The sequence below is a fragment of the Ochotona curzoniae genome, unplaced genomic scaffold (genome assembly GCF_017591425.1).
Source record: "Ochotona curzoniae isolate NIBS_2020 unplaced genomic scaffold, NIBS_Ocur_1.0 contig_3370, whole genome shotgun sequence".
Classification (NCBI taxonomy): domain Eukaryota; kingdom Metazoa; phylum Chordata; class Mammalia; order Lagomorpha; family Ochotonidae; genus Ochotona; species Ochotona curzoniae.
The window spans coordinates 1-57506 of record NW_024465839.1 but is presented as its reverse complement, the minus strand read 5'-3'; the positions used below and the strand labels follow the sequence as shown (position 1 = coordinate 57506).

Here is a 57506-nt window from a genome sequence, read left to right as displayed (position 1 = left end):
AATTTCATCAGTAAGTGTAAGAGCCTGGCTCTGCATGAATGTGCTCCATCCTGGTTTCCAGTTTCGCTAGTGGGCTAGGGCTTGCTCAGTCCTGCCCAGTACACCCCATTCCATTACAAACCCATACAGTAGCCAACCCATACAGACCTCCAGGTCTGGACCACATGTTTACCAGCCGGGGCTATTACCTGCCTGGGAAGTTTTCCAAGTTCCTCCACTTGATCCACTCCTGGACCCAGTTCTCATATATGCCAATGGGTTTTAGGCCAGTGCCCAGTGCAGTCTGGCCTTCCATTTGGCCTTGTATGAGCTGGTGAACGTTGCAGCCTGCCCCCCCCGCCACACCCTATTCAGGATGCACATTCAGGTGCTGCTGCCTTGACCAGTCCAGACTGCTGTGAGTTCCTATACCTGTGATTGATGACACGCTCCTTGTTCACCCCGAGCTTATTCCATCACCTCCGCAACTCTTGAGCTAACCAGGGGGGTTAGAATTTCCAAAGGGCTTGGCCCACACAGCCTGCACAGAGTCTATCCCTGGATATGGCTCTCAAATGCTAGTTAATGTAATGGCCCTGACCAAAGTGACCATTTTCCTGATCCATCATCATGTCAAGTAACAGAATATGATTCTGCTGGACAAGCCCCGTGCCATAGCTTTAGCATGAACTGGTATTTGGTGGTCAGCATTGCTAAGTGATAACACATTCTTTAAAGGAAGAGTAGCTGTCATTGGGAATCTTTAGGATATATTCACCGCACAGAAACACATTGGGTTCAACATGGAGCTACATAAACAGCAATTCAAACCACCAAAATCCCAGAGCTCCCCTGCTGGGTGGCCAGCAGGCAAAGCCTGGCACCAAATGGCACACTGGCTGCCCAGGCCCAGCTCACCACGTGCACATGATGGCAGGCTTGTGGGTTCCAGGCATGGAATGCACTGTCCTGGGACCCATCCGCAGCCAAGAGGCGGCAGGAAGTTTAAACTCCCAGGCGCAAAGTCGCGCCCCACCCTAATCCTGTCCACCGCCCAATGAGAGCGGCGGGTGGGCCTGCCTAGCCCCACTCCAGACACCTCCCCCCTCGGTCAGTGTAGTTACCCCAAAGGGAGCAGCCCTGCAGCCCAGGCAGGCCCAGGCCCAGCTCACCATGTGCCCATGATGGCCGGCTTGTGGGATCCAGGCATGAGACGCCTTGTCCCGGGTTCCATCCCTAAATCCACTCTTAAATATTTGAATTTTTATGGCTTATAATGAGTGGTATTTCTTAGTTGGTTTCTCTTTCAGTGACTTTACAATTAGATATATAAAAGGCTACCATTTAAAATTTCTTTTCTATATGAAAATTACTGATTTGAGCTATGATTCTACATGCTTTTTGGTCTTTCATGTATCATGTCATTTCAACACATGAATAATTCAAACTGCCTCTTTTATTATGGTCTGAGGCAGCTAGTTCAGGATCTTGAAAACAAGAGCTTGGAAACCAGACCTCTTCTGTCAGATAATCCTATCTGTCCACCTATTAGTCAGATGATACTTATCATCACCTCGAACGAGAGGTATTGCATTGTTGCTTCTATCACCCCATAAAGGCCCATGATGGTAATGTCTCAGCCTTGTGGTCTTACCCTCCTGCTGTTCTCATGCTCCAACTTTAGGACTCCTGAGCACCTGCTTGCGCTCTTGGTTGCTATGGATGAACAGCAATGAGTATGGTCTATGTATGTCTGAATTTTTCATCCTCTGTTCACTACATGAGTAAATCAGAGAAAGTGCAAATGCTAAAATGCTTTGTTTTCTTATTTGTGTACTTTCTTAAAATAAATTTTTAAAGATTTATTTATTTTTATTTCAAAGGCAGATATAGAGAAAGTAGAAGAGACAGAAAGATCTTCCATCCCATCATTCACTCCCCAAGTGGCTGCAACAGCCAGAATTGTGCCAATCTGAAGCCAGGAGCCAGGAGTTTCTTTCGGGTCTACCATGTGGGTGCAAGGTCCCAAGGCTTTGGCTGTCCTTGACTGCTTTCCCAGGCCACAAGCAGGGAGCTGGATGGGAAGTGGAGTTGGCGGGATTAGAACTGGAGCCCATATGGGATCCCGCACGTTTGGGGCAAGGACTTTAGCCACTAGACCACCGCGCCGGGACCTAATTTGTGTATGTTCAAGAGTGCCCCAAGAGGTGTGGACAGAGCAGCCAGAAAAAGTAGAATGTTGGCAGTTTTGCAAGTGTGTCCAGGTTGTTTGCTACAAGCCTCTTGTGATAATTTATATTACAAGGGAAGCCAAACATATCTAGTTTAATAGATGGATTTGACAATAACGAACATTTTTTTTTCTGTCAAGGTTTCAAATTAGACTGGATAATCACTATAAGTATTAATTTGCTGAATTCTAGTGGGCACTACCATTACTAAGCTTGGTTAACAAAGACTCTTTAATGCATCCTATCTTGTCTCGTGTGATCTCTTTTGCCCCTAGCAGCCCTTCGTCTATTTTGGCACTCCCTACTTCTTTTCCCTGAATTTTATATTGCTAAAACTGATAATAGAATAAGCATGGCTAGAGAAGTCACACTTGTCTTGTTCTAGATCTCATAGAAAATGCTTTCAGCTTTTCTCCATTTATGTAATGTTGACTGTAGGTTTGTGATATATAGCCTTTAGAATTTTTTGTAAAGATTTATTTATTTTTATTGCGAAGTCGGATACACAGAGATGAGGAGAGACAGAGAGCCAGACCATTTGTCCAATGATTCATTCCCCAAGTGACCAGAACAGCCGGTGCTCTGCCGATCCAGAAACTTCCTCCAGGTCACCCACGCTGGTGCAGGGGCACTAGGCTTTGGGCCATCCTCCAATGCTTTCCCAGGCCACAAGGAGGGAGCTGGATGGGAAGTGGAGCTGCCAGAACTAGAAGGGAGCCCATATGGGTTCTGGGTTCATTCAAGGTGAGAACTTTAGCTGTTAGGCCATGGTACCGGGCCCAACTTTAGAATTTTAAGTATGGTCATTTTATATCTAATTTGCAGAGGATCTTTTCCATGAAGTTTTTTTTAATCTTTTTTTTTTTCGATTATTGATTCCTTGATTACTTCACAATATCTTATTGCATGAGATACAGGTTGTTTGGGGTTGAAATAATATTACTGTTTCAGATTGACATCAATTTATAACAACCACATCAACAACAACACTAACAACGTCGACAACAAAGTATATCACCCTGAAAAAAAGTAACACCACTGAATAGCCAACACATGCATGACAAAAAGGAAACACAGAAATCTCTCGGGAAAAATGGTGCCATCATATACTTCATAAGCACATGATGAATTCTACTAGAGAATAAAGATTATTTGGAAGCAACCAAACTGAAGTAAAAACATCAAAAAACCAGCATAGATTGGACTGTTGGAGTTACCCTTTCCATGTTGGCTTCCTTATATGAGAGAGAATATATGGTATTTGTTCTTTTGTGATTGACTCATTTCACTCAGCATAATGGTTTCTAGTTGGGACCACCTGGTTGTAAATAGAATAATTTTGTTTTTCTTAATAGCTGCATAATATTCCATGGTGTAGATATACCACAGTTTCTTTAACCACTCTTCCTTGGACGCACATCTGGTTTGCTTCCACGTCTTTGCTATTGTAGATTGTGCTGCTATAAATATAGAATTACAGATCCCCTTCTCACAGGCAGATTTCACTCCTTTTGGGTATATTCCTAGGAGCGGGATAGCTGGGTCATATGGCAGGTTTATTTGCATTTTTCCCAGCACTCTCCATACTAATTTCCATAGTGGTTGTACTAGCCTACACTCCCACCAGCAGTGAAGGAGGGTACCTTTCTCCCCACATCCACGCCAGCAGGTGTTGTTATTCGAGTTCTGGGTGTAGGCCAGCCTCACTGGAGTAAGGTGGTACCTCAACGTGGTTTTCATTTGTATCTCTCTGATGGCTAGGGAGCCTGAGCATCTTTTCATATGTCTGTTAGCCATTTGAACCTGTTCTTCTGAGAAATGTCTGTTCATTTCTTTTGCCCATTTTGTTACAGGGTTGTTGTTTTTGCTGTCCCTGGGTTTCTGAAGCTCTTTGTAGATCTTGGATATTAGTCCCCTATCACTTGTGTAGTATGCAAAAATTTTCTCCCATTCTGTTGGTTGCTTCTTCACTTTATTAATTGTTTCCTTTGCTGTACAGAAGCTTTTTAGTTTGATGTAGTCCCATTTGTTCATTTTGGATTTAATTGCCTTTGCTTTGGGTGTCTTTTCTAAGAAGTCTTTCCCTGTTCCAATATCTTGGAGTGTGTTTCCTATATTTTCCTTTAATAGTTTGATGGTTTCTGCGTGTAAATTTAGGTCCTTGAGCCAGTTAGAGCTGATTTTTGTATAATGCGACAGGTGTGGGTCTTGCTTCTTTATTCTGCAAGCTGCTATCCAGTTGTCCCAACAGCATTTGTTGAATAAACCAGGTATTTTACCTGGATTGTTTTCCGTTTTCTTGTCAAAGATTAGGTGAGTATACATGTGTGGATTTCCTTCTGGTGTTTCTATTCTGTTCCACTGATCTTCTTCTCTGTTCCTGTACCAGTACCAGACTGTTTTGATAACCACTGCTCTGTAGTATGTCTTGAGGTCTGGAATTGTGAGTCCTCCAGTTTGATTTCTATTTTTCAGGATAGCTTTAGCTATTCGTGGTCTTTTGTGATTCCAAATGAACTTTTGTATCATCTTTTCTATTTCCGAGAAGAATGTTGTTGGGATTTTGATTGGGATTGCATTGAATCTGTATATTGCTTTTGGTAATATGGTCATTTTGATAATGTTGATCCTGCCAATCCAAGAACATGGTAATGTTCTCCATTTTTCAAGGTCTGCTTCTATTTCCTTCTTAAATGATTTATAGTTTTCATCATAGAGGTCTTTCACATCTTTAGTTAGCTTAATTCCTAGGTATTTAAGATTCCTCTCCTCTATTTTAAAGGGGACAGTACTTACAATTTCCTGCTCAGCCGTGGAATTATTTGCGTACACTAGCGCCATCGATTTGTGTTCATTAATTTTGTATCCTGCCACTCTGCCAAAGTCTCTTATGAGTTCCAATAGTCTCTTGACTGAGTCTTTTGGCTCCCCTATGTAGAGAATCATGTCATCTGCGAATAGTGATAATTTCAATTCTTCATTTCCAATTTCTATACCTTTAATTGCTTTGTCTTGCCTAATAGCTCTGGCTAGGACTTCCAAAACTATATTGAAGAGTAGCGGTGACAGTGGACATCCCTGTCTAGTTCCAGAATTTAGCGGAAAAGCTTCCAATCTTTCCCCATTTAGTATGATGCTGGCATTGGGTTTTTCGTAAATTGCTTCGATTATGTTGTAGAATGTTCCTTCTATGCCTATCTTGCTTAGGGTTTTTAACATGAAGTGGTGTTGGATTTTATCAAATGCCTTCTCTGCATCTATAGAGAGGATCATATGGTTTTTATTTTTCAATTTATTGATGTGGTGTATCACATTTATTGTTTTGCGAATGTTGAACCATCCCTGCATGCCTGGGATGAATCCCACCTGGTCCGGGTGAATGATCTGCCTGATGTGTTGTTGGATCCTATTGGCTAGTATTTTATTAAGGATCTTTGCATCTATGTTCATCAAGGATATTGGTCTGTAGTTCTCTTTTTCTGTTGTTTCTCTCTCTGGCTTTGGTATTAAGGTGATATTAGCTTCATAGAAAGAGCTTGGGAGGATTGCCTCTTTTTCTATTGCTTGAAAAAGCTTGTGTAAGATTGGGGTAAGTTCCTCTTGAAATGTTTGGTAGAATTCAGCTGTGAAGCCATCTGGTCCAGGACTTTTCTTGGTTGGGAGGGCTTTAATTACTGATTCAATCTCAGTGCATGTTATTGGGCTGTTTAGATTGTTAATTGCTTCTTGATTCAATTTTGCTGGATTGTATGTGTTCAAGAATCTATCCATCTCCTCTAGGTTTTCTGATTTGTTTGCATATAGTTGCTTGTAATAGGTCCTGATGATTCTTTGTATTTCTGAGGTATCTGTTGTTATATCTCCTTTCTCATCTCTGATACTATTGATGCATATTTTCTCCCTCCTTTTTTTGATTAGTTGAGCTAGTGGAGAGTCTATTTTGTTGATTTTCTCAAAGAACCAGCTTTTTGATTGATTGATCTTATGTATAGTTCTCTTGGTCTCTATTTGGTTTATTTCCTCCCGTATTTTGACAATTTCGTTTTTCCTACTAATCTTGGGACTCCTTTGTTGTTGAGTTTCTAGTTCTTTCAGTTGTAAGGTTAGCTGATTTACTTGGTGCTTTTCTAGTTTCTTGACATAAGCACTGATTGAAATGAACTTTCCCCTCAGCACTGCCTTGATTGTGTCCCATAAGTTTTGATAAGTTGTGTCGATGCCTTCATTTGTTTCAAGCAATTTTTTAATTTCTCCTCTGATTTCCTCTCTAACCCATTGCTCATTTAGTAACATATTATTCAGTCTCCACATGTTTGTAATTCTTCCTTGGTGTTTTGACTGCTTGGTCTCAAGCTTCACTCCTTGGTGGTCTGAGAAGATGCATGGTATGATTTCAACTTTTTTAAATTTGCTGAGGCTTATTTTATGGCCTATAACATGATCAATTCTGGAGAAAGTTCCATGCACTGATGAAAAAAATGTGTATTCTCTGTCTGTAGGATGAAAGGTTCGATAGATGTCAACTAAATCCATTTGCTCTAGAGTTTGGGTGAGTTCTATTGCTTCTTTGCTGAGTTTCTGGCTTTTTGATCTGTCCATTTGTGTTAATGGGGTATTCAGGTCTCCCACTATGATCGTATTGGAGTTTATTTCTCCCTTTAAGTCCGTTAATATTTGTTTCATGTAGCTAGATGCTTTGGCATTTGGAGCGTAAACATTTAGTATGCTGATCTCTTCTTGCTGAAGGCATCCTTTGATCATTATGTGATATCCTTCTTCATCTCTTTTGACGCTCTTTACGTCAAAGTCTATGTCATCTGATATAAGAATGGCTACACCAGCTCGTCTTTCCTTACCATTTGCTTGGAATATCTTTTTCCATCCTTTCACTTTCAATTTTTTCTGATCTTTGTAGGTGAGATGTGTCTCCTGTAAGCAGCAGATAGTAGGGTTTTGTTTTTTGATCCAGTCCTCCAATCTATGGCGTTTGACTGATGAGTTTAAGCCGTTTACATTCAGAGTTATTATGGATAAGGGGCAGTTTGGTCCTGTCATTATGGCGATGTGTTGTTCTATAATTGAGTCGTTTGTTAGCCTTTTAGTGGGATGTTCTCCACATTTGCCTTTGTTGCTGGTGGTTGTTATTTCTTTTTTCTTTCATGGGAAGATCCTTGAATATCATTTGTAAGGCAGGTTTAGATGAGGCAAAATCTTGAAATTTTTCTTTACTGTGGAAGAATTTTATTTCATTTTCAAAGACAAAGGAGAGCTTTGCAGGGTAAGTTATTCTGGGCTGAAAATTTTTCTCTTTTAGGATCTGGAATACGTCACTCCATTCTCTTCTGGCCTGTAGTGTTTCCTCTGAAAGGTCAGCTGTGAGTTTGATTGGAGCTCCCCTATAGGACACTTGATTTTTTTCCCGTGCCCATTTAAGGATTTTTTCTTTTTGTTCAACTGAAGAGAACTTGATTATCATGTGTCGCGGTGAAGTTCGGTTTTGGTCAACTCTGTTTGGAGTTCTGTATCCCTCCTGTATATAATTTTCCAATTCTTTGCTCAGATTAGGGAAGTTTTCCTTTATTATTTCACTGAATACTCCTCTAATGCCAACTTCTCTTTCTGCACCCTCTGGAACTCCCATAACTCTTATGTTGGACCTTTTAATCATATCTTTTAATTCTTGGATACTTTTTTTAGCTTGACCTAGCTCTGCTTCCAGCTTTTTGCTTGTTGCTTCATGGTGACAGGAAATATCTTCTAATTCTGATATTCTTTCTTCTGCTTCATTCATTCTGTTGTTGAGACTCTCCACTGTATTTTTAATTTGCTCTACTGTGTTTTTAATTTCTGATATATCAGCCTTAATTTGATGTATTACTGCTATTTCTTCTTTGAACTCTTGTTTGTACTTCTCATTGTAGACCATCAGCTTTGCAACGAGTTTTCTGAGTTCTTTGTCCCCCATTTTCTCAATGTCTTCCTCAGTTAACTCTGAGAGTGGGCGGAGCTTTTGCTCTTTTGTTGGAGAGTCTTCAGTAACATTCACAGTACTTTTGTCTTGTCTTTTACCTTTTGTAGTTGCCGCTCTGTTTGACGAAATCATCTCTATGGTATATTACCTACAGGTCTATAAGTTGATTTTTATGTTCAATCAGTGCCCCGGATTTGGGAAACACAGCTGTCCTGACAATTGCTTTGTCTGTGGTACTGATTTTGTAGGCAGCACTGAGCTTGTCGCCCGCTGCTGGCCGATAAGTCAGAGTACCTCCTGGGGGTATTTTGGGTGGAGTTGGTGGCGTGCCTTGTATGGGCTGTTTTCTCTGCAGCTGTGCAGTGCTCTAAGATGGTGGTATTTTTGTCCCCAGGTCAGTACTTGGGTGACTCAGCTGTTCTCCCTTCAGTGTAACACTGTCTGGTCCCGTGACACTGTTATCTGAGAGCTGCCGAATTAGCACATGCGCAGATTACCACTCCTCCTCTTGCAGCTTATCAGTGGTTGGAGCACTTGCCACAGTGTCCAAGATGGCGCCCGTAGGGGCACCAGCAAAGGTCGGGAGGTGGGGGGGCTGTCCGCCGTCAGCTCCAGGGACCACACCAACCCTGCAGGGAGCGAAGCTGGCGTTTCCCTCCCCACGTAGATCAGTCCCGGGTAAACAGTCAGAAAGGAGCCGCTGTGCGGCTCTGTCAACTCCCCGTTCTGTCTCTCCACACAAGATGGCGCCCTGAGTCCCCTGCTCCCTCCGCCTATTGCTGGTTCCAGTCACTCAGCTTGATTGTCAGCGCCCAGACTATATTAACTTTCCTATTCCCCACGCGGACCCAGGCTCTCACCTGGCGGTCACAAGAGCTGTGTGGAGGCCGCTGCTGGATGTTTGGCTGGCGCTGGAAACGGATCGCTAGAGCCTGGATCACTGGGATCTGAGTTGCTACTCGCCAACTGCTGGTGGGTTCTTCGGTCCACTACAACACTGCTGTCTCGTTTCCGCAGCTTCCCTGTGTCCAGGGGAGTTCCAGGTGCCCCCTGCTTACTGCCTGAGCCCTATTTTTTCCCTGAAATCTACTTATTGTACCTCTCCTTGCCTAAAGACTCTCCATTCCACCAAACACGTCTGCACTCTATGCCGCCATCTTAGATCTGATCCTTTTTTAATCTTATCAATTGTTTTCTCTGCATCTATTGAAATGTGTTTCTGTTGTTCATCATCGAATTGATGGGATTTATGACGTTTACATGTTTGCAGATGCTGAGCCCGCCTTGTTTATTGGGAAACATTTTATTTGTGATATGTGTTCTTTTTGATATGGATTCAGATTCAGTTTACTAGTACTTTGCTGAGAATCTTTAAAATCTGTGTTTATAAACAATCTAGGTCTGTTATTTTCTTGTATCTCGTGTTTATTCAATTGAGAGTTGTGCTTGTCTCATGAAAAGAAATTTGATACATTTCTATCCTGTTAAAGATCTTGGAATAATGTAGAAGTGGTGGAGTTGCTTCCTCTTTGTAGTTTATAGTTCAGTGTAAAGCCAACAGACCCTGGAATTTTCATTGATGTAAGAACTTTGTTTACAACTTCAACCATGCTGGTTGCAATGGGTCTTGGTAGATTGTTTATATATTCTTGAGCTAATCTTAGTAGATAATATTGTACAGGACATGTCACAGTTTTCCAGTTTGCTAGCTAACACTTATTCATAGAAGTTTGTTACAGTTCTTTGCAGTTTAGTGGTGCCTAGTGCAATGTCTCCTTTATCATTTCTAGTTTTAATTATTTGACTTTTTTCTTTTTTCTTTTAGTCTTGCCAGAGGTTTACTTAATTTTCTTAATTTTTTCTAGACGTTGACTTTGTAGTTTGCTGATGACTTATGTTATTATTGCTGACTTCCTGCTGAAGTCTTTGTGATGCATCACCAAGTCTAGTTTGAGACAGTTCTCTTTTTTAACATGAGATATAATGCCATAAATTTTCTGCTTAATAGTTCTTTGGCTACATCTGACAGATTTGTTATGCTGTGTTTTCCTTTTCACTTATTTCCAGAAACTTTCTGGTGCTGACACTGTGATATAACAGGCTAACCATCTGCTAGTAGGCCCCATACCACACATGGGTTCTGCTTTGCATTGTGTGGCTGTTTTACTTCTATTTCAAAGGGTGTCCCTGACTATGACCTGGGAAGGCAGTGGAGGATGGCCCCTTCCTCAACATTGGAGTTCTGAAAAGAAATTCCAGATTCCTGATTTTGGTTTAGCTCAGTACCAGCCATTGCAGCCATTTAGGGAACAGGTGGAACCTCTGTCTTTCTCTTACTCTTCTCTATGTAGATAGGCCTTTCAAATTTAAATATCTCATTGTAAAAGATATTTTTATTTTTTTCATTTCTGCAATGATCCATTGATCATTAAGTATCATCTCATTAAATTACCTAGTATTTATGAATAATTGTTCTTGTACTGATTTCTAGCTTTATTCCTTTAGAGTCTAAGAATTTATGTGGAATGATGTCAATATTTGAAAATTTTCAGAGACTTGATTTGTGACTTAACACATAGCCTATCCTAGAAAATACTCCATGTGAATGATGAAATGAATGGTAAATGTTGTGTGATATGTCCTACAAATATCTCTAGGTACATTTACTTGATAATGTTCAACTCATCTTTATTTTATTAATTTTCTGTCTGGATGAACTGCCAATTGCTGAGAGTTGGGTGTGAAGTTTAGCAACTTTTGGGGGCTGACTCCTTGGTTGAATACGTTAATCCTCGTCCCTGTGCTGACAGCATCCCCTATTTGTACCAAATCTTCTCGCTGCTCCACTTCCATGCAAGCTATCAACTTATGGCCTGAGAAAGCGACAGACGGTGGCCCAAGTCCTTGGGCCTCTGCACTCCTGTGGGAGACCCAGGAAAATATCCCAGCTCCTGACTTCAGATCCATTCAGCTTTGGCCATTGTGGCCATCTGGGGAATGAACCAGCAGATGGAAGAGTTTCTTTCCCTGTCTCCCCTTCTCTCTGTAAATCAGCCTATCAGATAAAAATGAAGTAACTTTTTAAAATCAGAAACTTTTCATTTTATTGATGTTTCTCTTTCATTAAATTTAACAATATTTGCAAATATATATATTCATGATTTCTATGTCTTCTTTTTGAAATAAACATTTGTATAAAATAATTGTCCTTTCTCTCTTTGTACAGTTTTAATTAAGTCTGTTTTTAATCTAATATCAAGATACCTACTGCTATATAATTTTGGTTCACACTAGCATGGTGTGTCTCTTCTATTCATTCATTTTCAGTTTGTGTGTTATCCTTGTAAAGTGAAATTCTTATAGTCAGCATATAGTGGGGTCTTGGTTTTTTACCTATTCATCTAGAGAAGGCTGCTTTGATAGAAAATTTGTTTAATCAATACCAAGACTAATATTGCAGATAAGACCTAAGACCTGCCATTTTGTCATTGTTTGGATATGCATTCTACATGCAATTAGTGAAACCTATGTCATAAGCATGTGTTAATTCACTGCATTGCAATGTCAGCCTCAACTCATTAAGGTTTGCAAGATATTTTATTTCTTTCATGCTGATGTTTTCATCTGAGAATTATTTACAGTTTCACCTGTATTTTTACAGTTAATTAAAATGATTTTATTTTAAATACATGACATTGTGTGCCAAATCAGTATAGTGATTAACATATGATGAACAGATCTATTTTTTCCAAATTATTTAATTGTTCTTCCCATGACTCATTTTATGTTATTTACACAAAGGCAAAACTTCCATGTGTTTTATATGTTCAATTTTAAACACATAATCATGCTTCCCACCATATTAACATAGTTAACCATAGTTAACATAGTTGGTTAATCCCTCCTTGATATTTCCTATTTAGTGTAAAATTACATTGTTAAAATGATACATGTTCATATATTTTTCTCAGTACAATTTAAAATATATTTCTATTGTCACATTTACTCTGAAAACACAGATTAAAGTAGAATTAGAGAAATAAAATATCCACCAGCACAGGAACCTTTTTCTGGGTTTAGGTCAGACTGAGGAGACTGCCAGGACATACCAGGGTTGATCAGGGTGCTTGAGTGAAAAGAAACTTTAGTATTTCGTGAATCTGGCTTTAAACGTAGATAAAAAGAACAATATACATCAGAACAATCTATATAGACAGCTATAATTCTCTAGCTTTTTCACATTTTTCTCAATGTCATATGGAATGAGAATTGAAATTATTTTTGCAATCAAAACATTTTTATTTCTAGCTATTCCTGACTTTAGGTTCTCAGTTTGACAAATGTATTAAGAGTTAATTTCTTCTTTCTCAAATTTTTCCTTGGAGCCATTTGTACCTGTTCTAAGAATATTTTACTCATTCACATATAGGTATAATCACAGTTTGAATGGAAGTGACGTGATGATGGATTTTCAATGTTAGCAGAATTCTATTCATTTATATCCCAGATGATCTTCAAAGGAAAGTCTTTCATCTTTGTCTGGAAAATTGTGTCAAATTTTTCATTCTGTGCCACGGTCAAATGATGTTTCCAATCTCCAATGGTGCCTGATGGGATAAATACAGAAAGAATGTATTAAATTTCCCATGAATTTTTATGTTCATTTATGAGAGAAAAAGAATTCAAACTTATGTCAACTCTTTCAAACACAAAATGCTCACAATGACCTGAGGACTAAATGGAACACAATCCTGGTCTGCCATGCACTGACAGAAGCTTAGTTCCTTGAGCCATCACTGCTGCCAGATCTGCATTTACAGCCAGTGGGGAATGGGAGCAGGAGCATGGAACTGAACACTGGTTCTCCATTGTGAAATATGGTTATCTGGATCACTGAGCAACTGCTCACTCCTAGACTAGTATTTTTAACAGAGAAACACATAAAAATACTATTTGAAAAGTGTCCTACTAAGTGAACTGCATATGTCACAAAATATTGTTCACATACGAGCTTTCATGTGAGCATTTCCTTCAGTTTTAAATGGAAAGATGAGAATCCTGAAGCTGAACTTACCAGGGTTCCAAAGATGCCATTGTTGTTTTATTAAATAGAAGCTTGTGATCATTAGTATGAAATTTGACCCTTTTAAGTATCATATTCTTGTCTAAAACAAATGTGAACATTAATATCGGTAGCTCAATGAAGCTATTACTGATGTGAAATTACATCCCACTGATGTATTTGTGAAATTACAAGCCAAAGTTGACAATAAGTAACATGAAAGAGAAGCTATACACAATTTAAGTATGAATATCAAGAAGAGTTTCAATGGAAATTTTCATAATTATTTATAACTTAACTTCCACCATTTCATTACAAGGTTTAAATAAATTAAATATGACTGAGAACGTCAAATGAGTTTCTGTGAGAGTATTTCATATGAAAGAAAGGCAGGAAAACAAATTCTTTTCATATTAAATGTTTGCAATTTCAAGGCAAAGTTTACTAAGCAATTTTCAAGAAAAGGAACATGTGACCTAGACGGAAGTATTTATTAATAATTAATCAAAAGCAATGTCTATATAGAAAAATACTTGCTGCTTTCCTAAGAATCACTTTCAGTTAGGAACTTTGCTATCTGTTCTGTCCTTAATGTTAGTACACTTGAAAAAAAAAATTATTGGAACCCCTGGTGAGCTCTTCCAGGGAAAAAATGACAACATTTTGGTGACTATACACAATGGAACATCACCTTTTCGCATGTAATATTCACCGTTGTGTCTTACTATTCCTTTACTTTTTGCAACATGAACATAGTTTGCTTGTGGACTGGACTTCATGGTTTCAAATGTAGCCTGATTGACGATATCATCCACATCCTCTTCACTCAGTTCTTTCCCAAGAAATCTGATGATCTGAAGCACTGAGCCTCTGAGATCCTGAAACAGTAACAGGTTTGAAGAACTGAGTTGACAAGGAATGAATACGTTTCTGCCTAGTATACACTGTGAGTTGCTGTGTTTCTACATTGAATGCTTAATTGATTCAAAATATGAAAACAGATCATTTCACATGTACAGAAAGAAAAATATGAATTTGATTATTTCAAGGAACTGAGGAAAAACATTTTTCATAGAATCTAATTAGGCATGATGGCAAAAACACTTAATAACTTAAGAGTAGTAGAAATCTTTATCAACATAATAATCCCCTTATCTGAAATAATAATCAGTGAAGAAATCATTCTAAGACTTTTATCTAAAACTGGGAAAAGCACAATACTATTACTTCTGTTGAAAATAATTTTGAAAGTATTAAACCTGGAAATCAGGACTTAGAATGAAAGACATTAGAATTGAAAATAAGTAGGTGAAATAATTTCTATTAGCAGACATCCAAATTTTACATGGAAAATGTCAATGATAGTCCTGGAAAATTTTTCCTGACTTTTGGTTAGTACAAAAAACAAAATGCTAAAAGCTAATAATGACCAAATATAAAAATGCAACAAAAATGAATTCAATTTTATTATATCAAAAGTAATTAAAATTATTTGCAATAAGATTTACCAAAAGTGGATACTTTTTATGATTTTTTTCCAAAGTATTAATAAAAAATGAAATCCAATAGAAATATTATTTCTCTTGAGAAGTATAATTCTCAAAGTTCATGAATTAGGATACAATAACTTTGTGTTCCCATTACATCACCAAGTGATTCACAGATCCAATAAAATTCCTCTAAATATCCCAATGATGAATTTATAGAAATTGAAAAAAATTGTCACACATAGACACTTTATACTTTACCTCAAAGCTTTTCATTCTGCTTTTCCATATTTTTTTAAATTATGAATTTTATGGTGCAATTCCATAGGGTCTGGGATTTCCCTACACCCTACTCAAATTCCTACTGCCCATTGATTTTCTCCCTATTATTACAATAGTTATTCATAAGCAGTTATAAGCCTATCAGTCTGTTATTTAAGTGTGTTCTGACATGTCTGGTACAATGTCAGAGAGTCCACGTTCCTAATGTGTAGATATGTCAACAGTTTCATTGGAAGTCCATCTTTGATTTGGAAGTAGATGTGTATACGGCATTGTGTCTTTACATCTGGCTATGGTAGTCTCTATTTCACTGTCACTGTACATTCCCATGAGAAGCCATGAAACAAAGTCAGCAACATGTAAAAAGTTAAAACAGAAGATTAACAGCACCAAGGAGCCAAAAAATGCACCACTGAATAAACAAAGCATGGGTGAAGAAAAACAAACAAACAAAAAAGGTGCCACTGTGTAATCTGTGAGCCAATGATGAATTCAACAAAAGAAATAAAACTATTTTGAAGAAATGAAAATAAAATAAAACTATTTTGAAGAAATGAAAATAAAACATCGGGACAATAGCCAGGAGCCCCGGATGGTCCCCAGAGATAAAAGAATTGTAAATGTCCTTCTGGACTGAGAAGAGGAGATTTTTCTGGTCCTTATTTAGTTCCTGCTCAAGCGCCCTATCCTCTCTTGCACTGACCATCAGTCACTCAGGAGTCCTAATAGATACTGAGACGCTGATATAGAAAGTTTGGGGCAGACAGGAGGAAGTCAGCTACTCTGTAATTGCTCAGTCTGTGCGTTATTGGTCGGATTGCAGATTTGCTTTTTCCTAGACCTCACCAGGTAGGATGTAGAGTTCAGTTATTCCTCACTTGCTAAGTTGTTGACGATTTCCCTGCTTACCTGCCTAAGACTGCTCTACTCTTCAATTGTTAATATATGGCTTGTTAGAGTTACAAGACTGTTTTGGTTGCCTAGTATGTACAAAGTTGTGTAAAATCTTGCTTGAATACTATAAACAGCTAAGTTAACAAAAAAATAATTAGAAAATTTCCATTGAAAGCAACATTGCTGTTTTAACTGTTTTGTAACTAGGGTGGGATTGTTACAGAGGAATGGGGAGTTAAGCAGTGACTGTTTTTGACCACTCGCCTTTAATTTGGGGGGTATAACTAATATGTAACAAAAATAAATTAAATTAGTTGTTACTCTGTAAAAAAATGAACGCAAATAAGCATGACATTGAAATTAAAAGAACAAAACATCAAAACACACATTTTCATTAACCACACCTCTTTCCAGGGGCTTCTGGTTTATTTCCCTGTCTGTTATTTTAAGTTGTACTGCTATAAATATATTTTCACCAATCCTCTTCTCATGCGGTTTTTCTTTCCATTGGATATGTTCTGAGGAGTGGGACAGCTCGGTCATATGACAGGTTTAGTTGCGCTTCTCTAAAATCTTTCCATACCCTCAAGGACTTCTAATTTGTTGGCATATAGCTGCTTGTAATAGTTCCTATAATTCTATGAATGTGCAAGCCATCTGTTATATTTCCCTTTTCATCTCTAATGCTGATGATTGGTGTCCTCTCCCTCCATTTTTACTTTTGATTAGTTGGGTCAGTGAAGAATCTATTGTGTTGGTTGTCTCCAAGAAGCAGCATTTTTATTGATTGATCTTATGAGTTGTTCTTTTACTCTCTATTTTGTTTTTTCCTCCATTGCTTTGGTTATTTCTTTTGTTCCTACTAACCTCAGAATTGCTTTGCTGTTGTTTTTCCATCTCCTTCAACTGTAAGGTTAACTCACTTATTTAGTGTTTTTCCAGTTTCTTAGCACATACACTGATTGAGATAAACTTTCCTCTTAACACTGCCTCGATTGTGTCCCGTAAGTTTTGATATGTTGTGTTTATGCCTTCATTTGTTTCAAGAAAAGTTCTAATTTCCCTTTTGATTTTCTCCTTAACCCATAATTTAGTACCATGTTAATCAGTCTCCATGTATTTGCATGTTTTCCTTGATGTTTTGATTTCTTGGTCTCTAGTTTCACTCCATGATAGTCAGAGAAGACGCATGGTGTAATTTTGATTTTTAAACATTTTAGTGGGTCTTTTAATCATGCCTTTTAACTTTTTGGATACATTTGTTTTTTTAGCTTGGCCCAGCTCTTCTTCCATCTTTTTGCTTGTTTCTCCACTGTGACAAGAAATAACTTCCAATTCTCATACATTCTATCATTGAGATTTTATACAGTATTTTAAATTTGCTCCACTGTTATTAATATCTACTATGTCAGCTTTCATTTGATTCATTGCTGCTACTTCCTGTGTTAGACATTTCTTAAATACCTTGATCTCCTGTATGTCCTTCGCATTGTTCAGAAGCTTTGTACAAAGCATTATGAATTCTATATCCCCCATTTTCTTGATGTCTTCCGGAATTAATTCTGAGGGTAATAGATGCCATATCTTCTTTGCTGCATAGCAATATTCATTGTGCCTCTGTCTCTTCTTCTATCGTGGTCATTACCACTCTTGTTGGCAGATTCTGCTCCAAAGGGCAGATATCTAAAATGTATTCCCTGCAGGTCTACAAGTCAATTTTATGTTCCAGCTGTGTCCTGGATTAGGAAAACACCAGCTGTCCTAAATAACTGGTGTTGTAGTGGTGCTGATCTTGCCAACACTTCTCTCTAAGTATCTTCCTTGCTTATAAGCAAGATCCCAAATTTCTAATGCACTAACAGGGAGGGTATTCTGAAGGTGCTATTCTATACTAGTAGTAACTTTGCTACAGCTCAAAAATGACTGCTTATTTCTTTAGGATCAAAAACTTCACTCTATAACAGACTACAAATCTTGCAAAGTCTGATTCTTACAAATCCCTCTGTGTTGATCTTTCATCGCTCCCCCCTTCAGTTCTTAATGGTGTCACATACTTTACTGTTTCTGAGAATATGCAAATTCTTTTCCACTTTTTTTCTCTTATTAATGCTTATTGATTAGTTTGCTGTTTCTATGCTATTTTTATGAAAATGATAGCAATCTTACTTTTATATATAAAATTAACTATCAGAAATTAGATATATGTATTAAACGTGTGTGATTTTTAAAAATCTTTTTTCTAATAAACACATACCAAGTTTGATATGATTTATGATATGATTTATGATTATGGTTGTTGGATATTTGCCCATATGACAAATTATGAGATCCATGTTTAAAAATTCAACACTTTTATCTTTCCTATTCAATACCTATATTACACTAATTAATTTTGGAATAAATCAATGAATTTGCTGTTTTCATTTATCAATCAATGCATCACTCAGACACTATAGAGCAGTGACATTCAGCTGAATTCAGTTTGATTTACACAGTATTTAAGACCAGTGTTAGCTGTTACTAACTTGTAATCTTCTTGTCCTTTAAAGGAAACTTTACATTCATACATCAAGAGAACTTGCATCACAGAACACACCCACACACACCCACACACACAATTGAGGATAATCAGTAATGAAGGTAGAGGAAGGATAACCTTGAGGATAACCAGTAATGAAGGTAGAGGAAGGAAATTAGAAACTCAGAAAGAAGCCTGAGTAAGAGGGTTAGATGTGAGGACACCTGGGAGAACGGTGTTTTGCTGGAACTAAATATATGTATTTATATATATTAATACCCATATAATACTAAACATAAATATATGTATTTATATATTAATACCCATATAATACTAAACATATATATGTATTTATGTATATTAATACCCATATAATACTAAACATATATATGTATTTATGTATATTAATACCCATATAATACTAAACATATATATGTATTTATGTATATTAATACCCACATAATACTAAACATATGTGTATATATTTGAATAAGATGTTTATAAAAACAACATTCTCATCTTACCTTCTTCATCTCCTCATACATCATGAATAGAATATTGAAGTCATGTTTGTGTTCATACCAGCCTCTGATGTGATCAAACCAAAGACTTCCTGCAACTATGAAAAAGATTGATGTACAAGGTCAAGATGTAGCATGCTATTTTTTTTCAACTTTTGGAATATTTAGAAATCAAAATTAACCCCCTAGTACTGGACACTTACTGAGTGCTCTGGGGAATATTTGCATGGTTTTCATGGTAATCTGCCTCAGTAATCCTATTCCAGCTTTGTAAGAAAGGATCACTACAGAACTGAGTCCAAACAGCTGTGTTTGATTATTTGCTTACTTTTCTTACCTGAAAACACATGTTTCTATGTCTCTTCTTATTCTCTAACATCTGCAATTACAATTTATTCTGTTACCATGGAGGTAAAATATGAATATAGCTACCTAAATTAATCAGAGCCTGATTGATCAATGCACAAGCTTCTTGTGTCATTGGTTTGTTTTTTGTTTTGTTTTGTTTTGTTTTGTTTTACCACGTGGAATGAAATTGTTTACAAAGCCAATAAGGTTTTCCATAGTCATGTAAAAGTATATCCACAACCACTCACTAGATGTACTGGTATAGCTGGCTCCAACTATGGATCTAACTAGTGTGAATTGCTAAAACATTTGTGACTCTTTATTGCTTTCATTATAATATCTTTTAAAAAATATCTTTGCAAACATGACAATCCCAAAGCGGCCCTACGAAGGTTAAGAATCCACTAAGATGCTGACAAAGTTACTGTCAGAATTTAAGCACTTTTGTGAGTTCTCCTCTTATTGCAATTTCTGTTTCTCTAAAACGTTTCTTAAATTTAAGAGTTTCACAAATTACCAATGTGATTTCAAATAAATATTTGTTGAAAAATAATATTACCGTTTCCATCCAGAAACTTTTTGATGAAATGGTCTATGGTATCTGTAGCTTCAAAAATATTTAGCCAATTTGAAAAATAAAAATATGAGACCAAAATATCCTTTGGATTTCTGTAGACATAAATAACCTAAATATGAAAATACAAAACAGTTATCAATTATCGTTTTACATTTTTCCTTAAGATTCCCATACCACTTCATTCCATTAATTCATAATCATTGATTTCAGCCAGTATACAAGTGAACAATTTGTTTTTAAGAACTATTTATTTTATGACACAGTTTAATAGGCATTGGGGTTACCCTTCCCCACCTTCTCTTGTGCCCCCCTCCCCCGATTGTTCTCCTTTCCAGTCTTTCACTAGGTGTCTCTCAAGTGCCCTCAGAAGTCCATCATATTGCCACTAAGGTGTCTCCCAACAATTAACAGACTAATCTGTTGTTTCACTGTGAGTCCATCCTTGTGTTGCAAATATGGGAATATACTTCTCTCTGTTTCTGCCTGTTACAAATTTTGGTTGCCATTGGAAAAGTGTTTAAATAAATATTCACATGAAATTTCACATATGTTTATAATTCTAAGATAAATTTCTAAATCTGACCTTAATTGTGGAGGCATAATTACATCACTACATTTCATAAATATTACTTGTTATTTTACATAGCAATCAAGATTAGTGAAACCATGCGAAGCACTTATGATGCTACAAATAAATACTCATATATTGAAAGGAAATATTTCTGTCTCACAACATGCAACACATTGGTTTCCTAAATGTTTTAAAAATGAACTAACTCCTTGGTGTCCAGATAAATAATTTTTTTTCTTGGAATATGAAAGCATTTTTTAAAGAAGAAGACACTTATGTAAGGTGAAAAACATTGAACATGAATGAATATGAAACCTCCAATAAAGGTGGTCGAGCACACAACATACATAAGCAGTGTATTTTTAATCATAATATATAAAGCAAAATTAGGACAACAGTATGAAATGATTAAAAATTGGAAACAAAAGTCACTTCACAGAGTAAAATTATCTCATGGTGCTGCTGCAAATGCGTAGTGGCTAAATGTTCTCCTTGCATGCACGGGGATTCCATATTGCCACAGTTTTGTGTTCTGGCTGCTTCACTTCCCAGCCAGCTCCTTGCTAGGGGCCCTGAGAGAGCTGTAGAGGACAATCCAAAGCCTTGAGACCCTGCACCCATGTGGGAAACTCAGAAGAAGTTGCTGGCTTGGCTTTGGATCAGCTCACGTCCGGCCATTGTGGCCACTTGCGAGTGAACCAGTGGACAGAAGATCTTTCTTTTTGTCTCTCCTTTTCTCTGTAAATTGCCTATCTATTAAAAATAAATCAGTCTTAAAAATATGTATACGGCCAAAGAACATAACAGGAAGTACTATGTGATATTGATGATTGTGAATATCCTAACCAAGATCACTTTAAAATAAAATTTTGCTGGTGCCAAATTGACAAAGTATGAAAAAAATTAATTATGAAAAGATATTATAGAAAATCATACTAGGGTAAAATCAGCAATGTTTCCCCTGAAAGAAAGTATGCTTTAGTTTTATGTATATGTGTTGCATATCAAAATATCAACAACATAATGGATCAAAAAGCTTCCTGATGAATTCTCAAATTAAAATCTTGTAGTGCCATTTTGTAACAAAAGTATCATAATACTGTAGCTAAGGCCAAGGTTCAGTTCATATCCCAAAGCCCCAAAATTAGGGCCTTGATATAACAAACTATTGCATTGTTGTACTGTTCTACAAGGACCTTCGGTTTTATTTTCTGTTTGTTTTTAATTATCATTTTTATTCTTTTTAACATTTTGTTATTATTATTATCATTTTATGATACAGTTCCATAGACTCATGGTGTTTCCCTTATCCCAGCCCCAATTGCCCCACCTCCACAACATAGTTCCTCTATATCATTACTAAAGTGTAGTTCTTCATACACAGTCATATGTCCATCATTGTGGGCATGGACAATGGCAGAGAATCCTATTGTCAAGATATAGCAAACAGTTTCATTATTAGTCCATCTTCGTCTGAAAGTAGAAATGCCTACTGCATTGTATCTTCACATCTGGGTGTTAGTCTCTATTTCACAGCTACTGTACATCCCCTTAAATGAAATGTCATAATACAAAATCAACAATATAAAGAAAAATAGAAATTTACAATGCCATGAAGTGAAATGACATGTTACTAGATATGACAGTCTCCATTACACAGCTACTACACATCCCCTTAAATGAAGAACCACAAAACAATATCAACATCAGGAAGAAAAAAGAAATTAACAATACCAAGAAGTTAAATAACATGCTACTAAATGACTAACGTGTAGTTGAAGAAGTGAAAATCAAGAACCTTCTTGAAGAAAATTATGATACTCTATGATCTATGATTCACTGAAGAATTTACTCAGAAGAAAGTGTTTTGAAGAGATGGAACTAACTGAAAACATCAAACTCCATGCAATATAGTTTCTGCTGATTTTTGTTGGTGAAATGTGTCTCATCTAGACAACAAATAGATGAGTTTTGTTTTTTAATCCAGCCTACTAATCTATGACATTTGATTGAGCTTAAGCCAACTACATTCAGGGTTAATATGTATGGGTGGCACTTTGGTCCTGTCATTTTAGGAATGGGTTGTTCACTGATTTAGTATTCTGTTGTCATTTTACTGGGATGTTCTTCACCTTTGCCTTTGGTTTTGTTGGGTGCTATGCCTCTTCTCTGTGACAAGAACATCTTGAAGTATCATTTGTAGGGCAGGTTTGGAAGAGGCAAATTCTTTCAACTTTTCTTGACTGTGGAGGAATTTTATTTCATTTTCAAAGACAAAAGAAAGCTTTGCAGGATATGTTATCCTAGGCCAACAATTTTTTCTTTTAGAATCTGGAATATGTCATTCCATTCTCTTCCTGCCTGTAGAGTTTTCTGTGAGAGATCTCTTGTAAGTTTAATTGGCATTCCTTTGCATGTCAACTGATTTTTTTCACGTGCACATTTAAGGATCTTTCCTCTTATGTTCAATTGAAGAGAGCTTGATTATCATGTGTCTTGGTCAAGATCGCTTTTGGCTAAGCCTGTTGTGAGTTCTGTGCCATTGCTGGAACTTGTGCTCCAATTCTTTTTCCAGTTTAGAGATATTTTCCTTTATTTTTACATTACATATATCTGTAAAACCAGTTTCTCTTTCTGCACCTTCCGGGACTCCCCTAATTCTTATATTTGGCCTCTTAATAGTGTCTTTCAATTCTTGAACACATTTTGGCCTGATCCAGCTCTGCTTCCAGTTTTTTGTTTGCTTCTCCCTGGTGAAAGGAAATATCTTCCAATTCTGAGATTCTTTCTTCTGCTTGCTTCATTCTATTTTGGAGACTCTCCATTGTACTTTTAACCTGCTCCACTGTGTTCTTAATTTCTGATATATCAGGCTTGATTTGCTATATTGCTTCCTTAAATTCTTTGAACTCTTGCATGAGCTTCTCATTGTTGATCAGAAGCTTTAAAATGAGTTTTCTGAATTCTGTGTGCCCCATTTTCTCGATGTCTTCCTCAGTTAACTCTGAGGTGGGCAAAGGATTTTGCTCCTTTGCAGGGGAGATTTCAGTTATATTCATTGTGCCTTTGTCTTTTCTTTTGCTCTTGATCATTGTACTTCTGGTTAGCAGAATCTTCTTGGGGCAGGTTTCTAAGCTGTGTCACCTACAGGTCTACAATGCGATTTTACTTATTATAGTTGGTACACAACTCTTTGCTTGCATCCACTTGTGCCACTCCCTCCAGCGAGTTCCAGGTCTTATGTTAGATTTCTACCAAGATCTCCATAGACCAAACCCTGGTTCACCACTCTTCACCTCCTGTCATATCATACTGAGGTTGCACCATTGTCTCTGCAACCATTTTCCCACTTTCAGTTGGAGCAGGTCCCAGGATTAGAGAGACACCAAGTGTCTTATCTAGTTAGGATGTTTTGGGGCTGATCTTGCTGGAACCTGTTGGACTTTAGATCTGGGTGCCACATGGACCTATTATGACCCATACAATGCCATAGTCGGTATTATTTTCCTGTGGGACCAGTGCAATCGACTGAATTCAGTGAGTTCTTGTGAGCTCAGCACATGCGCAGTTCACTGTTGTTCCTTGCACTCCTAAAGTTTTTGGCACAGTGTACAAAATGGAGTCTGATGTCCACTACTTCAGTTCTTGACCTGCTAGCCATCAGGTCTGAGGGTTACCCAGACCTGCCCCGGGTGGAACCTGTAGAATGCCACATTGATGCAGTTCACTGAGGCAGAAATGAGTTCACTCCCAGCTCAGCGTATGCTCAATCCTTTTCTTTCCCTTTGCCTCCTTAAGCAAAATGGAGCCCAATTCGGCTCTAGACAGCTGATGGGCTGTGAAATCCCCTGTTTTCACACTGCCTATCTGGGATCTGCTGTTCTGTCTCTGCTCCTGGACAAATCAAACAGACCAGCAGAACGGACAGTTCTTTGTCTGGGTTCACCTCCCAAACACCCAGTGAAAGTCCCTTCCCACCTGGTTGCTGGTGGAATTCCGGCTGATGCTGGAGTTCAGATCACTGGTTAGCTGAGTGCTGCTCAAGTATCAGTCACTGCAACACTACTACACCATTGTGTCTGCTGCTTTCCTGTGTCTGTCAGTCTCCAGGTACCCTTCTCCTGTTGTTCTGTTCTCTCAATTTTCCTGGAATGTGTCCTCTCTGATTCATCCTGATTAAATATTTCTCTGTCCATTTACACGTGTCCTTACCCTATTCTGCCATCTTGATTTTCCCCTATGAGGACCTTTGAAGGCCAATCCATATCAGACAATATGAGAGCAACAGCAATGGGTAACAGCAAGCAAGTGTCACTTGGCTTGTTAGCTGAATAGGGACAACCTTCTCTGTCTCCCTCAGCACAAAGAGCAAAGCCCTGGCTCTCATAATCTGCAGAGTGGAAGGTAGAAGATACATCATCTAGGAAACCACATAGTTACATCTCATATAAGCAATATTCTCAAACCCAGAGACTTTTATTGGTGTTGACAGTATAAGAAACTCACATCAAAATAAACATATTCATGGATTTAATAAAGGAAAGGCAAGAGAGGAAATATAAAAAGACAAATGGAAACAAACAAAAAAACTTGCTGTGTGCCTATCGTCATATTCAATGAAGTATACTTTTAGTCAGGAAGACTAAAAGCAGAGAAGACATTATGATAAAAGTTTCAATTCATCGCAAAGATATTAACAGCCATAAATAAAAACACCAGTCAAAATTCATCCATGTATACACAATACTATTAGAGATGGGTTCTAAAAGTGTAACAGTAGGTGACTTCAACATCTAGCTCTCTTCAATGGACAGATCATCCACAAAGAATATCAACAAATACACATTGGATCTGTATCATATTGTTGAGAAAATAGACCAATGAACATTTGCAAGTCATTCCACCCAAAACTATAGAATAAACATTCTTCTAGTTAGATCAACTATTAAGATAAATATCAAGTCTCATCAAATTTTACAAGGTTAAAATGTTTCTTCTCCAAAACAAAGAAGATAGACACAGTTCACAAATGTTTATCTACACTAACAGAACAAAAAAGAAAAAACACAGATAAGTAAAATTTGAAATAATGGCTCACCTCATCTCTGGCCATTGAAGCCATTTGGGAAATGAAGTAACTGATGGAAGACTCCTCTCATTGTCTCATCTTCCCATTAAAAATAAATAAAACTTAAAAAGAAACACAAGCCACCAAGAAAAATACTTGTCATAGGATCTAGCGATCTCATTTCTGTTTGTATACTCAGAAGTGATGAACATGATGTATCCAAGAAATAGCTGCCCTACCATGTTTATAGCAGGCACTGTTCACAATAAATAAAATATATAATCAACAAAGTTGTCTAATGTCAGATGAATGGATGAATTAAAATATGATATTCAAATATACTCACAATGAGATGTTCATTCTAAAAAGAATGAAATTCTATAATTTGCTGAAAAAATATGGACATTACAATATAGACACAGAAAGACAAATTTCACATTTTGTCCCTTATAAGTGGCTCTGACGCCAAATAAGAAAATAATTTCAAAAAGACCAAGAAACAAAATAAAAATGCTTTTTAAAACATTGTTGCAAACCTAGCTCTATCAACACTGTTTTTTATTGTATCTTTGCCAAACCAATGGTTAAGAAGGTTATATTACCATAGTTTAGATGATTTGTAATTTTTTTAAATTTTGCTGTATGTGTGAGAAATGGTGATCTTCATATTTTATTCTTGTTTGCAGCAATTGAATATATTCCCACTGATATACAGTAATTCTTTTTGTTTATTGATCAATTCATGTTTTGGACCATTTTACCCTTCATTGTAGTGCTAATTAAAAATATGTTATCACAAAATGTGACAAAAGAAAGAATACAACTTTAAGAGAAAAGGGGGAAGGAGAAGAACAGAGAGTGAGAGCAAGGTGAGGGAATGTAATTAGATTCTTAGAATTGTTTCTGTTGCAGCTTCCTGCTAGTGCTTCAAAAGTCAATCGATGATGACTCAATATGTGGTGTTCTATTGAATAATATCTTGATGTAACATTTTTATTTAATATTAAAATCAAGGGCATAATATCCCACCAAGTAAAATGTTCAACAAGTAAAAAGTAGAAAGACTTTATATAAATGGGTATAAACAATACTTAAATGTGAAGATAATCATTTCATATGTATACAGTAAAATTCAAGATAAGCACAGATCATTCAGAAGATGGTAATGTATTGTTCTTACCATTGGTTTGACAAAGTTTAAACAAAGCTGACATGACTATATTTTCAGCAAATTTGATACATACATGCATTACTTTAAAAAATTTATGGTACACTTCCATAGGTACTGGGATTTCCTGTACCCTCACTGCACATACTCTCCCCTCCTACCTCCTGATTTTCCCTATTATATTATAATATCATAGTCCTTCATAAGCAATCATAAGTCCATCATTCTGCTATTTAAGTTACACATAAGTTACACAGTAGCATTCCTTTTATTTTTTAGGATTATATTCCTCTTAATTTTTCAGGATAAGAAAAATTTTCTTATCCACACAAATGCTTAGAAGAGACATTAAAAGACACTCTAAAAACTGAGCAAAGAGTGGAAAACTATGTAAAATTTTACAAAAATAGATAGATGACTAATCTTATTTTAATATCAAATTCTCAAATAACTTAAAGCTGAGATTATTTTATCCTGAACATTAGTAAATATTGATATTTCCCACACTGTTGTGCACATGAGCAAAGTAGCATTCTTACACATTCTCTGAGACAGTGTTCGTTAACACAGCACAGAAGGCTAATTACATAACTCAGCCAATAGTTACAATATATGGACAATTTAATATCAATAATTAATTTTGTGAAACATTTAATATGATAAAATGTAAAAACATCTCCAAAAATATTAATCAAAAGATATGTACATTGTAATAATCTACATGTCTATGAAAAATATATTGCCTTTTGCTTAGGCATACAATAAAGTCCTACTAAGTAATACAATAGTCAGAGCAAATGTACTGGTTCTTCCTGTGAGAAAATGGCATGAGTTATTTTTATGACTTACTTTAGCTTTTTTGTTTCCCAGACCTTTAGGTGCTAAATAATATGGAATATGAGAAACAAAGAGACGAGGGGATGGTCTGTCTCCAATGTCTGTTCCAGGATAACTGTACTCAAAGAAGGGGACTCTGTCAATTGTGTCCACGTTTTCAGTTCTGTTCCGATGTCCCTCAAAGTAAATCAAGCTTAGAATCTGCTGCATCCACAGTGCACCTATCAAGATGGAGAATCTTAGTTTTCATATTTTTAATAATGAAACAGTATTATCATTTATCTTATGATTTAGTGCTATTTTTATCTTAAACATTCCAAATGCATGAATGGACTCACTTATTTCATGAGGTTTTTTTTTTTTCTATATTTTAGGTTTAACCCAGGATTTTCCATATTTTGCATTAAAGTTAAGAAAATCAAGACTTGGGTTTTTATGATTTTGTGATAGAAGTGATACTGGTCATTTAAGCAGCTTCTTCTGTTTCTCCCACCTTAAGATGGATTTGTTAGTACTAGTTTCAGGTACGTCTAGTTCTCCATCCACAGACTCCTATCTAGTACTTTCTCTTTTATTAGAATCAACAAGTTAAATTCATTTGTCACAAATGTTTCAAAAGAAAATTTGTTTTGTTTTAAAATTTCCATCTTGTGAAACAGTTTTATGTTCAATTTCAATGTTTTTATTGACTCTTTGGCCATACGTGTCTGGTCACTCATTATAGAAGAGCTTGGAAAATTGTCCGTTTCTAATAACAGTGTTCTGTGATCCGATACAGTCACACTGTTATGTGCCCTTATTTTTATATAAATAATTACTTTGATTAATTTATTGTTGGCAAGGTGCACATTAACTCACATCCATCACTATTGAAAGAAAAATACAGTGGCGCTTTCAAGTAAAATATTGTCAAAATTTTGAAAAAATTGATATGCCAAAGGTCACATTCTGCACTGTTAATAAAGATCGTCTAATATGCAAACAGCTCATCATGAGCATTTATTATATGTTCACTTTAGGTCCAGGAATTTCAGGAGTATTGTCCATGGCTTTTCGTTTCTTTGTTTTTCTTAAGGATGGAGCTATCTGATCTGAAGCTTAAGTTGACATCATTCTAAACCATAACTGCTACCTAGATTTTAAATTTAGCTTTCTACTTTACTGTAGACTATATTTGGCAAGCAGTTACAGCTTTAAAAGACAAAATAGGCTGAGGACTTAGCCTGAGGCCATATATGATCACATGCATGGGTGTCTATAATTTGCCTTATTTTTGGCAAAACAAATAAAACGTCATTTTTGTCATTATATTAGACAATTCTGAATATTGATCAATGAACTACCATTCAATTTCGCAGGAAATCACTACTTTTTTACTTAGATACATTGACAGTTGAAAACCTGCATTTTAAGCTTCACTGATTTCTTTACGATCACAACACAATCCTCTGTGCACCTTTTTCTGTTCATCAACCTCAGTAGTTGGTTGAGATTCATATATTTTACATACACAACCCACCATTGCTTGCTAGAGAATCATCAAATATATGTGTAAAGCACTGAAGTAAGAAATAGATTCAGGGTTGTCAAATCCCAAGTGTAAATTACACACCCCATACAGAGACAGGGGTTCTTACAATGCTCCAGGCAAAGAAGAGCCTCTGAAAGAGCAGATGGAGCCCTTGAAATTCCTTGGAGAAAGAGCCACAGGCAACAGAAAGGGTATAGAGCATTCATAACAGCTGGTATTGCCCTGTTGAGGACAGTTATTGTATGTTTCATCTTATGTCTCCTTATAGCAATGAAAAGTAAAATTTCCTATTGCAATGACAGTGCTTATTTGCTTACATTTATATGGAGTTTCTCCTCATAAGCTCCATATACTTTTTGTTTTTTTAAGTTTTAATTGACATTTAACAGATTGGATACTTTTCTAACATGAAAGTCCCCTTCTTCCTCCCCACCTCATCCTCTCCCATCCTCCATTAACTTCCTTGTCTGATTTCTTTTTTAATTTTTAATAAAACATACTCTATTCTTATACTGTATTTATGGCTTTAACAAGCAAAAAGTAAGAAAAAAATTTAGGTGAGTATACAGACAAATATTATCAACAATAATGGAATAGAAAAATGATTTCACTTACATGCAGTAACTGTAAAAGTAATTACAGATCAATGAAACTACAGTAGTTTACAATTGGTTTGACAAAGGTCCAAGGCAAAGTTTTAGAAAACTGTTTCTATTTGTCATATGGTTCTTATCACATGCTGAATACAAGTAGTTCTATCAGAGTTACTTTATTATTGATTATCTTAAAATGCATTTATTGCACAGATGCAGAGTATGATTGATATTCAGTAAATTAGATAGATAGATAGATAGATAGATAGATAGATAGATAGATAGATAGATAGATAGATGTCTTATCTACTTGTTAAGTTCCAAAATGCAGGAAACAACTTACTGACTTACAGCTGTTTTTTTCCTCTGTTAGCAGGGAGCCAGAGTCAGAAACTAAAGCAAGAATTGGTTATCCAATTCAAATATTCCATTGTAGGGAACAAGAATGTTAACTACTAGGTTGAATATCTGCCCCCTCTTACTGATTGTCGAAGATTGGAAACAGAGTTTTTCAAGATGGTGTTTATGGCTCAGCTGTTAATCTGCCTACCATGATGCCCACTTTTTGTATTGAGTGGTAGATTAAGGAGGAATTAATTGAGTTGCATCTGTTCACATAGGAAACTTAGATCATATTCCTAACTCAACTCTGATTGTGATCTGGCCCAATGCAGTCACTCAGAACATTTGGGAAGTGAACCAGTGGTTTGCCTTGTTCTTCTTCTATGTTTTGGTCTTTCTCTTGGACTTTACTCTTGTATCTGTAGAAGTAGTATAGTAATAGTATTAGTAATAATCCTGTGTTCTAACAGGTAAATGTATAAATGAATTTTTCAAAGCATAAAATTTGAGTGGTGATTATTTTGCCTTAAAGCTGTCTCTTAATGATAGAGAAATAAAAAGCAATTAAAATTAAAAATGCATCTGGTTGGATTTTCAATGCATATTTACTTTATCTTGTAGTCCACTTTTATTAAATATGAATCAGGAACATCAGTACAAGAAGGTAAGAATTTGCAAAAATATAAACACGTAAATTAATTTTACCATTAAGGATCACTATTAAAGAAGTACCTACAAAATTTGCTTCTTATTAAATACATAAGAGTCCCTGTTAAATATCATTTAAAAGTAAAAAAAAAAACTTTCAACTTATTATCGAGCATATAGTCAACAACTATATCTGTAGTTCTTTAAGAAATATCATCCTCATATGATCTTAGCATTCACTGTAAGAAATTTCTCTATCAAAATGCAACTCATTTTATAGTAAGCATTTATAGGGCCTTTTCCTGATAATTTCCAAGTTTTTCTGATTTTACTTTTGGAGTAATAGATTGGACTGTGGCTTGTTTTTAATCTGTTTTTAAGTTCTTCAATTTCAAACTTTTTTTGGCTGGTGCTAATGTTTCCCTACTTTTCACCTCATATTCTATAAACTGCATTATATGTTTAGAGATATGTAACATTATAATGACAAGATACTGTTTATTGTCACATCCTTGTGACTGATCTTCACATATATATACATATATAATGTGCATGCAGTGTACACATATATATAAACATGCATGCAGTTTTATTGAAATACACATATAATTGTACATTATATGCATATTTTGACTAAAACATATGTAATTTTTCAGACCACATGAACAGGTAAATTTTTACCTAGCATCTCACTTGGTTCAAATTTTTATTTCTTTATATATTCCATAAGGATGAAAATATACAAATCGTGCTTTTTTATCTTATGTAATTTTAATGTGGGTTGGTTTGCTGCTGCTTTTTGGAAATGGGTGCATTTGTACAAGTGTTCTGTCAAATCAAAGTGAAAACCGTTATCAGAGGAGCTACTAGTTAAACTTACCTGATCTGGGATATGTGATTACAAACACATCATCATCTCTGAGTTCAAAGTTTTCTGCATTTTCTAGTCTGTTCATATCAGAAATTAAGGCACAATTATAACCTTTAAAGTTGAATAAATATTTTCCTGTGTTGTTCATAATTTTTCACCTGGCAATAAAAACAGAAACAGAATGACTAACACTTTGGGACTGTTCAACAAATGCCAGGCAGAATTTAAATGCCATGTGTACCAGTTCATTTTCCACATTGAATACATATAGCATTTTTAATCTCAGAATAATTCAGTGCTGCTTTATGGCCTTTATCAATATTTTAGAGATTAACAAACTAAGATATGAAACTAAGATGCTATTGTTTCAGATGCGGAGATTGAGGTGAAGAGAAGTTAGACACATTAACCATGGTTGAACAGCATGTTTGAGTAGTGATAGGAAGATTTGGTATTTAACTATTTGGTCAGATTCTGCAATTCTAACATCATACTGCTTAGAATTTATGCTTTTATTAGTTACTTTTGAAATCATTACAGAACCAATAATTTTAATAGATGTATTTTTTTATTTCTCTTCTTTCCCCTAAAACTAATAACCTGCTGTCTAGGAGAGAGGCTTATGAAGATAAGGAATCAGATATAATGTTTTATTTTATTTCCATTTGTTTTTCAGCTGTTTGAATATTTTACCAAATATTTAACTAATCCCTAATTTTAGACACAACAATTCCATTTATTATTATATTGGTGGTCATTAATCTCTCAACATGTTTAAACATTTTTATTTCTGAATGTGCAACACCTTTTTTAAAAAAATATACAAATATTGAAGTCACTTCAGAAATACTTTTCAGAAACATTGTGTCTATATAACGCACTAGCAGCTAACATTTCAGTGTCTAAATACTGTAAGGTTTGACATGTTTGCCTAGTTGTTTAAGAGGCCAAAGTTCCAGGAATAAACAAAGCTAACCAACCCCCCCATTAGAGCACAGAGAAGTATGCTTTTGTCAGCATACCAAGCAGCAGAGGTACCTGGTCTACACCCACTGTAGGCTACTGCACTGAGTTCAGAGACTGTAGATAAGCAAGTCACACATTAAATTCCCAAGAAACAAGAAACCACAACACGATGGGGCAAGGTATCAAAAAAAAAAAAAAAAAAGACTCAGATGAAAGAAACAGCACTTCCCCTCAAAATGACCAAAACCAATCTCAACCTCTGAGTCACAAGATGAAGACATTGAAGAGCTATCAGACAAGCAATTTTAAAAACCAGTCATAAAATTCATCAGAGACAATAGAAACCACTGGAAATAACTCAAGGAATTCAAAATCCACATCATCGCAGAAATTTTTAAAAAGTCAAAAAAGAAATCTTTGACTTAGAGCACAAATTTGAGAGCTTAACTAATGGAATAAACACAGTGGAAGACAGAATCTCTGAAACCAAAGACAATCAGAATGAAAGCATGCAGCTCATCAAACAGTTGGAGACAAACCTGACCAAAGCCAACAAGACTATACAGGAAATGATAGACTACCTCAAGAAGTTGAATCTCAGAAGTATAGGCCTTCCTGAATAAGTGGAAAGAGAGACAGATCTGCAATATGTTCTCAATGAAATAATATAGGAGAACTTCCAAAACACTGGAAACATAAATCCAGACAAAATCCAGGAAGGACAGAGAATTCCCAACTAATTTGGCACAAAGAGATCCTCACCCAGATATGTTGTGCTCAACGTCCCCTCCAACAAACACAAGGAAAGAATTCTGAGACTAGTATGAAAAAAAAGACAAGATTACATTTAGACAAAAACCAATCAGAATCACTACTGACTTCTCAGAAGAAACTCTCCAAGCAAGGAAGGAATGGAGTAAAATATTTCAAACTCTGAAACAAAACAACTGTCAAGCAAAAGTAATGTACCAAGCAAAGATTTAATCTGTATTTCAGAATGAAATTAAATACTTCCATAGCAAAGAGAAGGAAGAAGAATACACCAGCTTGACACCAGCCCTAGAAAATCTTGTAGAAATGTGCTAAACCCAAAAAGAAAGGATGCAAACCTTAATCAAAGATGGTAAATGTGAAGACCTCCTCACTAAGTCCACACAAGGAAAGAGAATTAAGGAGAGATACTATCACACTCAGATACACACATGCACAGTTACACACATTCATGGCCAGTCAACATAGCAACCTCTCAATATTAACTAAACACAAATGACCTAAATTCATTAATCAAAAGACACACATTAACAGAATGGATCAATACACAGGACCCAATTATCTCTTGCCTACAAGAGACACACCTAACCAAAACAGATACTAAGAAACTGAAAATGAAGGGACGGAAAAAGATATTTCACGCGAATGGTCTAGGAAGAAAGGCTGGTGTAGCTGTTCTAATTTCAGATGATATAGACCTCAACATGACAAATATCAAAAGGGACAAGAATGGACACTTATATTGTTGAATGGATCCATGCATCAGAAAGCAATTGCCAGTATATACATCTACATGCCAAAACCAAGTGCACCCAGCTACGTGAAGTAATTACTGATGGCCTTAAGAGGAGGCATAAATGCAAATACAATAATCTGAATAGACCTCAAGATGCCATTAACACCAATAGATCAACAAGACAGAAACTCAACAGAGAAACAATAGAACTCACACAGACAATAGAACATCCTGAGGTATAGGAATCTAACAGAGGGAATCACAATTCCAGACATGTTGAAATACTATAGGGCAGTGGTTATTAAAATAGCCTGGTACTGACACAAAGACAAAGAGTAGGATGAATGGAGTAGAATAGAAGGGAACAAACACAAGTCCAGCAAAAAAAGCTTTGATAAAAAAAAATGACAATCTAGAGGTAAAGGAAGGTCTCTTCAATAAATGCTGTTGGGACAATTGGTTGATAGCTTGCAGAAGCAAGAAGTTAGACCCACATCTTTCACCATACACAAAGAACTTACAAAGCAAATAATGAAAATGTTTAAGAAAAAGTGGTGCTACCAAATTGTTACCTTCAGTAATAACCATGAATGCAACTGGCATATACTTCCTGCTCAAAAGATACACACTGGCTTATTAGATTTAAAAACAGACAATAAACAAGCAAACAAAAACAAGACATATCTCTATGTTGCCTACCAGAAGCACATCTCAACACCAATGGATTACACAGAAAGAATAAAAAATGAACTTCTATATCAATGGAAGAGTTAAATGAGCAGGTGTAGCCATTCACACATCAGAAAAGAAAAACAGACTATAACTAAAAACACTAGAATAGACACAAAAGGGTATTACATAATGCCTAAGCAATCAATTCTACAAGAAGAAACAACTATACTAAACGTATACGCACCCAAAGCCAGAGCACACAGTTATTTAAACAATTGTCAATGGAGCCAAGGAGACAAATGATTCCAACACGATGAAATAGGTACTTCAACACCCCACAGGCTTCAGTACAAAGGTCAACTAGAGAGAAAATTAACCACGAAGTAACAGCACTAATCTATACTATGAAAAAATGAATCTAATTGATTACTACAGACTTTTTCATACCAGAGTTGCAGAATACACACTCTTTTAGTCAAAACATAGACTTGAGCTTATAATAGATCGTATGTTGGGCATTAAACAAGATTCAGCAATCTTAAAAAATAAAAGGGGAGGAGTAGGTGCGATGGCATAGCAATTAAAATCCTTGCCATGAATGCACCAGGATTCCAAATGGACATCACTTGTAATCCTGGCGACCCCACTTCCCTCCCAGCTCCCTACCTGTGGCTTTGGAATACAGAGGAGGATGCCCCAAACTTTGGAACGCTGTATGCTGGTGGGAGAGCCAGAAGAAGCTCCTGCATTCTAGCTTCAGATCGGCTCAACTCGAGCAGTTGCCGCTGCTTGAAGAGTGAACCATCAGCTTCAAGATCTTTTTTTCAGTGTCTCTTCCTCTCTGTATATCTTTTGTTTCCAATAAAAATAAATAAATCTTAAATAAAAAAAGAAATAATACAACGTATCCATTCAGACCACACTGGGTTGAAGCTGAGAATCATCAAATCAAGAATTTCTAAGAGTTCGAATGCCTTAGCTCCGTTGCTGAATCTTCTCCTTGCATGATGTGGCATCCTTTACGTGTGCCAGTTCATGTCCTGGCTCCTCCACTTCCCACTCAGCTCCCTATCTGTGACCTGGGAAGGTAGAATATGTCAGCCCAAAAGCCTAGGGATCATGTGCCCCTGTTGGAGATCCAGACGAAGCAACTGGCTCCTGGCTCTGGATCAGCTTAGTTCTGGCCACTGCTACTGCTTGAGGAATGAACTAGCAGATGGAAGATATTTCTGTCTCTCTTCTCTCTGTAATTTCTGTCTTCCAATAAAATAGACAAAAACCACTTCCTGAAAAAGGGTCATAGAAGAATCCAAAGAGAAATCATTAAGTTTCTGGAAATGATTAAAGCACATCAGAAATATGATTGTCCTAGACCAAATGGGATGTATCCATCAATATGCAGCAATGATCTAACATATGCCTATCAAAAAATGTGATATATTATTCATTAATATGCAGGAAAGATTTAACATATGCCTATCAAAAAATGTGATACATCATTTCGCAAGGTCAAATATAAAAACCATATGATTATCAAAATAGATGCTGATAAAGAATTTGGTGAAATAAAATATCCTTATATCATAAATATATAATAAGTGAGGCAATTTGGATATAATTGGAACTTTCCTCAAATGGATCAAGTATCTGAATATACTACATAACTTTCTCAAATTACCAGAGGAAAACATTAGGAAAATTCTGCAAAATAGAGGCCTAGGCAAAGACTTTTATTTTGCAGCGGGTCGTTTTCAGGAAATGTTTTTAAATCTTATCAAATGCTCTCTCTGCATCTGTTGAAATGATAATGGTTTTTGGTGTTCCTCATTCAGCTGATGAACAGTCGGGTCAGGCCAGAGATAAAGGGAGAATCCCCCCCAGCCTCCATCTCATGTCCCCTATATGGGGCATGCTCCAACTTTTCTCTCAAGTGATTTTGATAGTTGAACAGTTTGAAGTGCTGCCATTCTTGTCATTCCAAGCAGGATGAAATCTGTCCAGAATTCACTTATTGACATAGTTCACCTTTGCCCAGATTGCCACTGCCAACACATGACAGGAATAGTTAATGATTTGTTCTGTCCTCAGTCCTCTGTTGTGGAACCAGGTGTCCTCTGCACATCAAAACCTATTTTTTGTTGTTGCTGTTGTTGTTGTTGTCGTTTGCTTGTTTCTCTAAATCTTTGTGATACATCAGTGAATCTGTAGTTTGAGATAGTTCTGTCTTTGATAAGATATTACACTGCTTCTAATATTTATTTCGCTGCATCTTAGAGTTGTTGTTACGTCGTGTTTTCATTTTCATTTATTTCCAGAAATGTTCTGGGGTTGACACTGTGGTGTTACACACTATTCTTCTCTTTGTAGCCCCCACATCCCATCAGGGTTCTGCTTTGTGTTGTGGTTGTTCACCTTCCTACTCAAAAGCACTTGCCACTTATGACCTGAGAAAGTAATGGAAGTTTGCTCAAATCTTTAGCCCCCTTTGCTAACATAGGAGACCTGCAAAGAGACTCCAGGCTCATGCCTCTGGATCATGTCAGTGGCAGCCATTGCAGTCATTTGGGGAGTAGATAGAAGCTCCAACACTTTCTCTCCTTCTCTCTGAACATTTGCCTTTCAATTTAAAATAAATAATTTCTAACATAAAATTTTAATTTTTTAATTTGTGTCATCATCCATTGATCAATCATTTAGTATTACTTTATTTAATTTTCAATTATTTATGACTGTCTTCTTGTTCTTGCCTTGATTTCTAGTTTCATTGTTTTAGAGATTTGCAGGAAACCATACACTTAGGTGAGATGGAGTTTCTGGCTTCGTGGCAAAGCCTGGCAGAATCTCTCTGGTCACCTCATTGCTACCTCTTCCCAGCCCTTGGACACTCGATCACCTCTCTGATATTTCATCAAATTCTCCAGAGGGTGTTATTGTTCTCCTGCAAATGTGAAATGATTCCTGTAACTGATATCACACCTCAAACCTGATCATTCGTGTGTGGTTAACGTGTTTTAGCAACTTAAGGCAATGACAAACAGCTAAAAGCATACAATAGTACAATTGAGCCCACATTGTCCCCAAATATCCTGTTATGTGCCCACCTTTGTCCTGGAGCTTGCCCCTCTATAAATAATGTTTTGCTTAAGAAACAGAAGCAAAGATCTTGGAACAGATGACAATCATGGAATACAAAGAGTTTCTTTTTTTTTATTGTGCAGCTTCTAACTGTTGTAACATATCATTATGACACATTTTGGTTTCTCATCACAGAAAGCAGAAAGTATATGGGGCATCTTCTAAAGGGAGACAAATGTGAATCCCTAAAAACATGGTTTAAAGCTTCTACCTTGTATATAGGGAGAAAAAAAAAACAGTATAAAAAGATAAAAAAAGAGACTTGTAAAAAGCCCTGTGTTCATAGAAAGGCTAAGTTGCCCTGATCATTTTCACTGCCTTTGTTTTTTAATTTACATTTTTATCCACTTTATTATATCAGATTATTAAAATAGAATGTGTACTCACTCTACAAATACACATCAGAAATATTTCTTTTTGTGTGTGATATCTTTTTTATTACATTGCATTATGCGACACAGTTTTATAGGCACTGCAATTCCCCCAACCCTCCCCCAAACCTCCCGCCATGGTGGATTCCTCGACCTTGTTGCATTACGACAGTTTACTTCAGTTGCGGTTCTTTTATTGCAAGCATATACCAAACATAGAGTCCAGCATCTTATCGTCTAGATAAGTTCAACGGCTTCTTGTGGAGACCATCTCTGGTCTGAAGGTAGAGCCAGCAGGGTTTCATCCCAACCAATCAAAAGCCCCAACATAACATCAGCAACAATCCACAATGTCATGGAATTAATTGACATGGTATTGAGTAACCGATATGTTAAAAAAATTTACATTTTACAGGTACTATTTTTCATAGTGACATCATTTCATCTTAAATTAAGGCAAACATGTGGTATTTAACCTTTTGGGATTGGCTCATTTCCTTTAGCAATTACGGTTCCCAGTTGGGCCCAATGAATCTCAACTGAACTTGAACTATGGTTATGCAACAAGGTGGAGGAATCCACCATGGGGGGAGGGGTATGGGAGGGGTGGGGGGAATCCCCAGTGCCTATAAAACTGTACTACATAATACAATGTAAGCAACAATAAAAAAAAAAGAACTGCATTTTAATTTTTTTAATAGCAGAGTAGTATTCCATGGAGTAGATAAGCCGTGGCTTTCTTATCCAATCTTCTGCTGATGGGCATTTCGGTTGCTTCCATGTTTTTGCAATTACTGATTGTGCTGCTATGAACATAGGGGTGCATGTTGGTTTGTCATGAAACAGGTGTTTTGGATATATTCCTAGAGTGCTATTGCTGGATCATATGGTACACTGATTTTGAGTTGTTTGAGTGTTCTCCATACTGGTTTCCACAGAGGTTGTACCAACCTGCAGCCCCTCTGGCAATGAAGTAGAGTTCCCTTTTCCCCAAATCCTCGCCAACATGAGCTGTTGGTGTTTTTTTTTTTAATGTGGGCCAATCTTACTGGCATTAGGTGGTACCTCACCAATGTCTTAATTTGGATTTCCTTTATTGCCAGGGAACTTGAGCATTTTTTCATATGTTTGTTTGTCATTTGGATTTATTCCTTTGTGAAATGAGATACATGATCCTTTACATAGAAAAACCAAGAGACTCAATAGAGAAACTGCTAGAGCTTCTACAAGAGTTTGGTAGAGTGGGGGGTACAAAATTATTGAACAAAAATCAACAGCCATAGCATATGCGAACAGCCCCCAAATGGAAACAGATCTAACCAGCAAGATATCATTCAAAATAACAGAAAAATTATGAAGCATCTGGGAATAAATCTAACCAAAAATGTAGGAGACCTATTTGAAGAAGACTACAAACTACTTTAAAAAGAAGTTGAACAAGACCTCAAAAGATGGAGTAACAGCCCATGCTCCTGGATAGGCAAAATCAATATCATTAAAATGTCTATATTACCAAAAGCAATATATATATTCAACGCAATCCAAATCAAATTGCCAAAAACATTCTTCATGGAACTGGACACAATGATTCAAAAGTTCATCTGGAAACACAAAAAACCACGAATAGCTAGAACCATCCTGAACAGGAAGTTAGCAAGGGGAATCACAGTGAATTACAGTTCTGGACCTCTGGACATATTATAGGGCAGTGGTTATCAAAACAGCCTGGTTCTGGCACAAAGATAGAGAGGAACATCAATTGAGCAGAATAGAAACATCAGAAGGGAACCCACACAGATACAGTCAAATAATCTTTGACAAAAAGATAAACGACAATCCAGGCAAATGGGAAGGCCTCTTTAGTAAATGTTGTTGGGACAACTGGCTGATACCCTGCAGAAGCAAAAAGATAGACCTGCATCTATCACCATACACTAAGATCAAGTCTACATGGATAAAAGACCTAAACCTACATCCAGAAACCTTCAAACTCTTAGAAGAAAATGTTGGAAATACCCTGAAAGATCTAGGAGCAGGTCCAGACTTTCTAAGAAGGACACCAAAAGCAATAGCAATCAGGACCAGAATAAACAAATGGGACCTCATCAAACTAAGAAGCTTTTGTACAGCAAAAGAAATAATCAACAAAGTAAAAAAGCAAAACACAGAATGGGAGAAGATCTTCACACACTACATAGATGATACAGGGCTAATCTCCAGAATATAAAAATAACTACAAAACAACCAAAACACCAAAACAAAAAAGCCACTCAAGAAGTGGGAATGGGAAATTCACTGTCTTTTTAACAAAAGAACAAAAATCTATTCAATCAGTACTTGGTGACTGATTACAAGATTTAATAAAGAATCTATCATATATGGCTTTGTAAATTCCTTTCACGTATCAATTTTCTATTTAATTATGTATTTTTGCTATTTTAAGTAATACTAGTTTAAGTTTAGTGAAAATTGCTTTTGAATGTAAGTAAACCACTTGTCACTATGAAACCACATGTGCTGCCAACCATGGAGCTCTTGGCTTCAAGACAGCTGACTGCAGGTTTGAATGAGTAATAGTTTACTGAAATTGTTTTCTCTGAAGTAAAGGGATAATAATGTTTTTTAGGGTTGTTTTTGTAGTCATTCTTCTGTATGAGGTAAAAATGAAACAATTGGATGTTGTGCAAAAGCTTGTGATGATTTCTGTATAGAAAAAGCAGGCAATGTTTCTGAGTTGTCCATTATGATCATCACACTGTAGTTGTCCACATCATCTCTACTTATTGTCTTCTCGCCAATCCATGTATCCTTTGCAAGCTCTCAAGTCAGCTGGACCTGGTCTCTGACACAGCTTGAGAAAGTGCATGGTGTGATTTTAATCTTTGAACATTCGTCTATTCCAGAAAATATGTCATGTGAATGATGAGATGAATGTTTATTCTGTAGTTGCTGTATGACATATTCTGCAAATGTTTCTTAGGTCCATTGTTTGAGAGTACTAATGATTTTCTAGAGGAGAGTTGGGTGTTAAAGTCAGCTTTGGATCAGTTCAGCTCTGGCCAATGTGTCATCTGGGCAGTGAAGCAGTGCATGAAAGACTTACCCTCTTTTATTTATTTCTCCCTAAATTTGCATTTGAAATAAAAATAAAACCAATCCCAAAAGGTTAAATACCACATGTTTGCCTTAATCTGAGAGGAAAAGTTGTTAATCTGGAAAATAATACCTATACATTGTAACATTATTGCAACCTCTGACAGCATGTATTCAATGCAATAAGACAATGCGTTGTAACCTATAATACAACAATTAACGTATGTCAGAATGCGTATGATCTACATCAAAGAACTGTAAAGCCTAAAACACTCTTAATATCTTATGTTACTCTGTAATGGGGAGGCAATGCAGAGAAATCTTCCATCTCCTTAAAAAGTGAGAGGAAGACATGAAATATAGCCTATCAGGATCAAATCTGATAACCCACAGACAACAGACTCGAGTCGGCACTAGATAATAGTAAAGCTACACAGGCATAAGGGGGAATCAGGAGCGACCCTGAAAGCCTCTTAACAGGAGGTCATGCGTATGGAGCAGCGGGGAGACCCCAGAGTGGAACAGGAGGTCAGGAGGAAGCTCGCATCCCAACCCTGAAGACTCCCAGATCCTCACCAAGGACTATCAACATGGACACCAAGGACTACATCCCAACTGCTAAGGAGACCACGGGGAATAAGAGTGCCTTTGGAGGCCAAGAACTCTGAGGTCACCCACCTCCATCTGGAGCCTCCACAGGGGATGGAAGAAGTCCAAACTCTGCAGTGCAGAAACCAGCCCCATCAGAATGACGGCCAGGAGCCCTGAGCGATCTGCAGAAACAGAAGAATAATAAACTTCCTTCGGGAATAGGGAGGCAAGCTTTCTCTGGTCCTCGCCTGGCTCTGGCTCTGGGTTCCCACCCTCCCTCTCGGGGACCATTAGGATTGCTCCAGTAACACAGCAAGGTGGAGAAATCCACCATGGGGAGAGGGTTAGGGGAGGGGTAAGGGGAATCCCAATGCCCATAACACTATGTCACATAATGCAATGCAATTAACAAAATAAATTTTTTAAAAAAAGAAGTTTCATGGTATGATTTTAGTTTTTGAACATTAGTCTATTCCAGAAAATGTGTCATGTGAATAAAGAGTTGTTTATTCTGTAGTTGTTGTGTGACATATTCTGCAAATTTTTCTTAGGTACATTTGCTTGACAGTATTAATGATTTTCCAGATGTTCTTTCCACTGGTGAGAGGTGGATATTACAGTCAACTTTGGATCAGGCCTGCTCTGGCCAATGTGTCATCTGGGCAGTGAGCCAGTGCATGAAAGACTTACTGTATTTGCATTTACTTCTCTCTCTAAATTTGCTTTTTAAAATAAAATAAAAAACTTTTAAACGTAAGTTTGTAATTTTTTATTTTAAAAAAACTATAAATCTAAATTAGAGTAAATTAAATCTAAATTCCCCTTTGAATTTAATTGCAATCTTGTAGGTATTTATTGACTGCTTTCTTTGTGAAATCTCTCCTTTCTCAAAATATGTGCCCTTTATATCTTTTTACAGTTTTAGAGTTATAGTCTGTCTTCTAACATCAAGATAGCTACTCCTGCACATTTTTTGTTTTCATTTGCATAACATATTTTTTTGTAAACCTTCCCTTTTTTGTGTGTTTTCTTTTAGATTGGGTTTTTGACAGTCAGCATATAATGATATTTTAATTTTCTTTTAAATCCACTACATCATTTGCTGAAAAATTGGTTCAATTAAATTCAAGGTTAATATTTCAGGTAAGACCTAGGAGCTGTCTTACAACTGTGGATATGGATTCTATGTGCTCTTACTGAAACTGACAGTGTGATGTGTTTTCATTTCTTTACATTTGAGGCAGAATGCCCTATAGACTGCTGTTTTTTCATTTTAACAATGATATTTTTTATTTTAAAACTAGCATTTTAAGTGAGTGTATCCTATGCAGCATGTGTGTATCCATTGATGTGCTTAAACTAAAAATAATTTTTAAAAGTTAGTATTAATGGTAAAGTGACCAAATGTTCAACACAAATACTAAAGATTATTACATCAGTGAGTTTGAAAGCTATTGCACAAAAACAACTCCTAATTTTATTGTATTTTACTTTTAAACAAGGAGACAAAGAACTTTACTGAATTCAAATCAAATCTCCATCTTGTGACAGGATGATATACATACATTTAATGCATAATTTTGTAAAGCTGGTCTTGTTTACTCCCCAAATGACCACAAAATGGCTAGAATGAGGGCATGATAAAACCAGGAGCCAGGACATTCATCCAAGTCTCATGTGGGAATGCAGGGATAGAGTACTTGAATGAATCTTCCACTGCATTCCCAGGCACATTACAGGAGAGTTGGAATAGAACTGGAACAGCTGAATTACAGCCACAACTAGAGAGTCCAATTTGTTTTCCCTCATTATTTCAGGGACCTGTTTGCATTGACTATCAACTTCTACCTCCCTGAGCACAGCAACAAGGCTCTTGATTGGAAACAGAGCAGTAAGTACTTTCCCTTTTTCTCAGAATAGCATGCTGGCATCATACCTATGTGTTACTCACTACATTATAATGCTAGCTTCAATTCATTAAGATTTGTACATTTCTTTAATTGTTCTGCTGATGCTAGATGTCTCCATCTGAGAATTATTCATAATTTCACCTGTTTTTCTAGTGCATTCAATGACTTTGCTTTGAATATTTGAATTTTAATGCAAAATTAGTTTAATGAATAATACATGATATAATTCCTACTTTATGCTATATATAATAGGTGTATAATTGTTATTTCTAAAATTCATTTTATTTATTTCCACATAAATAATACATTTATTGTGTTTTATTTATATACAACTTAGGAGCATATTACTACTTCCATTATCTGAATGATGCATTCTTAGTCCCTCTTGGTATTTTGTAAATATGAAAAATTGAATTATTACAAGGATACATTTTATATTATTACCACATTTATGCAGTTTGCACATATTTTTTCTTTCAAATTTCAGGAGCCAGAGATTAAACTTGAATCATCAGCTTAAAATACACATCACCACAGGAGATCTGTTCTGGGTTCCTAGCAGTCAAGTGATGATATGACATAAATGCAGAAAGAGGTTATACTGTCAGCATCAAGATAACTCCAAGCAATTATAATCTCTTCTCTGAATTCCACTAAACATCCATTAATTGTGCATAAGATTTGATGGATCACCTTTTCTACATACTGAGCTGAACTAAGAATGGAATAGAAATGTAGTAACAGTCATAAGGAGGGTTCTTTAAAAAACTTTATTGAATTGAAATTGAAATTAAAACCACATTGAGGTTCCACTTAACTCCATATAGATTGGCCTACATTTAAATGTGTCCTCCTTCACTATTGGTTGGAGTGCATGCTAGCACAACCACTATGGACATCATTATGGAAAGTGCTAAGAAAACTGAAAATTGATCTGCTCTATGACCAAGCTATCCCACTTCTGGGAATGTATCCAAAGGAAATGAGATCTCAAATGATAAAGGTATCTGTAATACTGTATTTACAGCAGGACAATCTACAACAAAAAGGAAATGGAATTAACCCAGATGCCCATTCAAAGAGGAAATGATTAAGAAACCATGCTACCTCTGCTCTATGGAGTGCTACTCAGTGAACAAAAGGGATGAAATTTACCATTTGCAACCAAATAGTGCCAATTAGAGAGCATTATCCTCAAGGAATTAAAACACACCCCAAAGAACAAATATCACATGTTCCTTCTGATACAAGGCAACCTTCATGCAAACTATATCAGTAACCTTTTCTATATTGTTTTTTGCTGCAACTCGTGGGTTTTGATATTTATGCTTTTCTTTTCATTTCTTCAAAATAGTTTCTCTTATAAAATTCTTCATTGACTCATAAATCACACAGTAGTTTCAATTCTCCAAGAAGGCTTTTGTTTCTTTTTGTTTGTTTCTTTATTGGTGCATTGGTTATTCAGTAGTACGTTATTTAACTTCATGATGTAAAAATTTTTAGCCTTATTCCAGTGACTGAATTTGTTATATGGCTTTTCATTCAATGGAATGCAGAGTAATTGTGTAATGGAGACTATCATATCCCCAATGTGAAGATGCAATGCACTATGCATTTCCACTTCCAAATCAAAGATACACTCCCAATCAAATTGTTGGATGTATCTTCACAATTAGATTCTGGACTCCCTAGTATTGTCCATACCCACAATGTCAGACTACACTTAAACAGCAGACTAATGGACTTAGGACATATTAAAAGATTAGACTATTAGATCCTATTGTACTAATATGTGGTAAATCAAAGCAGAGATGGAATTGGAGTGGGTAAGAAAATACCAGGGCCTATGCAATTGTATCATAAAATTAAAAATAAAATGAAAGAAAAAATTATGGAAATACTTTTTATGAAACACATGTTTAAAGATTTCCAAGAAAATATAGTGCCAAAATAAACATTTATTGAATTCAAATTTTCCGTGAATTTTTATGTTCATTTATGAGAGAAAAAGAATTCAAACTTATGTCAACTCTTTCAAACACAAAATGCTCACAATGACCTGAGGACTAAATGGAACACAATCCTGGTCTGCCATGCACTGACAGAAGCTTAGTTCCTTGAGCCATCACTGCTGCCAGATCTGCATTTACAGCCAGTGGGGAATGGGAGCAGGAGCATGGAACTGAACACTGGTTCTCCATTGTGAAATATGGTTATCTGGGTCACTGAGCAACTGCTCACTCCTAGGCTAGTATTTTTAACAGAGAAACACATAAAAATACTATTTGAAAAGTGTCCTACTAAGTGAACTGCATATGTCACAAAATATTGTTCACATATGAGCTTTCATGTGAGCATTTCCTTCAGTTTTAAATGGAAAGATGAGAATCCTGAAGCTGAACTTACCAGGGTTCCAAAGATGCCATTGTTGTTTTATTAAATAGAAGCTTGTGATCATTAGTATGAAATTTGACCCTTTTAAGTATCATATTCTTGTCTAAAACAAATGTGAACATTAATATCGGTAGCTCAATGAAGCTATTACTGATGTGAAATTACATCCCACTGATGTATTTGTGAAATTACAAGCCAAAGTTGACAATAAGTAACATGAAAGAGAAGCTATACACAATTTAAGTATGAATATCAAGAAGAGTTTCAATGGAAATTTTCATAATTATTTATAACTTAACTTCCACCATTTCATTACAAGGTTTAATTAAATTAAATATGACTGAGAACGTCAAATGAGTTTCTGTGAGAGTATTTCATATGAAAGAAAGGCAGGAAAACAAATTCTTTTCATATTAAATGTTTGCAATTTCAAGGCAAAGTTTACTAAGCAATTTTCAAGAAAAGGAACATGTGACCTAGACGGAAGTATTTATTAATAATTAATCAAAAGCAATGTATATATAGAAAAATACTTGCTGCTTTCCTAAGAATCACTTTCAGTTAGGAACTTTGCTATCTGTTCTGTCCTTAATGTTAGTACACTTGAAAAAAAATTATTGGAACCCCTGGTGAGCTCTTCCAGGGAAAAAATGACAACATTTTAGTGACTATACACAATGGAACATCACCTTTTCGCATGTAATATTCACCGTTGTGTCTTACTATTCCTTTACTTTTTGCAACATGAACATAGTTTGCTTGTGGAATGGACTTCATGGTTTCAAATGTAGCCTGATTGACGATATCATCCACATCCTCTTCACTCAGTTCTTTCCCAAGAAATCTGATGATCTGAAGCACTGAGCCTCTGAGATCCTGAAACAGTAACAGGTTTGAAGAACTGAGTTGACAAGGAATGAATACGTTTCTGCCTAGTATACACTGTGAGTTGCTGTGTTTCTACATTGAATGCTTAATTGATTCAAAATATGAAAACAGATCATTTCACATGTACAGAAAGAAAAATATGAATTTGATTATTTCAAGGAACTGAGGAAGAACATTTTTCATAGAATCTAATTAGGCATGATGGCAAAAACACTTAATAACTTAAGAGTAGTAGAAATCTTTATCAACATAATAATCCCTTTATCTGAAATAATAATCAGTGAAAAAATCATTCCAAGACTTTTATCTAAAACTGGGAAAAGCACAATACTATTACTTCTGTTGAAAATAATTTTGAAAGTATTAAACCTGGAAATCAGGACTTAGAATGAAAGACATTAGAATTGAAAATAAGCAAATGAAATAATTTCTATTAGCAGACATCCAAATTTTACATGGAAAATGTCAATGATAGTCCTGGAAAATTTTTCCTGACTTTTGGTTAGTACAAAAAACAAAATGCTAAAAGCTAATAATGACCAAATATAAAAATGCAACAAAAATGAATTCAATTTTATTATATCAAAAGTAATTAAAATTATTTGCAATAAGATTTACCAAAAGTGGATACTTTTTATGATTTTTTCCAAAGTATTAATAAAAAATGAAATCCAATAGAAATATTATTCCTCTTGAGAAGTATAATTCTCAAAGTTCATGAATTAGGATGCAATAACTTTGTGTTCCCATTACATCACCAAGTGATTCACAGATCCAATAAAATTCCTCTAAATATCCCAATGATGAATTTATAGAAATTGAAAAAAATTGTTGCACATAGACACTTTATACTTTACCTCAAAGCTTTTCATTCTGCTTTTCCATATTTTTTTAAAGTATGAATTTTATGGTGCAATTCCATAGGGTCTGGGATTTCCCTACACCCTACTCAAATTCCTACTGGCTACTGATTTTCTCCCTATTATTACAATAGTTATTCATAAGCAGTTATAAGCCTATCAGTCTGTTATTTAAGTGTGCCCTGGAAAGTCTGGTATAAACAATGTTACAGAGCCCAGGTTCCTATTTTGTTTTGGCCAATTAATGAAATGGCCAAAAATCAACATGCAGCTCAGCTTGAAAAATTAATTAAGATTTTGTTTACATTAGGATAATCACATAATGTTTTTGAAGAAATGTTAAGATTTCAACTCTTTAGAGATCCTAAGGAGAGCAATGGTTTAACACAAATTGCATCTACCAAATTTTGGCAATTAGGAACAAACAAATATATTGTGTTCCAGAGAAATAACTTCCCTGCACAATTGTATGGAAAGTAGATTCCAGTAGGTAGAATTCATGTTAGTGTTTTACTCTGTTCTACATTTGAACTCTTCCACTTTTAAAAATATTTTTTAAAGTCATCTGATTTGTTATTCGTATTGTGAAAAACTGGTTGTATCACTGGAAGCTTCCAGATACCTATATATCTTTACTTTTTAAGGTAACTTAGTAATATTTTGTAATCAAGCAATATTTTACAGAACTTTGTGCATGCCAGGGCAACCAAAACAGTCTTGTAGCTCTAACAAGCCATATATCAACAACTGAAGAGTAGAACAGTCTTAGGCAGGTGAGCAGAGAAATCTCCAACAACTAACAAAGTGAGGACTAACTGAACTCTACATCCTACCTGGTGAGGTCTAGGAAAAGCCAAATTGGGAGCCTGACCAGTAAGGTACAGGCTGAGCTATTACAGGCCAGCTGACTTCTTCCTGTCTGTTCACAACTTTCTATATTAGTCTCTCTGCATCTATCAGAGCTACTTTTGGGGCTCCTGAGCAAGCCTGATGGTCAATGCAAGAGAGGATGTGGAGCCAAAGCTGGAACTAAGTAAGGACCAGAGAAAGCTCCTCTCCTGAGTCCGGAAGAAAGTTTAATATTCTGTCTCTGAGGACCACTCGGGGTTCCTACTGTTGTTCCAATGTCACCAGACGCTATGAGGAAGGTTCTGGGTTACTTCAATCCCATTTGGGAAGAATGATAGGAAATTACTGACCTCAGAGTTTTCATCCTACGAGCACACTCAAATTCGCTGTGATCTCCTTGGCAGTTGGGATATGGTCCTTGGTGCCCATACTGGCAATCCTTAATGAAGTATCCACTGCTTCAGTGGTAAAAGCACTTGAAAGGTTTCCAGGAGTCTCACTGGGACTAAGATACAGAACTCCTCTCATCCTCCTGCTCCTTTTTGGGATTCTCTCCTTCTCTGTGCATATGATTTCCTGTTAATAGGTTGTCAGGGTTGCTCTTTGATCCCACTCCAACTCTCTATAGTTTTTTTTTTTATTATTAATGTCTAATGCAGTGAAGAATCTGTTATCTATAAGTCATTTGTCTTAATCTTAACAGATTATACTTAAAATCTTCCTCACAGATTCTAAGAAGGTGGAAGATTTCTCTGCCCTCCTGGCCTACTGTGGAACAAAAGGGATATTAAAAGCATATCAGCTTTTTTCAGTTCTGATGCAGTTATTCTTGGGATTCCATATTCTCCAGGAGCAGTTTTGTATCTGAGGGAGTTGTGCTGCATCTGAGGTCAGAGGAGTCATAGCAAAACCCACAGTTTTTCCAAGTACTTTAGGAAATCCTGGAGCCAAGAACATAAACTTTTCCATGGGTTATTATTGTTCCAGGATACCAATCTTTTACTTGCTTTATCTACGCAGGAATTTGCAAACTCCTATCAGAGAATGTAGAAAATGTTTATCTTTAGGAGTGTTAATGTCTCCTTGAGGCAAATTTTAAATGTTAAAAGGCAAATTTTAGAAATATTTTTATATGCAATCAATCTTTCATTGATTATTGATTCATAGGTTGCAATACAATATATTACTGCATGTGGTACAGTTTGCAGATGCACTATTACATAATTTTCCTGCATTCTTTATAAATTTGACATCCATTTATCTTATATTAAGGCAAATATATGATATCTGACCTATTTTGATTGACTCATTTCCCTTAGCATAATAGTTTTCAGTTGGACCCACTTGCCCACTAAGAAATGCATTTTGTTTTTTTTTTTAAATAGCTGAGTAGTATCTCATAGAGTAGATTAGATGAACTATAGTTTCCTTATCCAGTCTTCTGTTGATGGGCATTTTGGTTGCTTCCAAGTTTTTGCAGTGATCGATTGTGCTGGTATGTACATATGGATGCATCTTGGTTTCTCATGTAACAGGGGTTTTGCATATATTCTTAGAAGTGCTATTACTGGGTCACATGGTATGCAGACTTTCAGTTGTCTGAGTGTTCAACATACTGATTTCCTCAGAGGCGGTACCAGCCTGCAATCCCACCAACAATGAAGTATAATTCCCTTTTCCCCTGCATCCTGACCAGCAAGTGTTGTTGGTAGCTTTCTGTATTTCATTTTCAAAGACAAAAGAAAGCTTTGCTGGATATGTTATCCTAGGCCAACAATTTTTTTCTTTTAGAATCTGAAATATGTCACTCCATTTTCTTCTTGCCTGTATAATTTCCTGTGAGACATCTCCTGCAAGCATAATTGGCATTCCTTTACATGTCAACTGATTTTTTTCACGTGCACATTTAAGGATCTTTTCCTTATGTTCAATTGAAGAGAGCTTGATGATCACATGTGGTGGTGAAGATCACTTTTGATCAAGCCTGTTGCGAGTTCTGTGCCACTCCTGGATCTTGTTTCCCAATTCTTTCTCCAGATTAGGGAAATTTTCCTTGATTATTTCATTAAATACATTTGCAGGGAGAAGAGAAGATGGCCGACGTAGGAGGAAGGCTGTGAGGGAGTCTCCAGTGAAAGAGGGATAGAAAGTCACAGAAGCAGCAAAGAGGAACAGCAGGGAATCGCAGGGAGAGGTCCGTGAGGCTCCCTGGGACAGTGTGGAGCCAAAAAGATCCACACAACTCGGAAGAACAGCGAGAACGGAGCAGGGCAAAGGTAGAGAAACCGACATCCCACTCCAGACCTGCTGAGTCACTTTTGAAAACGGCCTGACGGGAGACGCGGACAGCCCGGAGGCGGGGAGATCGGGCGGATCGTCGCCGGCGGGAGGCCTTCGGCAGCGGTGGAGGCAGACTGCAGCGGCCGAACGTTTGGTGAGCCGGGGGGTTGACGTGGCAGCCTCCGCATTCCTAGACCCCTGCCGAGGTTTTAGCCTCTGAGAACGCGGGGCAGACGGACTGAAACTGTTGGGTTTGTGCCTTGGGAACTGCGTGCAGTGGTGTTGGTGGCTGAGGGGGCCCCGGGGGGGCGCCTCGGGTGTTCCTACACTGGGGGGGCCAGTGCGTCTCGGTGCGCAGAGGCTGCTGGCGAGGATCTGGAGTCCTCCACATCCTGCCTGGTGGAAGTGAGATAACATCAGGAAGACCCTGGTCGCCGCGCCGAGCGGCTGCGCCGAGCGGACTAGGCGGCCCCGCCTGCAGCAGCCGCCTCCACAGCGCAGGTGTCAGGTGTCAGAAGAGCTCTGCCCAGCTTTGGGAAGTGTAGTGCTGTGTGTCCCCGACACGCAGGTACCACTCCCATAGGGTGAACTGCTCACCTCTCGCCTCCCACCCTGCAGTTCTGAGCGTGGGCGACCCACCAGGAGAGCACTGAAAACTCCTGCATCACACTGACACGGTGCGAACCTGCCGTGAAATTATAACAGGGCGCCTGGGCCACTCCTCCGCTAAGGGCCGGTGTGAGAGAGCCACACAGGAACAGGGGCTCTGAACATCCACACACCACGAGTGGTGGATTCACTGCACAAGAGCCACGCCTGGAAAGTGCCTCACCCACAGTCCCGTGTGTGGGAGACGCACCAGGTGGGCTCTGAAAAACCTTGCAGTCCCTGACACGGAGAACGCAAGGAGAAAGCACATAAAACCTTCTAAGTCCTGCGGATTCCCGTGCAGGGGGCACACCCAGAGAGCGCCTCCATCCCTCCACGCCCTGGGGTGTCACACCTGTAGAAGAGGTGCCCAGAGTGTGCCTGGAATCCACTGGGCCCCCAAGGTGGTGCTCTACAGCCCCGGGCCCTGAGAACGCACCAACGGTGCCTTGAAAATTACCACGCTCGACAACACCACGTCTGCAGGCTCCAATCTCTACAGGAAAGCATCTGACAGCCCCTCAACACACGGGTTCATTTGCCCCACCAGAATTCACCAACGCAATGGGAAAAACCACCAGAAAGAGCTGTGCTCCAGATGAAAGAGCCAGCACCCCACCAAACATGGGCCAAAAGCCATTATCAATATCGGCGATGCGAGATGAAGACATGGACGTGTTACCAGCAAAGGAATTGATGAAAATAATGCTAAAATTTCTCAGAGACGTGGACACAAAGCTGGAAGACTACCAGAACCGCATAATCACCGAAATACAACAAATCAAAACCAAACTGGATGCCCAAGAGAATAAAATTGAAAGCCTCATCAACAGAATAAATGCGGCAGAGGAAAGGATCTCTGAAACAGAAGACACACAAAATGAAAGTGCCCAGCGAATTAAACAGCTGGAGACAAACCTCAGCAAAACTAATAAAATGATGCAAGAGATGAAGGATTACCTTAGAAAACTGAATATTCGGATCATCGGCCTCCCTGAGGGAGTAGAAAGAGAATCTGGGATGCAAGCAGTGCTTGATGAAATTATACAGGAAAACTTCCAAAACACTTGGAACACGAATCCACCCCGCATACAGGATGGACAGAGAACTCCCAACAGACATGACCCAAAGAGATCTTCACCCAGACACACGGTGCTCAGGTTCTACTCCAATGAAGACAAAGAAGGAATCCTGAGACAAGTACGAAGTAGAGAAAAGATCACATACAGGGGAAAACCCATCAGAATCACTGCTGACTTCTCCGAAGAGACCCTACAAGCAAGGAGAGAATGGACAAAGATCTTCCAAGTCCTGAAACAAAACAACTGTCAACCAAAAATAATCTACCCAGCAAAGATCTCATTTGTATATGAGAACGAAATCAGATACTTCAATAGCAAAGAAAAACTAGAAGAATATGTCTACACAAAACCAGCTCTGCAAAGTCTCCTTAGAAATGCGCTAGTCCCGGACAAAAAGGAGGCAAATCACAAACAAAGATGGCAAATAAGAAGGTCTCCAAACTAAAAGCTGCACAAACAAGACAACTACATAGGCAACAACACACACACAACACAATCACATGGCAAGGCAAAATTGCAAACTCTCAATTTTAACTCTCAACACAAATGGTCTAAATTCACCAATCAAAAGACAGAGATTAATAGAATGGATCATCAAACAAGACCCAACCATCTGTTGCCTACAAGAAACGCATCTAACCAGAAAGGATGCAAAGAAACTGAAAGTGAAGGGATGGAAAAAGATATTTCACGCTAATGGACAAGGAAAAAAAGCTGGGGTAGCTATCCTAATTTCAGACGAGATAGATTTCATTCTAACTAACATCAAAAGAGACAGGGAAGGCCATTTTATACTGGTGAAGGGAATGATCCATCAAGAAGCAATCACCATCATTAATGTTTATGCACCGAATCTTAATGCACCTAGTTACGTAAAGCAATTACTTACAGACTTAAGGGAAGACATAGACACCCGGACAATTCTTGTGGGCGATCTCAACACACCTCTAACAACAATGGACCGGTCTACGAAACAAAAACTCAACAAAGAAACAACAGAGCTCACACAAACAATAGAACAACTGGACTTAGTAGACATATATAGAACTTTTTATCCTAAGGCCACAGACTATACATTCTTCTCAGCGGTACATGGCACCTTCTCCAGAATCGACCACATGATAGGACATAAAGCGAATCTAAACAACTTCCAAAACATTAGTATCATACCATGTACCCTCTCAGACCACCATGGGATGAAACTGGAAATCAACAACTCAAAACTCCCCAGGAAGTATAGGCACTCTTGGAAATTGAACAATATGCTATTAAACGAACATTGGGTCAGAGAAGAAATCAAAGATGAGATCAAAAAATTTATGGAAACCAATGAAAACTCTGATACAACACTCCAAAACTTGTGGGACACCGCCAAAGCAGTGCTACGAGGTAGATTCATCGCAATCGGAGCACATGTCAAGGCCCAAGAAAGACGCCAAATACAGGAACTAACCTCACACCTCCAGGATCTGGAAAAACAGCAGCAGAAGAGTCCCACGCACAATAGGAAACAAGAAATCATCAAAACAAGGGAGGAGATAAACCAAATAGAAATCAAAAAAACTATACATAAAATCAACAAATCAAAAAGTTGGTTTTTTGAGAAAATAAACAAAATAGACACTCCACTGGCCCGATTGACCAAAAAAAAACAAGAGAAAGTGAGAATCAATAGCATTAAAGATGAAAAAGGCAACATAACAACAGACACTGCAATCATTAAGAAAATAATTAGAAATTACTACAAAGAACTGTACTCCCACAAATTTGAGGACCACCAAGAAATAGAAAAGTTCTTGGACTCCCACCACTTACCAAAACTCAGTCCGGAGGCAACTGCAGAATTAAATAAACCCATAACCGAGGTAGAGATTGAAACAGTCATCAAGGATCTCCCAACGAAAAAAAGCCCAGGCCCAGACGGCTTCACTACAGAATTCTACAAAACATTCCGAACAGAACTAACCCCAATCCTCTACAAGCTCTTCAAAACAATAGAGGAGGAAGCAACCCTCCCAAACTCATTCTATGAAGCCAACATCACCTTAATCCCAAAACCGGACAGAGAACCATCAGAGAAGGAAAACTACAGACCTATCTCTCTGATGAACATTGATGCTAAAATTCTCAACAAAATCCTAGCCAATAGAATTCAAAAAATCATCAGACAGATCATTCATCCGGATCAAGTAGGATTCATCCCTGGAATGCAGGGATGGTTCAACATTCGGAAATCCATAAATGTTATAAACCATATCCAAAAACTGCAAAACAAGAACCACATAATAGTTTCAATAGATGCAGAAAAAGCTTTCGACAAAATCCAACACCTCTTCATGCTAAAAACTCTAGCCAAAGTAGGCATAGATGGGAAAATCCACAACATAATTAAAGCAATTTATGAAAAACCCAACGCCAGTATCATACTGAATGGAGAAAAGCTAGAACCCTTCCCACTGAGATCTGGAACAAGACAAGGGTGCCCGCTATCACCACTGCTATTCAACATAGTCCTAGAGGTACTTGCAGAGGCCATAAGACAAGAAAAAGAAATCAAAGGCATACGTATAGGAAACGAAGAAGTCAAGCTTTCACTATATGCAGATGACATAATCCTATACATAGAAAAACCAGGAGACTCAATACAGAAACTGCTAGAACTTATACGAGAGTTTGGCAGAGTGGCAGGGTACAAAATTAACGAACGAAAATCAACAGCCATAGTGTACGCAAATAACACCAAGATGGAAGAAGATCTAACCAACAGGATACCATTCAAAACAACAGAGAGAAGTATGAAGTATTTGGGAATAAATCTAACCAAAAGCGTAGGAGACCTATTCGAAGAAAACTACAAACTATTTAAAAAGGAAATTGAACAAAACCTCAAAAGATGGAATAACATCCCGTGCTCCTGGATAGGCAAAATCAATATCATTAAAATGTCTATACTACCACAAGCAATATACATTTTCAACGCAATTCCAATCAAATTGCCCAAAACATTCTTCACGGAACTGGATACAATGATTCAAAAGTTCATCTGGAAACACAAAAAACCACGAATAGCTAGAACCATCCTGAAAAATAAGAGGTTAGCAGGGGGAATCACAATCCCGGACCTCTGGACATATTATAGAGCAGTGGCTATCAAAACAGCCTGGTACTGGCACAAAGACAGAAAGGAAGATCAATGGAATAGAATAGAAGCACCAAAAGGGAACCCACACAAATACAGCCAATTAATCTTTGACAAAAAGACCAATGATAGCTCAAGCAAGTGGGAAGGCCTCTTTAGTAAATGTTGTTGGGACAACTGGCTGATAGCCTGTAGAAACAAAAGGATAGACCCACATCTATCACCATACACTAAGATCCAATCTACATGGATAAAAGACCTAAATCTACATCCAGAAACCTTCAAACTCTTACAAGAAAATGTAGGAAATACACTGCAAGACCTAGGAGTAGGTTCCGACTTTCTAAGAAGGACACCAAAAGCAATAGCAGTTGAGAACAGAATAAACAAATGGGACCTCATCAAACTAAGAAGCTTCTGTACAGCAAGGGAAACAATCAACAAAGTAAAAAAGCAACCCACAGAGTGGGAGAAGATCTTTGCACACGATATAGGCGATAGGGGGCTAATTTCCAGGATATACAAAGAACTTCAAAACAACCAAAAAACCAAAACAAACAAGCCACTCAAGAAATGGGCAAGGGAAATGGGCAAACATTTCACAAAGGAACAAGTCCAAATGGCAAACAAACATATGAAAAAATGTTCCAGCTCCCTAGCAATAAGGGAAATCCAAATTAAAACATCGATGAGGTACCACCTAACACCAGTAAGATTGGCCCACATAAACAAGAACACCAACGACGCTTGCTGGCGAGGATGCGGGGAAAAGGGAACCCTACTCCACTGCTGGTGGAGCTGCAAATTGGTACAGCCTTTATGGAAATCAGTCTGGAGAACACTCAAACAACTCGGAATCTGCATGCCATATGACCCAGCAATAGCACTCCTAGGAATATATCCAAAACACCTGTTTTACGACAAACCAACATGCATCCCTATGTTCATTGCAGCACAATCAGTAATTGCAAAAACATGGAAGCAACCGAAATGCCCATCAGCAGAAGATTGGATAAGAAAGCTTTGGTTCATCTACTCCATGGAATACTACTCAGCTATTAAAAAAAACAAATTGCAGTTCTTTGTGGCTAAATGGGCACAACTGGAAACTATAATGCTAAGGGAAATGAGTGAATCCCAAAAGATTAGATACCACATGTTTGCCTTGATTTAACCTGTAATTTTTTGTTTGGTTGTTTGTTATTTTTTGAACCTGTCATTGATACTGTCTCAACCCAGATGTTTCGAAGAATGGAACTCGCATTATTCTTAACATATTGTTTACCCATTACTATGTCAATTAATTCCATAATGTTGTATATTGATACTGAGGCCTTGTTGGGGCTTTTAACTGACCGGATCTTTACTCTGTTAGACCTATCTTCAGACCATAGAAGGTCTCCCCAAGAGGCCACTGAACTTATCTGGACAATAAGACGCTGAACTTTATGCTAGGCATGTGTTTTCAAGCAATGAATCTCAACTGAACTTGAACTATGGTTATGCAACAAGGTGGAGGAATCCACCATGGGGGGAGGGGTATGGGGAGGGGTGGGGGGAATCCCCAGCGCCTATAAAACTGTACTACATAATACAGTGTAAGCAACAATAAAAAAAAAAAA

At 37.1% G+C, this 57506-nt stretch overlaps 1 protein-coding gene across 1 annotated transcript; it reads right to left on the bottom strand.

Moving 5' to 3' along the window:
• Positions 1-12397: 12397 nt before the first annotated feature.
• On the bottom strand, positions 12398-31651 carry LOC121156374 (amine sulfotransferase-like). Its single transcript, XM_040979996.1, has 6 exons — positions 31509-31651; positions 27527-27735; positions 19853-19979; positions 18949-19043; positions 13935-14121; positions 12398-12788 (listed from the first exon to the last, which is right to left on the bottom strand). The coding sequence occupies exons 1-6, from the start codon at positions 31645-31647 to the stop codon at positions 12670-12672; spliced, it is 876 nt and encodes a 291-aa protein (XP_040835930.1). The 5' UTR covers positions 31648-31651; the 3' UTR covers positions 12398-12669.
• Positions 31652-57506: the final 25855 nt, after the last annotated feature.

Bases quoted from the DNA above. Each gene is read 5' to 3' on its own strand.
- LOC121156374 (XM_040979996.1), bottom strand. From the start codon at position 31,647: ATGAACAACACAGGAAAATATTTATTCAACTTTAAAGGTTATAATTGT. The intron at 27,736-31,508 runs GTAAGTTTAACT...CCATCTTGATAG, and splicing joins AATCACATATCCCAGATCAG to GTGCACTGTGGATGCAGCAG. The intron at 12,789-13,934 runs GTGATGTTCCAT...TTATCCCATCAG, and splicing joins TGAATATTACATGCGAAAAG to GCACCATTGGAGATTGGAAA.